We start from the raw sequence: 66,315 nt of genomic DNA on the forward strand, positions 1-66,315 counted from the left end.
AGCTTGTTACCATTGTGTTGCAGCTTATTTTTGTTGTGTTGCGACTTGTTTCCATTGTGTTACGACATGTTTCTGTTGTGTTGTGCTCATTTTTTTGTGTTTTTTTGTGTTGTGAGTTGTTTCCGTTGTGTTGTGCTAGTTGTTTTGTGTTGTGACTTGTTTCCTTCGTATTGCGATTTGTTTTGTTTAAGTTGTGCTAATTTTGTTGTGTTGTGACTTGTTTCCTTGTGTTACAACATGTTTCTGTTGTTGTGCTAATTTTTTTGTGTTGTTACTTGCTTCCTTTGTGTTGTGAGTTGTTTCCGTTGTGTTGTGTTAGTTCTTTTGTGTTGTGACTTGCTTCCGTTGTGTTGTGCTAATTTTGTTGTGTTGCAGCTTGTTACCATTGTGTTGCGACTTGTTTCCTTTTGTGTTGCGACTTGTTTCCATTGTTTTGCAACTTGCTTCCATTGTGTTGTGCTAATTTTGGTGTTTTGCAGCTTGTTACCATTGTGTTGCAGCTTGTTTCCATTGTGTTGCAGCTTGTTTCCATTGTGTTGTGACTTGTTTCCATTGTGTTGTTCTAATTCTTTTGTGTTGTGACTTGTTTTCTTTGTGTGGTGACTTGTTTCCTTTGTGTTGAGACTTATTTCTGATGTGTTGTGGCTTGTTTCCGTTGTGTCACAACTTGCTTCTGTTGTGTTGTGCTAATTTTGTTGTATTGCGACTTGCTTCTGTTGTGTTGTGGCTTTTTTTCCCATTGTGTTGTGACTTTTTTCCATTGTGTTGTGCTAATTTTGTTGTGTTGTGACTTGTTTCCTTTGTGTTGCAACTTGTTTCCATTTTGTTGTTGCTGGTTTCTGTTGTGTTGCGACTTGTTTCCTTTGCATTGCGTCTTATTTCCATTTTATGTTAAAGAGATATTCCACCCCAAAATGAAAATTTGTCATTAATTACTTACCCCCATGTCGTTCCAAACCCGTAAAAGCTCTGTTCGTCTTCCGAACACAATTTAAGATATTTTCGATGAAAACAGGGAGGCTTGTGACTGTCCCATAGACTGCCAAGTAAATAACAGTGTCAAGGTCCAGAAAAGGTATGAAAGTCATCGTCAGAATACTCCATCTGCCATCAGACGTGAAGTCATGGTAACACTTTTTATAAGTGAAGAAAACAAAAATAATGACATTATTCAACAATTCCTTTGTCAACAGTCTCCTCTGTGTCTCTCCATATCACCGTATGCTGTGTATGCTCTTCTGTGTTATCCACGCCACAAGGATGCGCTGTTTTATTTCAAATCAAACCTAAATACATGTAGAAACAGCACATCCTTGTGGCGCGGATGACACAGAAGAGCATACGGTTATATGGAGAGACACAGAGGAGACTGTTGACAAAGGAATTGTTGAATAATGTCGTTATTTTTTTCACTTACAAAAAGTGTTAACGTCATTTCATATAACCCAGATTGCACGTCTGATGGCAGATGGAGTATTCTGACAACGACTTTCATACCTTTTATGGACCTTGACACTGTTATTTACTTGGCAGTCTATGGGACAGTCACAAGCCTCCAGGTTTTCATCCAAAATAACTTAAATTGTGTTCCGAAGATGAACAGAGCTTTTACTGGTTTGGAACAACATGGGGATAAGTGATTAATGACAATTTTTTTATTTTGGGGTGGAGTATCCCTTTAAATTCATTGTGTTGAAGTTTGTTTCCATTGTGTTGTGCACTACTGAGCCACCATTCATACCTGTAAAAAAAAAAAATACTAATAATTGAATTTTCCATCTGACTATTACTAGAATAAACCATAATGGCTGGATGTGTTGTAGTTAATGTGGTTTATCAAAAATAGTTTCTTCCTAGCAGATTTAGTGGGCAGACACTACATACATTCTCTGAAATAGTACTTCATTAGATATAAGATCACTGGAGTTGTTTATATGTTTGGAAATGATTATGGAATGGAAATGATGATGTAATGTTACGTGGAAAAAGCTACTGAATACATACCTGCTTGAAAACAGAGTCTGTCTTCAGGCCTAACTGGATTCACAGAGAAAGCGAGGGAGAGTGTTTGTATTCTCCGGAGCTTTTGTTTACATTGTACGTGGAACTGTTTAAGACAAAGAAAAGACTATTTACCCTCAGGAGACACACTGAAATCCCCTAAGACTCTAAGGCCTCATGTCCAAAGAGATTTACACACATTATAACTGACACATGACCATCAGTCTGTTTAAAACATATCTATATGCAAGTTACTATACACTCATAGTCAGTCACCTTTATTTGTATAGCCCTGAATACAACACAGATTGTGTCAAAGCAGCTAAACAGGAATTTGTATAATCACAGTTTTACTACAAATGCCTCGGTTAAACTATGACTAGTGCAGGAAAACCATATATATAGATTTGAAGTAAAACCATGGTTAATTTTCATAACAGAGTTGAAACCAATAACATGAAGCAAAAATTTTTGGGAAAACCAGGCTCAGTCAGGGACCAGTTCTCCTCTGCCCTAAATGAACGAATATGATGTGATAATGATTGAGGTACATTTTAGACAAAAATAAATAAATAAATAAATAAATAAAAAATTCCAAAGGTCAAAGTTTTTTTTTATTTTATTTTTATTAGTATTTTGTTTGTTATCGATTTTTTTTTTAAACAAAGCATCAAAGAAATTAGTAGAAAATGATAAAAACATAGCTCAATATTAAGGCCAATTCACACTGCCACAATAATATTCCAATAGACACAATTCTCAGGTCAGTGTGTTTTCCATATGGTTTTCTGGGCCAGTGACAGTTTTCCAACTTTCTAAATCCATCTGATCAGAAAGTTGTGTTATAATGGGCCAGTGTGAATTGCCCCAATTATAAAATCATGTCATCTTAAATCTCCAACAGGTCAACATATAAAAAAAATGCTGCGTTAAATACAACCAAGCTTTGGGTAAAATATGGACAAACCCAGCTATTGGGTTGTTTTGACCTAATGGTTGGGTTACTACCCAGAATGCTGGGTTAAACATTTAACCCAACCACTGGGTCAAAACAACCCAAAAGCACTGGGTTGTATTTAACCAAGCATTTTTTAGAGTGTACTATACATGAGCTAGTGAAAAAAGTAGCAATAAAGAGTGGTGATATTAATTATCCTAAAGAAATATAATGTATTAAATAAGTATTTTGTCTGTCAACACACTGTATGTAATCTTTAACTGAAGATTGTTTATATGTACTAGTCTTAGATCTTAGTGCAATAAGTGGCTAACACCAATATACCACATGGATGGCAGATTGTTGTTATGTTTGTGAGGAAAATCTGTGCGTTTCTGGATGTTTTCCTGGGCTGTTAGGAATCATTCCAGAGTAGTGCGCTGGCCCAGAAGAGCACAGTGGACTGCAGTTTCAGGACAGCTGCAGCCTTTGCTGAGGAAATGACTAACTGTCTTAAATTAGGGCTGTGCTTTCACGTCTGGGTCCATTTAGCTACTCCACTCAGTCTCAGTTTCTGACTTGAGTCAGCATGTGTGTGAAAATATATCATTTCTATTATGTACATGTTGGTATCTGAGAAGGAACTGTCATTTTCTTGACTAACAATAAATAAACATTTCTCAACTTGTGTCCACATCCCTTTACGAGTGACACATATGCGTTTGCTCTGGGTGTTTTTGTTTGTCTGACCCTGTGTGCATATTCACATAACTCCAGGTTTCTCTACCCTTGTTGGAGGAAGTGGGTGTCTAGTGTGCCTCTTTTGCCAGTACAGCCCATTAACTTTCAAATGAAATGAAATGAAAATTCTGTCATCATTTCGTGACCTTCAAGTTGTTCCAGTCCTGTATGAGTTTCTTTCTTCTATTAAACACAAAATAAGACATTTTGAAAATGTCAGTAACCAAACCTTTGGCAGTAGCCATTTACTATATAAAAAATAAAAATACGACGGAAGTCAATAGTTACCATCAACTGTTTGGCAGCATTCTGAGGGTGAGTAAATGTTGATAGAATCTTCATTTTTGGTTGAATTATTTACTTAATATCTGCTAACACTTTATTTTGAGATAATCTATTGATTATTTGAAAGTACAACTCTACTTATTCTACTAACCCTAACCTAACAATCTACTAAAACTCTAATGAAAGTTAGTTGACATGTAGTTGCAAAATAACTAATGGTTCTATGTCTAAAGTGGACTATCGGAAAATGTAACCTTTGTGTGTTTTATATAAATATTTTAGTTTATGTTATTTTATCATATCAATGTTTTAGATCCCTCTAATCCCAGCCAAATCCTAAATGAAACCACTCAATAATATAGGCAGGTAAATTTAGTCACAATGATTTTTGTGACATTATTATACAGATATGTTTGAGCACCTCTCTATTTCTTAATAAAATAAAAGATGTAACATAAAGAAAAACTAGCCTTATTATTTGCATTGCCTTAATGGGTAAAGGAAAATGTGCTTAATTGTCAGAAATTTTTTATAATGGAATAAATGACTGTAACATTAAATGAATGAATCCACAAATAGATCATTCTAGAACACATTCCAAGAAACCCACACATACTTGACATGTTCAAATATGGACACAAGCATACATACACTGACACAAATGTTTGTGTGGACAGTTTGGCATTACCGGACTGGGAATAGAAAGGAATGTGGTGTCCTGTGAGAGTGGGGGATTCTGAACGGCCCCAGAACGAAGGAGAAAGTGTCACAGTAGTAACAATATGCATGCAAACATATTGCATTTCAGTAAGACTAATAGAAACAGAAGAAATGTAACCTCAGTAGCTGATACTATGGGAGGCACATTCTGTAAGAAACAGCACCATTTAAAGATTTATGCACTTTGAAAATGCTTTGCAGAATGTAAGCATTTCTATTAGTATGATTTGCCCAAAATGACTAGTGGCTCTTTCCATATAAAGTGAATGAACAAGAACCTTGGCTATAAGTCTCCAAAAAGATTATTAGCATTATACCATACATTATTATAGTATCGACTCCAAAACTGCCAAAAACTTGCTAGAAGCACCACTCACCAGAAGATCGAGAAATCAAACAAACAAACCAAATAAATAAATAAATAAATAAATAAAGTCACAAAGCTTTTGAGTGATCAGGTAACGACTAAAGTTTAGCAAGCAAGCAATAATAATAATTCCTCATACTATTTTGATTTAAAATAAGTTTGGTTTGTTTGTCTCAGTGGCCACTTCCTGCAATCTGATCGATGAATTTTTTAAATAAAACATAGACGAGAAACTGAGGGCTTAAATACAAATGGAGTACAAAGAACAGAGTACAGAACGGGTGTATTCATTAATTGACAACCAAGACAACTAATTATATGAAGTCAAAACGAGCATAGGAAACAGAAAAAACAAAACCAAAACAGACTACAACCCTGACTACAGTAGTTGCATGAAAAGGGTATTTTGTGTATAACAAGAAAATGAAAGCAGATACACAGTACCAGGAAATCGTGTTGTAAATACTCATTATATTATTAGAGTAATTGTGACTAAATCTGTTCGTTAAGTTTTAAAACCATGCAGTGTGACAGAAAAAATGGGATGTTTATGTTGTTACTAATGTAATTACGAATAGTCCGGCCTTGCTGGAAGCTTGATTACTCACACCATTAAAAATGTACTAGTGCGGTTAAAGAGCACAGTCACGCACAGAACCCATGAAGAGACCTCAGCCAACTACTGTGGACTTGAGCATTAGGGCTACATTCACACGATCAGTGTTTGGGATTGATAACCACAGTTATACGTACAGGTGTGAGTCTCAAAATGTCCTGTTCACATTCACAGCAGCTTATAATAGCGGCTCAAATACTATCTGAACGAATGTGCATCAATAACTCAAGTAATATCAAAGAGATGCTGACATAAAACTGTAAACGCCTATCACATTTGAGATGACAAAAGCCAGCCGAGGCACATGTGAGAGAAGCTCTTTTGCAAGACAATGACTTTATCTAAATCTTTGAATGACACAGCTCATATCTGCTTCTCTATAAGTTATCAAAATCACATAAAAACCTGCAACAAAACACTAGACATGTGAATGCATCGCAGAGGATCTCTTGCATTCTATAGTTGTCCAGTCCGTTTCCATTCACACAGTAGGAATTCCGTGGAAGTATAGCTGTGATTCCTGAAAATTAGTTTGGTTTATAGAATTTTTTGTTACCCATATGGCAATATATATATATATATATATATATATATATATATATATATATACACACACACATATATATTTTTATTTTTTTTATTTTTTTTGTGTCCAAAATATATTTGGAATAGGTGAGTAATGGGGTGATGGAGTTCAGGGTTAAATCTGAAGGGCTGGGGTAATGCACTTCAGAAATGACATTCAGCAGCTCAGGGAATTTCCTGACCCATGTCAGGAAACCCATCTGCCCCTTCCTTCGAACTTCCTCCAAGAAGTTTCATGCTACTATGGGAATGGGCTTTTATGAGAGTCTAATATGCATTTATTCTCCCAAAATTTGAACTATATACAGCCTTAAAAATAAAGCCTCCAAAGAACCAGAATCTAAAGTCATATTAAGATATCTTTAAAATGTCATGATCCTGTCATGTGATCTTGTCACTTGGTTTCTTTAAGTTTGTTGCACTTCCCATTTGTGTATGACATAAAAGTTCAGCTAGAGCAACTCGAAAGCATACAAAGCCGTCTGCTCTCTATAGCTCTAGAGGTACTTTGATGTCATAAACCTTCTGTGAACCTTCAATGCGGCAGAATTGTTTTTTTTTTTTTTTTTTTTTTCTAAACGCTTCCCCTGATCTGTGCCTTGATGCAATCCTTTCTCATTTTCCTCAGGGCTTGATTTTTGCTCTGATATGCATTTTAAGCTGTTAGATCTTTTTATTGAGAGGTCTGTGTCTTTCCAAATCATACTCATTCACATGAATTTGCCACAGGTTAATGTCAGTCGAAGTGTAGTATCCTCTACAAGCAAATAAGAATGCTCCTGAGCTAAATTCCAAGTGTTCCAGAAAAGTGTATGAATATTTATTCAATGGAATAATTTCAGTTAATGCTTTAACATTATGGTGCATGGAGTTTAGAGTGATGTGGAAAAAAATAAGTAGTTTAACATAAGGCTGGAACATAACAATGCATGAAAAAGGGGTATGAATACTTTCGAAAGGCACTGTATATAATCCACAAGCCAAAAAATAAACAAACAAACAAACAAACAAACAAATAAATAAATAAATAAATAAAGAAGTTTCTCCTGAGCAAACCTCCCACTGGTCTTCAGAAAAATCCTCCAGCTCCTGCACATTCTTGGTTTTTCACAGCATCTTCTGCATACTTGAACTCTTTCCAGCAGTGGCTGGTTGTATGACATTTAAATCCATCTTTTCATACTAAGGACAACTGAGGGTCTCTGAGGTATGCAAAAAAAAACAAAAAACAAACAAACACATGATTGATGCTCAAGAAGGAAGCACAATGCATTCGAGCCGGGGGTGTAAACTTTTGAGTACAAAATATGAAATTATTCAAATCTGTTCATTTGGCTCTTAAATTAGTGAAATCTGGCTCTTAAATTAGTGATGCCTGGAGCATCAGTGAATGTTTGCAGTTTTCATCATTCAGTATAATGAATAAAGTGCATGTAAAGTTTTGAACTGGGTTGTTGGTGTAAATTCAGTTTTTATTTTGTCTTATATTCTATATGTTAATACCTAATGTCTAAACTAGCCAGTCAACAGCAGCAACAGCCATTTTTCTGTGTAGTCACAGCAGCTTCCACGAGGAACCTGTGATCAATCAAACATCAAATTAATATGTACAGGTCGACTGGCCATCGATCATATTATTTGCACATAAATTACTAATTAATCTAATTGAATTAAAAAAAATTAACTGCTCATGCCACATGCATGTAGCATCTTTGTTTGGATTGTGACTAATATGCAGTTTTGCCTCTAATTTCAAATGGCTACATACAGCCTACCGTTTGTTAAAGGCCAGTTCTATATTTTTTTTCTTGCCTCTTATTTAATGGAAAAATCAGTAAGCAATTAGTATTGCAAGGTGAGACCATGTTTAAGGCCCTATGAAATTCATTTTATTTTTTTCTAAATTCCATTTTATTTTTTCCAAATTCTGTTTTCTTTTTCTGTTTTATTTTCTCTGGATTCAATTTTTTTTCTCAGTTTTAAATTTTCTTGACTTTTTTTTAATAGTTAAATTACATTTTATTAATCAAAAAACATGTCTAATTAATTAAAATCATGAAACATTTTTCACATCAATTTATTAAAAGTTTAACAAAAATTACACGTTTAGGGCCTTATTAAAAAAAAAATTTCTCACCATATTTTTTATTGTTACCAAATTCTGTGTTATAAGCAAACTTTATTTTTTATATAGTATAAAAAATAGTAACAAATTTACTATTAAAATAAAATTTACTATTAAAATTAAAACATGGAAGAAATGTTGTGTGATTATTCCTTAAAAATAAAATTTGTTTCATTTTAGTAGTAGTAGTAGTAGGCTACGTACATTCTACTGAACAATAGTAGTAGGCACAATGCCTTAAATCAAACCAGACTTTTATTTTGATGGGTTCCCTTGAATACCTTTACAGTTTTGTGTATATGTGTGATATGATGCTAGTTTTACTCTATTCAAACAGTCAAATGCTCATGAAGTGACTCTCAGAGCAGTTCTGGAGATGTTGTTCATGTGTTTAGTTCTCATTTAGTAAGACAGCAGATGCTGAAATCACTGCGAGCGTCACGCGCTTCAGTATATGTGTAGTAAATGAAACTGCGTGTTTGCGCCATTCATTAACAGAGACACGCAGAACATGCAGGATTCATATTTAAATCGACTTTTGCGGCTTAATATTTACAGATACTAGTCCATGTCGCGATGTGATTTAAGTGTAATGACCTACTTGTGATTAATTCATTGAAAATTTGACAAATTCCGTGACATTCTGCATTAAACTGTGAATTCCTTCCGCGTTTTCTGCATCATGGAAATCATATTGCCCTACATGTTGTGTTGTTCGACATTGTTGAACATGAATGACATGAACTGATTTTTATTTTTAAAAATATACTGCCCCTTTAAATAACTGGTTGACGTAGCTTCCCCAATACTGATCTAGACACAAGGACTAAAGTTTCAGGCAGCTTGAAAGCTAAGTGACATCAAGAGACAGTAAGAGACCTGGACAGGAAGGGAGGGTAGTGTGAATGGAAGAGCTTTCCAAAAATCACATTAGTCTTTTTCTTTTTAGAAAATCCCTCATTGAACTGAGTTACTGACTATGAGTCAGCCTTGACCATGCCTCCAAACACAAGCCAGACACACACACACTGACTCATACCAACTCCAGTCTGAAATGCTCTCATCAATACCATACACCACACAGACTGACCCAAATACACATTGACACAATGTACTGATTTAGACAAATGTCTACAGACTAAAAATAGCTTCCAATGTATCATCAAGTCTCCATTGTTAAAAAAAAAAAAAAAAAAAAAAAAAATTACACATTACAGTAATGGCGAGTGTGTGTGGGTGGGTGTGTGTGAGAAGATCTCAAGTGCATATTATTCTCAAAACCATTCCTCCCTCTTGATTCACCCCTTTGATGTGAAAACTGTGGTTTCCTCTCTCAAAGATCAAAAGATATATCACTTTGAACCTTAATATATGAATCCTTAAGATCTTCTATGACCAACACATTATTATTATTTTATGGTCATCCAGTGAACAAGTGTGTGTGTGTGGTCTTGTTTTTTTCTTCTTCCCATTTTATATTGCTTTCTCTATTCCTCTTCTTTGTTCTTCCCCTATCATACAGAGTTATGTAGAGGTGACAAAGGGTTAGGGAGCATCTTCAAAGTGGCATTATGAATTGAAAAGAGAAAAAGACAGGCACATAGACTGATAAGAATAATAAAAAAGACATGCTTTGCACTGCTGAATAGGTTTGTGATAGTTATCTTCCAGGTGTGAAAATAAGAAGAAAAGGGAAGAAGATCCACCAGGTTTGTAGGTCTAACTTGATATGATGTTCGGTACATGATATGATGTTTGTTTATCTTTATTATAGTTATTCAGTTTTATATTTTGCTAATGTTGTAATGTTTCTACCACTGTACAAATGGATGTAGATTGCAGTAGTTATGCATAGAAAGGTTTAAGAATTTCATAGAATTTAGTACACTGTAAAGCTTTGACTCTCAGTCTGGCCAGCTGAAAAATGCCCAAATCCCCTCTAAAACCAGCAAAGCAGACCAGCCTTACCAGACTTTGGGGACTAGTTGAAGTCACATATTATGAAAAATTCACTTTTACATGTTGTTTTTCTTTTTTTTTTTTTTTTAAAATCTCCATAAATCATAAGCAGTGTCTCAGAGCAAGCTGTTCACAGAATTCATAAAATGACAACTGTTGGGACACTGCCATATTAGCAGAGATCCTGCCCTGAGCGAGCCACACACAATCCACCTTGTTTATCTTAACACTAGAGCAGTTAAAAGCAGTCTTCAAGTAAGAAATGTCTTCTTATTAGAGCTATACGTTATTCAGTCCAGAGCAGTGAGTGATTTTCTGTTGTTATTTTATTGTTTGGGTCATATTAACAGCCTTGACAGCAGTATAGGTACTGTATATTACACTGCTGCCACTAAATACACAGATCTCATATCCAGTAAACATGTGATTTCTTTCCCAGCTTTTTACTTTTACAGACATATCCGACTGTGTTTTTGTAAACTTATGTGTATCTGACAGTTTAAGCTCAATAAGACATGAAAGAGAGTTTGGTACTCACTTGCCAATGTAATAGATAGACATGATAATCAAAACCAAACAGATGTTTTGTTTTGGAAGAGATCTGAGGTAAGAGCTGTAAAGGCACAGCTCTATTCTGGAAAAGGAGGCGGGGAGCAGCAGCTCATTTGCATTTAAAGAGACATGCATGAAAACAGCATGTTTCTGCTTCCAGGGATATTTTTAGCTGAAAATTTACAGACACATTCTGGGGACACCTGAGAATTATATTACATATAGTAAAAAGTGCCATAATAGGTGCCCTTTAAAGCCAGCAAACAAGATTAGTTTGGTTGAACTTCAGGAAATATTAAAGATGCCATAGAATGCAAAAGTCCATTTTATAAGGTGTTTGAACACAGTTGTGTGGCCGCAGAGTGTGAAAACAACCAGCCTATAATGGTAAAAATAACATAACAAAAAACTAACAAAGGAGTCTCCATAGACCGCTGTGGAAGGAAATGTCCCTAAAAAAAAAAAAAAAAACTGAAAAGTCCTATACATCTGTGCTAACATTTTACACCAGACTGCATCACAAACGAGGGTCAGTTCAGCGCTGGAGTTGTGCAAAGATTGCTTCTTAAAGAGAGATCAATACCAATGCTTTGTGCGCAAACATCCAGACTCCAGACAAACTAAGCTTCACACGTAATATTTTGTTTTCCAAAAGAGCTTCTTGGCTCTCTGTAAGGCTAATGTTGCTAAAGCTACCATTGTCTCGGCTTGTTTTCACTAATGCTGCCTTCATGTGCTATTAGAATGATCGTAAATAGGAATGTGGTAGTTAAAAACTGCATTTGGAAGCAATGTGAGGTCAGTAACAGGGTCACCACCAGTTAATCTGTAACACTGTTGGTCTGTCCGCGAGCATGAGCTCTTGAAGCTCTGCACTCTTCTGAAAAGGGAGGTGGGAGCACCAGCTCATTTTCATTTAAAGGGGACAAACACAAAAACTTTGCGTTTTGGCTCATACCCTAAAAGTAACAATTTCAACAAGCTATAAAAAATTATCTGTGAGGTATTTTGAGATAAAACTTCACATACACACTCTGGGGACATCAGAGAACAATTTCAAATATTATATCAATGCATTCTATTGCAAATTTAAGGCACATCAAAAATGTAAGTTAAAAAATGCAAGCTCTTTAATTTTGAATTTAAATTTAAGTTCTTTAATGTCGATACATTAGCTTTTTGTTCTGAAATTTGGTCATTGTCCTCTATGCACACATTACACAGCTTCTCATTAACAAACTTGACATATTTTGAGATATCAGAATCGGCAAGAGTATTTCTGTAATCAGAAGTGATAACAGTGATTAATTATCAAAACAATAATTGCATGACTTCTCATTTTTAACTGTGTGATTGGTTACCATGTCATTTTGGGTGGTGCCTAGTGGTTTGATTGGTTAGATCTGGGACAGCAACTGAATACTGTACAAAGTGCTCCCTCAGTTATAATATAACACTGTAAATTTGTGTTTAGAACCTCGATCAAGTTGCTGGTCTTGAGGCTTTCACAATAAAGCCCAGTCTCTTATTATTATTATTATATAGTATTATTTCCATCAGATATAAAATATATAATGTTTGAAATTAGTCATTTTTTCATTTCATTTTGTTTCAGAGTTACAGTGGAGTTTTACCGCCATATAAAAGAAAATAAATAAGTAAATCTAAGATTAGAAGAGACAAATCATAATATTTTGAGAAAAAAAGTTAAAATTGCAAGAATAAAGTTGTAGTAATACGAGTTTAAAGTTGCAATATTTTGAGAATAAAGCTGCAGATATCATTATAAAGTATATTGTGTGAATAAAGTTAATTAATGTGAAAATCTCAAAATATCATGACCTTATTCTCAAAATAGTACAACTTTAATTCTATATTGGTATTACTTTATTCTTGTAATTTCAAAATATTATAATATATAATTCTCAAAATATAATGATTTTTTTTTTTTTTTAATGGCAGTAGAGTGCACAAAGTACTCACTGATTGAGTGTATATGAGAATTTCTTGAGATGCATTAACAATGCATATTGTTCCAAAGCAGCATTAAGAAAATATAACAATAGTATGTCAAAAGAAAAGTCTTGGGAAAGAAAAACAGGCCTTCTGGCCTGAGAAACTGGGATAGAATCCAGCATCTGCAACCCTATGTGGGACATATGCTTGGATAATGGATCCTTCAAGAGAGTAAGTCAAGGTGACAAAATAAAACTCCCTATAGATTTTTTTGTGGATGAGAAAAAGACTTCAGGAGGAACCAAGACAAGTGAATTTAGATGAAAACTGAAGATTTGGTTTGAAAGTTGGTAAGGATATACTGGACAGAGTAATGAAGCAAAATGTTTATTTTTTTAAGATTAATAGTCACAGGACCTTGACCGTATATTTAGTAAATAAGTAAAGTATTTAATTACAGAAGCTTAAGGGATTTCAGCATATTTCAGCACAAGTTCACTTAATTATATATATATATATATATATATATATATATATATATATATATATATATATATATATATATATATATATAATAAAACCTGTGTTTGTCTAAGAAGCTGTGTGTTTTTGCATTGCAGCAGTGTTGTTGCAGTATATCAGTTTTTCTTTGGTGGGTTTGTGAAATGAGGACATACTCCCTTTCAGTTCCAGTGAAGTGTCCTCATCACCACTGTGCTTTTCATTATCCTCCGTGGCCTGTGATTTAGAATGATGGAACTGTGGGTGTCACATTTTTTATGATTAAAACAAAGAAAGACAAACAATTACGTTTTAGCATGACAAGCACATGTTCACGTTGTGCTGTCTTGTAAAACCAAAACTGTGCAAATGTGTTTAGCAGTAAAACATAATTTTTTCATCTTTTAAGTCAGTTTTTACAAGAGCTTGATTAGTTAAACAGAAGGGTGGATTTAAGAACACATGAAAACTTACTTATTTTTAACTGTCCTTTTTGATGTGAACACTTAAAACAGATTTCTGTTCCTGTGCTGTATTTACAAGGGTGCATGAGTGAATTTTACCCAATACAAATAGTTTTAAAATAGTGCTTGTTGGACTTGATTGAACAACTATCAACAAAACTAACCTATCTGAAGAGAAGAGGGGTTAACGCCTTACATGTAACGCAAGTTACATAATCAGATTACTTTTTTTTAAGTAACCAGTAAAGTGCTACATTATTTAAATTGCAATAAAATATTGTGAGTTACTTTTTTTGAATACGTAATGCAAGTTACTTTGTTTTTCCACTTATTCACTGACACCTCTCTTGTCCCAATTTTGAGAAAAATCGGGAATGTGGAAGCATTTCCTTCAGTCTGTGGCTTATTGATTTCACTTTTGGTGTGAAAGGTCCTTTACAGTTCCCTTTACAGTTCCTTTTTTTAAATTTTAAAAACAAATAAGCAAGCACAGCCCAGGTGACAAAAAATGAACACAAAATTGTAATCTATTACTTTCCATGTAACTAAATAATGCACTTAGTTCCTTTTTTTTTTTTTTTTTTTTTTTTTGAGTAAAGCAATATTTGTAATATTTGTACTTTCCTCAACAATGGAAAATAATGAAGTGGTTTCAACAACTGTCTGTCTTTTTATATAATTTGAAAACGGAAGAATGTCTTCGAAAAGCTCAGTATATTAGTAAAATTCAATTTTAGTGTGTACAAAAAAGATGGTCTTTTAAAATGTATACGGATTAGTGTAGACATAGCCTTAAACATCTCCTTTGCATCTCTGTACAGATTTTAGATGAACTCCTGTGTCAGGAGCAAGTGGATGTTTTAATGGCATTCTGGATCATGTCAGAGGACTACATGTTTGTTCTGAGCATTTGACTGCAGAACGAGGCACATTGTAATGGAGAGTTTCACAAAAAAACTTTGTTGAAAGATAAAGTAGTACTGGATCTGACAGCAGCTGGATTGCAAACTATAAGTAAATGATTTCATAGTGCTTTGTCTGTAAATGACAGTTTCAAATTGATAATGTTTGACTCATGTGCAGTAGCGAGAGGACATTGATACTGTTTTCTGTGCAATGACTTCCAATCATCACAGTGGCCTGTTACTGACAAGCCTTAAAGGGATGGATAACCCAGAAATGAAAATTTTGTGATCATTTACTAACCCTCGAGTTGTTCTAAACCTTGTATGAGTTTCTGTCATCTGTGGAATGTAAAAAATATATATTTTTAAAGAATGTTGGTATCCAAACAGTTGACGGTAACCATTGACTTCCATACTCTGAAAGTCAATGGCTACCGTTTGGTTACCAACGCTCTTCAAAATGTCTTCTTCTGCAGAAGACAGAAACTCATACAGGTTTAGAACAACTTGAGGGTGAGCAAATGATGAAAGAATTTTTATTTTTGGGTAAACTATCCCTTTTAAAGAAGCCTCCTCTAAAAATTTCAGACAAAGGGTCAGAATGAGGGTTGAAAATTATAGTTTTTCACATGTATTTTTTTCTTTCTATTTTTCTTTTTATTGTGAAAAAAAGTTATAATTAAACCTCAAAAACATATAAAGAAAATCCATGTCATGGCCCCTTTAAGAAACTCGTTACATGGTAGATAAAATACCTGCTTTGGCTTCAGTCTGACCTCATCAAAGAGTTATAGACACTGCTGGAACACACCATCTGTGGATGTGTGAATGTTTCAGATGACAGACCTCATGTTTGTTATGCAAGCAGAAACATGGAGCGTAACCACTTCACATGTCAGTGTGAGAACAATGGCTTAGACCTTGAGGAGAATTCACAATGTATATAAACTCCCCTGAAGCTGTCGACTCCAGTGCAGCTGTTGAATGAAACTTGTTTGAGAACACAGAATGTTACGAATTTATTGGCCCACTGGGGCTCTTATATTAGCACCCTGAAAGATTTACAACCACGCTACTCTAGTTCATCATCAGCAGGACTGCAGAAGAAAGCACATGCACTTCTATGATTTGACTCATTTCCAAGGATTATGGTATAATTGACAGAAAACGTAAGGTCAAATTTGTTTGTGCACCTATGTATGATTCACGATAAGACTAGGAACATGTATTAATAAAGCAAATAGAACATGAGAGTCTCACAAGGGTAACATCTTTCAAAAGATAAATACTAACTTTGGCATGTCGCAATTTGTCCCAAAACACACAAAAGCCTATGATACTTGACATTATTGATGTCAAACCTGTGTTGTAACAGTTTTTGAGGTGGTAATTGCTGAATGAGTACAAGAATTGTAAGATTCAAGTCTAAAGATTTGGATTATAACAAATAGAATTGATCAGTTTTATGCTAATTTTTTATTGTTTGTCAAAAGTATAATTCCTATAAACTAAAAATAAGAGAATATATTTTCAGTCTACTTTTTATGTGATTACCAGTGATATAACAAAACTATACTTAAGTAGACATGGCTTATACTGACAAGTATACACAGAAAATTCTAATTATATTTGCCCTAAACTTACCCTTAATCTTTTGATTGAGATATACTTAAAAAAGTGAAAGTATTTTTTTTTTTCTCACACACATTGGCTTCTTTGAGGCAGTACAGCTGCATATGTTTTACATACATCTTATAAACTTATGCTCACGTTTACAGTAACAAGTCAGCATTGGGTGGAATTGCTTAAAGTAAATAATACATGGGTGGAGCCACTGGTAGTGTACAAGTTTCAAGTATAAAAATTAATAGTTGTAACCCAGTAGTATACATAACATGCAAAAAATAATATATACAGTAGTAAACTGTGAGTGAGATGTTTCTGTTCATTTAAATTAAATTTAAGTATTAAATGTAAGTATAATTTCAGTATAAGGTCTTTTTTCACTAGTATGCTGAGAGAATCCTTCAAATTGTACTTTCATAAATGAAAAAGTGGGCTAGAAGCATATAACTAGTAAACTAACAGTTAATCTATAAGTTCACTTGTAATAAAGTTCACAATATAGTTGCAATACAAAATACTTAATTTAATTTAATTAATTCATTTATTTTTTTTGAAGTAACGTTCTTGGGAGCCTGTTTCCACCACTGAGTAAAAGATAGAGTTTACTTCTTGCAATTCTGACATACAATTGCATGTTATAAAGACCTAATTGTGAGATATAAATGCATAATTTTAAGAAATAAAAATGTGAAGATGTAAACTCAAATTTATAGCTTGCAATTCTGACTTTTTCTTACAATTCTGACTTTCTGAGAATTATGAGTTTATTTATCAGAATAGTTTTCACACAATTCTGACAATTGTGAGTTCCCCTTCAGGAATAGGAATGCCTTCAACGTGACCATGCTCTGAATTGCATGTGTAATCAGTCCAATAGATAGGCGAGACATCACGGGCGGGTGTCGTAATGACAAGGAAGCTTTAAAAGCATGTGCATGTGCACATGTGGTGGAACCAGCATCAGCCTTCTGTCATTCAGTAAAGCACTCTATGTTGTGCCCCATTTTTGATTACTATGGTAAATGGCTGAACAAGCGCAGTTATAGGGCGATGCCTCGGGTTGAACAGATGCTAGTGAGCTATCTGTCCCCTGGTACGGCATTGTCCTTGAAGGCACCGGCCTTGCTATCCAAGCTGCTGCGAACAACTTCAGCACTAGTGGGCAAGGGGTACGTGGCAGCGGGTCAGGCTGGTGCGTATCTGCACACCATGGCGGTGTTACAGGTGTACCAAGCCAACCTGCTTAAAGAGCTGGATGAAGGCAAGGAGATTAACTCTGATAATATCATGACCATGGGTTGAAACGACGCTCTGGGTCGGGGGCTTCAAAGCCGAAACCAGATTTAATAACTTTTCTGGAGGCTAAGAAGTCCTCGAACAAGAAGTCCTGATGCCACTGCCTCAGGACTTTTGAGGGCAAGCCCCTCTGGGGTAGAGCAGGGTTCACTGCATTACACGGTGCCCGTATCTCTTTAGTGCCCTCAGGAGAAAAGTCTGCCAACCCTGCCGGTGTTAGGGGGCGCAGCGGTCTCCTGGGAGTGCTTCTCTCAGCTACTGCCGGAAACGTAGCAGTACTAAGAGGCTTGCCACCTCTACGGAGATCTCTAGAGCAGCTAGTTCAGCTTTCCTCTGTCAGTCCACCACTTCAGTGCACCGAGCTAGCCGCTTTACACCAGAGGACATCTTGAGAGACTGGCTCCCTTAGTACACCCTATAGCAGCGTGGAAACTACTGCCAAATGTGTCTCAGTGGGTCCTGCACACTGTAGAAAGGGGTTACAAAATCCAGTTTGGTTCTCCTCCTTCTTCCCACCCTGGTGGGTCTCGAGCAGGCTCTGGTAATGGAACAAGAGGTAGATACTCTCTTGAGGAAGGAGGCCATTGAGGTGGTCCCTACACATCAAAGAGAGTCCTGGTTCTACAGCCGGTAATTTATAGTTCTAAAGAAGGATGGGGGGTTGCGTCCGATTTTAGATCTGTTTCAGTTAAACCGCTCAGTCATGGGACTGAAGTTCAGGATGCTCACACTCAAACAAGTCTTGTTTCAGATCAGGTCCGAGGACTGGTTTGTCACGATCGATCTAAAAGACGCATATTTCCATGTGTCCATCCTTCCCAGTCACAGGTAGTTCCTGAGGTTTGCTTTCGGGGGCGAAGCTTATCAATTTCTTCTTTGTCTTTCAAGGTTCTTCCTTTCGGCCTTGCAGTCTGACCCCGCACTTTCACAAAATGTGTGGATGCAGCTCTGGCAGCTCCAGGGCATCCACATGCTCAATTATATCAACGATTGATTTTAGCTCAATCTGATGTGGGGGTGAAAGAATGAAAAAATTGGGGTTAAGACTAAATGCCAAGAAAAGTGTGCTTTCTCCAGCTCAGAGGACCACTTATCTGGGTGTGATGTGGGATTCAACCACGATGGGGGAAGTAATGGCCTAATGGTTAGAGAGTCAGACTCGTAATCCAACTTTGCGAGTTTGAGAAGGTTGCGAGTTCGAGTCTCCGGCCGGCAGGAATTGTAGGTGGGGGGAGTGAATGTACAGCGCTCTCTCCACCCTCAATACCACGACTGAGGTGCCCTTGAGCAAAGCACCGAACCCCCAACTGCTCCCCGGGCGCCACAGCATAAATGGATACCCACTGCTCCGGGTGTGTGTTCACGGTGTGTGTGTGTGTGTTCACTGCTGTGTGTGTGCACTTTGGATGGGTTAAATGCAGAGCACGAATTCTGAGTATGGGTCACCATGCTTGGCTGTATGTCACATCACTATCACGATGCAGGCACGTCTGTCCCCTGTTTGGATCGAGTAGATCCTCACTGCAGTCAAGAGAGTGAGAGGAGGCCAGTCACTCACTGTCAAACATTTTCAGAGATTGCTGTCCCCCTAAGAGAGGTCTTCCTGCTACAAAACAGCCCCTCAGCCGGTTTATCTCCATTGCTTACATGTCCTCTGATCTCACCTCACCATTGGGGGTCAAGGTCACTCTACTAGAAGTGTGGCGGCCTCTAAGGCCTTTCTGGCAGGTGTGTCTATGCAGGACATCTGCAACATTGTGGGTTGGTCCACGCCCCTCACGTTAGGTTCTATGACCTAGATATGCGAGACACTCCGGCCCCTTTTGTTCTCTTGCCCTAGCTTCCACAACTTGTCAGGGATTTGTAAATCTGGCGGCATGGGCATATTCATTCCCATAGTGTTCGACGCAGCTAGAGTTCCTGAAGGGGAACGTCTCCAGTTTACACATGTAACCATGGTTCCCAAAAGGGAACAAGACACTGCGTCGAATGGCTACTTCCGGCCCCCCTGCAAGCACTTGCTTCATTCCTAGAAGCTGACGCCGGTTCCACTGCACATGCTTTTATAGCTTCCTGGTCATTATGTCACCCGCCCATGACGTCTCGCCCATCTATTGGACTGATTACACATGTGATTCAGAGTGTGGTCATGCTGAAGGCGTTCCCACAGCTTACGATGCAGCGTCTCATTCCCTTCGGGGAACCATGGTTACATGCGTTACCTGGAGACGTTTATTTTATGCAATCCTGAAAAAAAAGATTTGAGATAATTATGAGATAAAAAGTCCCAGTTACCTTTTTTAGTTTTTATTCAGTGATGGAAACAGGCTTCTATAAACATTTCAGTTGTGCAGGATAAAATAGTAATGATTCCATATGAGATTGTTGCAATAGAATCAATTTTGATTTCATGTTAACTGGAAAGTTGTTCAAAGTTCATTCTGTGCCTTGGCAAAGACAGAAACTAATTTGGTTAATGTGTGCTTGTTAAAAACCTCAAGGGGTGTCAATGAAAGTATACTTATGATGTTTGGAGAGAAGCATTTGTGTGATGATGCCTCAGAGCCAGAGTTTGATGACAAGAGTTTGCAAAAATTAGAATGTTTATGAGCAATAGTGTAGTGTAGTAGGTGATCAAAGCTTTTAGACATTGCAGTCTGCATACAACTTATGTAAAGGCTTGCATGGATGTTGTGGTGTGAGGCTTGCCAGTGTGTGTATTTGTGAACTTTTCCATAGAGTCATCACTACAAGTTTTAAGAGCGGGTCTGGACACGCATCAGTCATTTCTAAAGCCTGAGCAACCACATGTCAGTAATTCCCAGAGGGAAGTGGAGAAAGGACAAAGTAAAAACAAACAACAACAAAAGAAAACAGAGAAGGACCATAGAGTTAGCATTAAAAGGGTCATGACATGGATTTTTCTTATTACTTTTAATATGTTCCCCGAGGGTCAATTGTAATGGTAATAAAGTTTTTTTTTTTTTTTTTTTTTTTTTTTTTCAGTAGAAGTCTATGGGAGTGATGCAATTCTCTTTTTCCTTTTAAGTCCTTTTAAGGCAAGTCTTTTCACTCTGCGGCCATCTTTGAAATGCCCCTCTGGATGACATCAAGTGACCTACAAAAAGAATGGCAAACGGCAGCTGGGGTAAAGTGCATGGCAAAGCCAGTTCAAAACAGGCTCCTAAGGGCAGGGCAAAGCTACAAAAAAATAAAATAATAAAAAATAAATAAAATAAACTCCTCAATGAGAGGCAAAGAAGAGCCAGGCTGAGTTTGCAAAACACCATGAGGATTGGACCTGATGAGTCTAATTTTCAGCTTTGCCCAAACCTGGTCATCTAATAGTTAGACCGGGACCTGGAGAGGGCTACAAGCCACAGTGTCTCACATACACTGTGAAATTTGGCGGATGATTGGTGATGATCTGGGGTAGGGCTGCACGATTAATCGCATGCATTTGTCATGCGTGTCTCATCAGTAAAGCTGGTTCCGTGATTAGCGGTAAATATGTGTCACCTGTTTTCAAATGCACCGGGAGTTCATACACAGAGCCGTAGTTCACTGACAAGCTACGCAATATCGTGTTCATAATCGAATGCGATTAATCTCAATTATGAACAGAATATTGCGTAGCTTGTCAGTGAAGTACGGCTCTGTGTATTAACTGCCGCTCCCGTTTGAAAACAGGTGACAGACATTTACCGCTAATCACGGAACCGGCTTTACTGATGAGACACGCATGACAAATGCATGCGATTAATCGTGCAGCCCTAATCTGGGGTACTTAATGTGACTTGAATCAGGCAGAAAAATGCTCTGTGCCAAACAGGCAGGTCAATCAAGGTGTGGATGGAGGACCACCAGGTCAAGACCCTGTCATGGGCAGCCCAATTTTTAGACCTGAACCCCACGGAAAACCTCTGGAATGTGATCAAAAGGGAGATGGATGGTCACAATCGATCAAACAAAGCTGATGCTGCTTGAATTTTTGCACCAGGAGTGTTAGGCTTTCAGTCACCCAACAGCAATATGAAAGACTGGTAAAGAGGATGCCATGACACATGAAAGTTGTGATTGAAAATCAGGGTTATTCCACCAAATATTGATTTCTGAAATACAGAGTTCTGGCATGAAACTCTAGATGGCACAGTCCTATAGGTCTAACGCAGTCTGGCCTAATGACATCATCACATGGCACAGCTGACATGTCACAGCTCTCCTGTATCAGTAGCCAATGAGCTCAACTTTCCAAAATATGAATAGTGCTTGCTGTAGCAGTTTGCAGAATGCTTCAGAAATCCTCCACCTTCCCCAGCTCCACCTGTATAAATCTGCTACGAGGGTGATTCATGTATGCCATATGGGGTTATTTCATGTATGTTATATTTGGAGCAGCAGTATTTCTTACATGCTCACAGTAGCAGCAGATCTATTCAACCAAGACCAAATACATTAACATTGTCAATTACATTTCCATACCAATCCATCCGAGAGTTATCATGACAGAACTCTTTCTAAGTTTAAACATGTGGTGTTCAAAAATGAATATGAACTTGTTTTCATTGCATTATTTGAGGTCTGAAAATGCTGCTTCTTTTTTGTTATTTTGACCAGTTGTCATTATCTGGAAAATAAATGTTCCAAATGACAATACTTTATTTGGAATTTGGGGAAATGTTGTCAGTAGTTTATAGAATGTAACAAAAATGTTTATTTTACTCAAACACATACCTATAAATAGTAAAACCAGAGAAACCTATAATTTGGCAGTGGTATCTTAAATGTTTCCAGAGCTGTATGTTAAAAGATCAAGGAAAATTTGACATGCCATTTCCCCCGTTAACACATGTATTATATGAACATATAATAGCATACAGTATAATATAAAAATATATGTAATAACATACATATATTAGATATTAAAAATGCTGATATTAAGATATGCCCTTTTCCTATAATTATATATTTTTAAATATTAATATTTACATACAGTAATAAATTATATATATATATATATATATATATATATATATATAAGTACAGTTGTTTGTAAAGCACAATTTGCTGTAGAGAAGGAGCTGTAACTCCAATACTCCACCTAGAGTAGGCCTACTTGTATTTAACACTAATATATACAGCTTATGTAAACTTCTAAACTGATTGATACTTTTTTTTTTTTTTTTTTGCCAAACTGCTGTGTAAAGGATAAATGTGGGAACAAAATGTGTTACAACACTCCTCTTTCTCCTCTAGTTAACTTTTGGACAGGATTATTTACTGTACTGCAATATTTCATGTAGTACAATACATTATTTCACAGGACATTATTTGAATTTGTGCATAATCTGTCTTTCGGTTAGATATTATGGACTGAATTGTGATTTTTGTTTATTGAAACAATTCATGTCACAATAGCATAAAATAAGTGCAAAAAAGGAAACGTAATTATATAATAAAACACTGCCTGGATGTAAAATGTTTGTCAAAGGAATTCTGTAGCAATTTAAAACACTTGCAGTAAAAATACAAAATAAAATGTCAAAGTATAACAAAGAGTACAGTATCTACAAAACTGTAGTTTTACAGTAACTAGCCAGTATTTTTCAGTTAAGAGTAACACTGCATTCATTTTGCAAACAGTGTATTCTCAGCCGTGTTGCCTTGAAACTAACATACAGAACACAATTCTCATCACTCAACACCGCCGATGTCAAATAGAGCAGAGAAAGACATGAAGCCTCTATAAATATACACACTAATGTTCCTCATAAAGATATCAGCACAAGGACAACACAGCTGAACAACACACAACAAACATACACAAGCATAGATACATACTCACCAACACAAAAACATCACTTGCACAAACATGGCTGAAATTTCACCTCAAAACCAGCAGAAAAAAAACAAACAAAAAAAACAAAACGGAAAGTATACTTTGCACGAAAATTAAGCCTGTTTTTAGGAGCCGATTCTTTGCATTTTGACAACTGAGCACATTCTTGTAAGTGATACATTACTTTAATTTAATAATTTAATTTAAGTATTTACAGATCACGTATGTATTTGTTGTACTGTCTGTCCTTTTACTATAAAACAATAATAACTGAATTAAATAGATACATTACAAATTGCGACAATTGCGACACAGGAAATCACTCAATGCAAACAATCTTAATGGTCCTAAAAATAAGATTTGCCTTCTTTGGGTGAAATAATTTTATTTCATAAATGTGAAATGTGTCCCAGACCTGTTTTGCTGAGATTGACCAATGCATTCCTTTAGCAAAGCTGTAGATATTTTTGAGAACTAACAAACCCTGACTACACGAGGACCTGAAGAGGCAGACATTTTCCCGTGACACACGGTAGTGTGCATACAGTGCAATATGAAGTTTGAAATGTTCACGATTCAGACCTATACCTCTAGTGTTCCACTCAGACCCTGTTCACAGAAACAGGCTTCAAAGCACAGCTGTGCATGACAATAAAACCTACTGCGCACATAAAAAAAATAAATAAAAAAAATAAAGCAGTTCATTGACCCATGCTCCAACCCCATTAGCTTTCTTGTAAGTCTCATACTGCACGTCATGAGCCTTTACTTCCATCGGTTAGTGCAAACACTTCTCTTTTATGTGTTTACGTTTAATTGAAATTTGAAATGTTCCTTTGACATGATTTCCTTTATCAGTTCAGCACCATTAGAAATCTTCATTGTACAATTGGCATGCAATGCTACGCGGCTGCTTTCACGGTACAATCAAATTATGAACTTAGAAGCCACAATAAATTAATGGGAACTGATAATGTAAATAAACATTTAAAAGCATATACTTGGTTTAATATTGAGCTTGTTTTATGAAATGCTTTAACGAAATGTCTTTGTAGAGGGGCATCGCTGAGAAAGTCTTTTCCCCTCTTTCCTTTTGCTTCCACTTTAGCCAAACTGTCCCTACTCCTTTCTCCTGTCCACGTCAGTTGTCTCAGCTCCTGAATTTCCTTCCCACTGAGAATTTACGTCTATCTCTCTGTGCGTTTGCTTACTTTTCATCCAGAGAGAGAGATAAAGCCACGGAGCACTTCTGAATATAACAAAACGTTATGCAGTCAGATGAACTCTAACTGCACTTGCAGCTCCTCACCACCATGTTGGACAGCTGCTCCACCTAGAAACAGAGCCAAGACAAAATGACTCATTCACATTTATTCATTATGCCAAAATGACCATTTTAAGAGACTGGGGAGATACAGATATTTTTTGTGCATAACATGAAGTACTTTCCAAGTAAACTTTTTAGCTAATAGATATACCAAATTGTTCTCACTCCAAAGAACACACTTTTTGTGCCTTGCCTGCCTTAAAAGCCCACTGACACCAGTTCTGGGATATCTATTAGCCTATATGCAGGAAGCTGAGAAGCAATTAAAATAGTCAGAAAGCGGCTTTTACCTTGTCTTGTCTTCCCACGTAGTACAGAATGGGCAGAGGGTCGAGGACTGCAGGTACGCAGCATGGCTGAGCCGATGCACCAGGGTTGTGGTGTTTGTACAAGGCTAATATCTATGAGACACAGATACACAAACCATTTGATACTGCACTGAAACAGTTCATGTCTGCACACTGCAAAATAAGTGTTCATAAGAGCAAACTGTTATGTGAAATAACATTGAAATGCATTGAGACAACTGACCCCCGATCAAATATACTATAGAGCATTTTATGGTGTAAAATTGCACCATGAAACAATTCAGATTGGTGTAACATTAGTTTAAATTTTGTGCACAAATTTGTTCTGTTATTAGGATTCACTTAAATATTAAAAAATGTTCATTATACAAATTATACAATTTCTTATAATCCCCTGCTAACTATTTCATTTTAAGAATTTACTATGTAGTGACCAAAATTCATAACATTCATAAATGAAAAAAATTATACTAAACTGTAGCTCAAATTAGCAGTCCATAGCTTCCAGCACTGGACACTCTTGGCATTCTCTCAAACAACTTCATGGAGTGCATCTTTATAGCCTTTTAAACAGTATTGAAGCATCTGTCAAGTATGTTGACTGCTTTTCCATCACTATCTACTCCAACTTTCCCAAATCTTAAATCTATTTATATTTCCATAAAAAAATCATTTCAAAAATTGAGGCAAAAGCCTTTATATCAAATCATTTTTACAATAATAGAAATGCTAAACATGTCAACGCTATGCTGAACATGTCAACATTTGATAACTTTTCAAAAGAGAATTTCATAACATCATTTGATCATACTGTCTAGCACGTGTCACAAAACTAGAATTAATAACACACGTGACATTAGGACTCTATCCTGGGATGTCACTTTCAATCTTTAACTCTGCCAAATAATGTCAAAATTTCCCTAGATTATGAAACTCCTCCTCAGTGACTCATCAGATGTGAGATGTTGGTTTGGTGAAAGACTATAGTACTCAGTTCATGCAAAACACAAATATTTGTTTGTGTTTTGTTAAGTCAAGTGACCTTTATTTATATAGCACTTTAAACAACATGTTTTGATGCAAAAAAATAATTCAGCTTAGCTGTAAAGCAGCTCAAAAAAGACAAAGATCAAATTGATCATGCTTTGATTCACAGTGTCGTTTTGTCCACCCTATTACTTATATGCAGTTGTTACACTGATCTTGCCTTCTAAGTACCTCACATGTCCATCTGGATACTATCTGCATTGCAAATGAACTAAAGTACCGCACTGCTCTGAAGGAGAAAGTTTCCCCAAAAAGGAAAATCCTGTCATCATATACTTTCCCTCATGCATTTCCAAACTCCTATCAGTTTTTTTTCTTCCATAGAAAAAAAAAAAAAAAAAAACTTTTGTCAGGTGTTGTTTTGAACCTCCTTTTATGGGCATAATAAAAAAAATAAAAATAAAAAAAAAACCTGTGAATTCTTAAACCTGGTGAAATTTGAAGCATGCGTAGGTATAACTCAAAAAGCTTAAAAGAGAAAGCTAAAAGAACATCACTGTTATAATTCAAGATGTAATGACATAAAATGTATGACATTTCAGCCCTTGGGGTAACTAGTCATTCAAAACTAGTTTTTGCCAACTTTTACACTATCCTCCGCAAATGCCCCTCTGGATAAAACTGTACCTCTGCATTGAAAATGAACTAATGTTCTTTACACAGCCACAGGTGCAACACTGCATACTTATTGCATAGATTCCAACTCAAAGAAATCTGTCATCAGTTTCTTAGGATGGTGTTGTCTATCCTTGCTCTAGAAATGACAGGAACCAACCAGAGCAAAGCAAATATTGCAGGCAAGAAATTTAAGGCCACATTTACACTAAAGTTTTTGATGCCCAATTCCACTTTCTGGACTGTATCCGATTTTTTTCTGATGACCAGCTTACATTTTCTTTTTAAAGTGACCTATATCTGCTATCTGCATTTACACTATACACTTGGCAAAACAATCCATGGTTGGAGAGAAATCGATTTAACCTGCGGATCAAAAAAATTTTAGAGCAGCAACGTATTTTTTGGAGGTTTTAGTGCATTCAAGAATGATCATGTGACTTTTACGTATGCTAAGTTAGCTGTAACTGCAAAAAAAAAAAAAAAAAATTTAGTTTTGCCTAATATTCCTTTTTCACATTGCCTGAAAAACCACCTTATGTAAGTGCAAAACCTTTTTTTGCTATATATGGGAGTTTTTGCATAAATGACGTGTTTCCAATAGGAATATTTTTTCATTTGCATTTTTAATTTGTGCTGTTTCAGTTTGAGCAATTTGAAGGGTACAGAATTGCGACTAGTGTAAAAGTAGCCCAATTCCACTATGGACTTGGCAACACTGCCCAGAAAAGCGTCCACCTCAGCTGACGTCATTCGCCACCTTCGCTTTTTCAGTGATGTACAACTTACATTAATGGGAATATCCGATCAGTGCAATTACATGGCAGATGCAAATGCACATATCGAATTCAAAGCAGATTTAATTCCACATATGAATAAGGCCGGAAAGTGATCTGAGAATATTGGAATCCATGTGATTTTGTAAAAAAAAAAAAAAAGTGTGTCACTTGAACCATTTAATCTAAATGCAGCCTAAATATGATGTTTTTTGTTCTAATTTGTAAACACATTAAAATCCCAAATCATGTTAAAAATATTAACCCATAAAGTTTCTGGTGTTCTGGGAAAGTGTTCCTGTGTGTGATTTTAGGATAATATTGGAATAAGCCTTTACCCAGCACCAAAGAAGCGTTTAAGGATTCCTTTCAAATTGTCCAGGTGAAGAAAACCGGCAAGGAGCATGTTCAGACATACTGTATCTTTTGTTATGCAGTCACTGGTGATATACATGCTTTTAAATACATATGTGTCTGCTTCATTGGTCAAATCGGACAGGGGCGGAACAGCACCCTACCTGAGAGTATTTGTTCTCAGCATTCCAGATGTAGGTACAGGAGCCCATGCAGTAGTTGGCAAAGTATCCCTTCGGCTTGTGGATCCACTTCCAACCCAGATCTTTCCGAAAGTCAATGTAAAGCTTCCGCATACAGCAGGTCTCAGATTTTCTGCCAGAGAATGTTGGGAAAGAGTGAGTCTAATTTTTAATTGTGTGTTCAGTGGTGCCTACTTGCATTACATTTTTACTTCTCAGTTTAAGATGTAGAAATACTTGATGATGGGATGGTGAATTATTGAATTACAGCTGCCTTTTTAATTGTTATCCCTGCAGGAATTTCCATGCATAATTTTATTTACCGTCTTTGTCTTTGTATTTTTTTTTTTTTCCTGATTTATTTCTGTGTGGCATTCCACCAAAAATATGCCAAAGGTTTTTATCTAACAGTGAAACTGCTATGAAAGAACAGATTAAGGGGTGAAGGGGTCATTTTGGAGTTTTAATGAATTCACTGACAGGGGCCGCCTGACAAAGTTGTGCTTAGGACCCCCAGAAGTCCAGAACCAGCACTGCCAATCAGAATCGAGAATTTAACAATGTCACAATATAAAGGATATTCAAATTTGGTCCAAATGAGAAGAGTATAAGTATTTGTTATCTGTACTCCTATACTGTATCTATAAACAAAACATAAAAAGTGAAAGAGAGCAAATAGACTTACTCATCACAAGTTTCATCAGTGCCAACAGCTCGTTTCCTGCGAGCGGATGCCTGGGATGTGCCATTAGGAGGCAAAGATAAAGCCAGAATATAAGGCTTTGCCATCATGTCTGCCATACCAGCAATGTCACCTCTCTGCTTGTCTAGTCCTGAAAATACACACATAATATATAAGATTATATCAGTTTGGATTCTTCTGGCATACATTTCCAGAACTATGTTTCAGATTATTGAGATTATCATACCTGATATACTGAAGAGGAACTGATCAGTACTCTGCTTGTCTGTTTTACAGCCACAGTATAACCTCAGCTCTAAACTTTCTTCCTCTTCTGTTAAACACACACAAGTTTATTTGGGTTTTGCACTGTATAAGCAACTAACTTCAAAGATAGAAATAAATGGGTACATAACAATTGGTCACATAATAATCAAATCCATTCAGAAGGAATAACATAGTTGTTTCAGCCAGTTTTAATCTTTAAAAATTAGTCAGCTAGTTAATCTTTTAAATTAAGGAGAGAATGCTATCAGTCCTTACTTATAGGTACATAGTTAAGCTTTCCAAATGTACTACACTTTTGTGAATGGTGGCCATAGTTTCACTGTGGTATTTCGAATAAGACTGTAGTCACATATAAATTTATAATTCTGGATTATAATGGTTAAATTAAAGTAACCCTGACTACTTTATTTGTTTTTGAACTTTTTCACCTTTATTAGACATGACAGTAGGAGACAGGAAATGATTAATCTCAGTCTCAGACGTCAGAAAGCCCACACTCTGTTAGCTAACTGTCTAATGCATACGGCACACTAAAATGAAGACAATTTCTCAAAGTCTAAATCTAACTGGCTGACTTTTACAGGATTACAGGGAGACTAGTATGCGTCTATCTTTAACAGTCTGCCAAGAAACAAAGCTGTTTTTCAGAACAGTCTTTCAAAAGACAAGTTCCAGAACTGCAATAATAAGCACTTGCAAGTTGCAAGTAAAAAAAAAAAAAAAAAAAATCTTCCATTTAGTATCTTTAACTTCTTATCCCTTTTTAAACACAGATGTAAAAATGCACCTGAACTTAAACCCTAAACTGTTGTAACTAATGAATGCTTTGGAATACAGAACTAAGGTTGGTCTCTTTTTTAAAGAAGATTATTGGTGAGGTGAAAGATATAATGAATAAAAATGTTGTAAAAGTTTAGGTTTACTATAAAGAAAATGTACTTTAGTTTTTATGTTATATAAAATAAATATTACACCAAATAGTTTGGAATCTAAAATTGATTAAAAATAAAAAATAAAAGCCATATGTCTTCCTAAGTAATATTCCAAATTTGAAGTTGATATCACAAAAATTGAAAAAATATGATTTTGTTTAGGTGCTATACTAAAATAGCTAATGGATGACACCTAAACTCCACTGAATTTTTTTAATGCATTTTCCTGTCACAAATGTATACATTTCTGTTACAATATTACTAATATTAAAATAAATAAATAAACAACCCCCAAAATATGAAACACTGAGATTCAGACCTTTCCAACAATGTTTTGTAAAGATTAGAAAAAGTTTTAGTTATAAAATATTATAGCAAATTGTGTAAGGCAATATAAAAAGGGAAATAAGCAGTTAACAGGTTAAAATACATTTAAAAGTTTTGTGAAAAGTACTTATTTGAAATACAAAATGTGTAATTCCCTGAATAAACATACTGAAATTGCCAAAGTTACTGCTAGACTTTTACATTTTCTGAATGTAAGTGGTGTTTGTTTGTGCAAAAATTGTTTGTTATAATTTAAGTGTTCTGGAAAAAGCCCACCCACAAATCATGACATTATGAATAAGATTGTGCTGTTCCTTCAATAATTTTTATGCGCCAGAACCAAACACAAGTAAAGTAACAGTAAACCTTCCAATAGTTTCAGATCTGCTCACTGGCCTAACATATATTTTAGTACAAATAACATTTCATCCAAATTATGGTGCTTATGACGATATTAATAATATAGAAAAGCCTCTAGTTCCTTGTTTATTAAGTATAACATTTACCATCATGATTAGTATGCAGTTTTAATTACTGTGTTCTTATTTGTTCTCATTTCAGTGCCAATAACAGAATCCCGCATTATTGTCTCACTGAGGTTTTGGGTTATCACAACATTAAGTAGATGCCCGAGAAAAGGTAGACTGTTTTAACCAAACAGATTATGTGGAACATAATTTGGGAATACATTCTTATGAGCACATCTTAAATACACTCATCAATCACAACTGGGAAACTACAACTGATGTTAGCTGAATGCTGCCATGACCTTACCTGAGCCCTGCAGCCATTCTGTCATCGTCTGTTTCACGTCAAACGAGAGCCAACGATTGGACAAATCCTTGGAGACAAAGCGAGTGCCCAGATATCGAGCCTGATCTCCCGTTCCACGATACAGCTCCAGCCTCTGCTCCTGGTCCATTGTAGGACTCTTAATCCGAAGCCGAAACTCCGCTTGTGACAGCAGCCGGTAGTCTGGAATACTCTGTTTCATCTCTGACACGTTAAAAGTCAACTGATGCTTTGTGCCATTCTGAGCTACAGAGAAAGTGAGAGACAGAAAAGTTCACGGTTATTTTAAAGCTCAGACAACAGATCGCTCTTTTATCAAATTACCATCAGCCATTAATGCACAGAAGAACCAAAGTTTGCCAAATCTTTGAAAGATATTTAGAGTTTTGTTTGAGGCACTAAATAAACTAGGTATCTATCCATAAGCAGAATTGTATGTTCGGCTTTGTTTGTGAATTGATCAGTATTTATCGGACTGTAATTTGTTGCTTTTTATGTCAGTCAGATGGCAGTTCTTGGCCTTTATAATACAGGCAAGGCAGCATTTGTGTTGTGTGGCTTAATGAGGCTCATGCTGCCCTTGCCTGTATTTTGGCTGTAGCTGTGTAATTTAAAGAGAAAGCTATCATTAACCTGTGTTCGGGGTTGCTATAACTGGTTTTGCTGATGTTAAACATGGGGAGGAGGCCTATGGTGTGGGATGAGTTACCTCAGTCTCATTATGTGTACGGCCACTGATAAGCCAGCCATCTGCTACTGGCTAAACATTAGCTCTACCTTGATTTTTCAACCTGCTGGATAGACTCTTCTAGCACCTAATGCCGGTGTGACGTATCCCAATCTTCTAGCAAAAGAAGCTAAAGGCCAGTTGCATAAACATAGCCACTATATTAAGACCGTGTCTTACTTAGTATTTGAACAAAGCAGTTAGCCAAGTCTTTCTTTTCAAATTCGAATGACACCAATTTATTATTAAATCACAATTTACCAAAAAACAAAACAAAAAAAGATACCAGTACGACCAAGTGTCAACTGCTTAGAACAGTCTTCAAAGTTGAAGACTGAATGAATGAAGACTGATTACCGCTTGGTTAACTGCTACCTAGTCAAAAACTGTCTTAATATAGTGGTTATATTTATGAAACTTGTCCCAGTATCGATTAAAAAAAAATGAGACTATCAATCCAATAATATCATTCCACAAATGTGACTTTGAACACAGCCTGGAATCATAAATTCCACCATTTTCATTCAGTCGGCCTGATGAGACTGAGCCTGGGTGATTACCGCTCTCGCCGTGGGTTTTGTTTTGCTGTGGTTTAAGCGACACTTAATATTCAGTATACTGCATTATTGATTTGACTGCACTGACACTATTGGATGAGAACGAAATTTGAACTAATTTGAGCTGGATGATGACACTATTGTCGTCTGTTGAGCTGCTTTATTGATTAATTGCCTTTGTTTTATAATTGATTATTTTTTATTTATTTTTTTCTGTAAATTAATTTAATTGAAACTATAATGAACTGACTCTAGCTGAATAATGACACTATTGACTTCTGTAGAACTGCTTAATGAATTATTTATGTACTGTAATTGATGAACTTTACACAGTTACTGAAGTGAACTGACTTGAACTGAACAATGACATTTGAATTTCTCATATTGGATGAAGTTTGCATCGTTGATTCTGTTATTTTCCTGTATATTACTGTGAAGCTGCTTTGACACAACTTATATTGTATAAAGCGTTTTAGAAGCATAGACTTGACTAGACTTGCCAGTAGTTTATTACTTGGGGTTTAATTAAAAAAGATCTTAATCCTAACCGTAAGAATCTGACCTAGGAAACACTACTAATTACACACACATCAGACGGAAAACTTAAAAGAGACCATGCTGACTGACACATCCATCACTCATCCATGATTAGTAGAGTATATTAAAGCAATTATATCATTGTATTCAGTGTGCTTAAATAAAACTTAAGGAGTAGGAATAACTGCATGATTTATTCAGATAGCTTGTAGGGATAAATTTTAATTAGCTTGGCACTAACTCTGCTGTATGTAGCTGCTACCGGGATCAGTTTAACCAGTTCAGTCTTGATACATGAGATCTATACAATGTTAGTCACACCATCCAGTGTTACATTCAGAGCACTGAGGGTTACTGAGGAAGTTTTATAGATCTAGAAAACTGAACTAATCATCCATCTGCACACAACTATCTTCAGCAACACTTTCGATTAGGGAACACATTCACTGTTAATTAAGAGTTTTCCCTCAGTAAACTCCTAATTTGTTGCTTATTGAGTAAGAAAAGTACTTGTAGTTGTTAAGTTTAGGTATGGTGTAGGATTAAGGGAAGTAGAATATGGTAAGAAAAAGCCATAAATATGTGCGTTATAAGTACTGATAAACTGACAACAATAATAGGCTAGGCATAAATGCATAAATAAAACATCCAGTAATGTGATAGTTATTGGGTTGAAATGTGACCCACATGCTTTCATAAGAGTTATCCAATAACTATAATGGTTTCTTTTTTTCTCATTAGCTTGGTACATGTTGGACATGTTCTTTTCACTTTTGAGCGATATATATCGAATTGATTTGGAAACTATTTTATAATGGGTCCCATGTATCAACACCTGTAGGCATATATAAAAGATGTCAAGGACTGAAGGCACTGCTCTTTGTTGATGGTGGATCAGATGAGGGTGGAGAGGGATTTCTGTGTGTGTGTGTTTACGCAGGCTGGCGCTCAGGTAAACCTAGGACAGCTGTCCTAACAGGCACTGAGACAGACCTATCATTAGTAATGGGTGCAACCAGATTCCAGCAGGCTTAAAAATCTGCCTCTACAACACACGTTTTACACTCCTCTCCTCTTACTATCGCCATCCATAGAATCATGACTATCTGTGCTGCTCCAATCACATTGAGACATGACACACTTTCCCGGCAGATGAGCTGTGCAGTCAGCACAATCTTTGACATGTGATAACATGAAATGAAAAATAGCACACATGCAGTAGAACAGACTGATTGGCCTGAAGAAGGACATGGAAACCTGGGCATTGCTGCAGGGCATGGCTGTAAATCGAGCACTCTTGATTTGACAGCAGAATTTATGAATACACAACTGCACAGTCAACAATATCTTTTTCTTCGTCTCTTTCATCTACCTTCAACTAACAGATACTATTGAGTCTAGCAAGAAAAATAAATGTTCCAAATCAAATACGATGAGGCAAAATCTTAAGTTAAACATCTATGCTACTGAAAAAAATCATAATAGAAAGAACCCTGAACACCACATTAGACAATGATGGCAATCCATAATCCTACAAAAACAAGTCTGTAATCCTGAAAAAATATTTCAACACACTCTCATTGCTAAAAGTTGTGGTTCTATCTATTTCAAAATGGACAACACTAAGCATATGATGTTTTTCTATCTGTGTTCAACAAGTCAGGAGGATTACAAAAGGATTGTTCTGCTTTCTTGAATGCATTTAAAAGTATTGCAACAATAAAAATCCACAATATAAATGATTATTGGTGTTCCCCAAGGCAAGCATAGTTATGTCTACTATTAGAACAAACCTTGATCTTTAATATATAGAGTATTTTTTTTTTTTTCACTTACAGGCTAGAATATATTACACCACTTTTGCCTAGATTTTTGCACCCATTTACAGTCTGGACAAGCTGATGCTAGTTGCCAAAAGTCAGAGTCGGTCTGCAAGTTTGAGTTGACAGATTTCATAAGTTTTCCTTACCTTCAGACTATGATTCCATCCAGTCGGAGGATTTCAAAACCTGTGTTGTGTGAGAAAGTTACTTTGAAAGTAATGCATTACAATATTGCGCTAATCCATAAAAAAGTAACTAATTGCATTACTTAGTTACTTTTATGAAAAGTGATGCATTACGTTACTTTTGCATTACTTTTTGTCATGTGGGCTGGGCTTGCCTCCTTTGTTTTTAATATCAGAAAACCCAAAGGTTATATTTTTGGCACCTGTAAAGGCTCTTTCACACCAAAGGTGAAATTATTAGCCTCAGGCTGAAGGAAATGCCTCACTGCCAATCTCTGTCAACACAGAGACCGGAGAGGTTTCAATGAATGAATGGAAAAACAAAATAACCCGTGTTATTTATTTGAAAAAGTATTTTGTTGTAAATTCAAAAGTAATGCATTACTTTACTAGTTACTTGAAAAAGTAATCTGGTTACATTGCTTGTGATGCATTACCCGCAGCACTGATCAAAACGTGTTTGATATTTTGATCTGATTTTAGAAAACATATTGTTTTTAATTTGTCACATGTTTCTTTGTCAGTTTGAAATGACTTAAGTCTGGTAGTGAGTGATCCTCAGTCATTTAGTGTGTGATGCACAGTTTTTCCTCTCTGTAATTTATAAAGTCGGCAAGCAAACGATGCCTAGTGTTTTAAAATCCAAATTACAAATCTAATTATTATTATTATTAATTATTTACATTTGTGGCACCATGCAGCCTTGGAATTGCTTCACATATACTGTCCAACAATTCATTCTTGTGTAACGTAGTATTGCCAAAGTAAGCAATTACTACAGTACTACAGACTGTAAATACTGAGCGTGGGAGGCCTTGCACTTGCATCAGGACTTATTTCTTTAAATGTATTCCACCTTAAACAAATGTAAGAAGCCTTACACAAACACAGGAACATAAAGAGGACTTTTGTCCCATGAGGGAAACTGCAAAAGGAGGAATTCAATGTTGCTATTTGGGACTATTTCCTCTAAATCTTAGTCACACCTCAGAAACAAGCAACCCTCTTTGCTGTCAAATGGGCCTGTCAAAAATAGAGCAAAAAGACAGAACCAGTAAGAGACACAAAATAGATGGCTCAGTTACAGGAAAGTCCCTAACCCCAGAGGAATACACAAAAAGAAAACAGAATTAGTGAGAAGGACAGCGGATCTGACTTGTCTGCCCTTATCAACAGTTTCTCGCCCATATTTCTCTGTCTCTTTGTCCTTGGTTTTCATCCTTCGAGCAAGCCCCATCTCCAAGGAGGTCTTTATTCACTGCTCGTTTCGGATCACAGGCCTGATGTTGATGTCTGAAGTGTTTGAAGTGGTTAAATGAGGTAAAGAGTGTGAGGGATGAAAGCAAGTGGGTGGTAAGCATCAAATGTAAAGTTATTTCCTCATCAAAAACATATGTATTAACAAGAGATCCAACAGGTACAAGACAAAAACTGTGAAAAAAACAAAACAAAACAAAAAAAAAAAAACAGCTTGATCAGAGCAATCAAATAAACCGATTGTTCAGAATGAACAGACAGAAGTGTGCTCAAAGTGTTCACCCCCTAGCAAGAACTTGTTGTTAAAGTTTCGAGTTTAACAATCCAACACACTAAGCCAACAGCAAAAACAACTAGCCTATTAGAATACCACAGATAGTCTGAGTGCAACGATGAAATGGGATGAAATGCTCCCCTAGTGGCTGCATGAGGGGATCTGAAGTGAAGGCATGAGGGGTTTTTAGGGGAACACGTAACACAAATGTATGAGATCACGATTCATCACATACGAGTTGTTACTGCATTAGACAACCTAACATTAATTATCTGAACTGGACATGTTGGTCTGCTTTTCACAGAGCTAAAGAAACAAGACTTGTGATACTTGAATGACACTAATATTTCTGTAAAGAAAATTATATAAAATATTAAACCTTTGTAATGACTAGATGACTGTATACTTTTCCACTTAATTAAATGGCTACTTGCCAAATAAGCATATGCGTTACATTTATGTATATGAAATATACAGTCACAGGAAGTTAAAACACATATGAAACCTATTAGAAATTAAAACAATTTCATAGCCCATATAAATACATATGTTCATGTTCTGTATGTGTGATTCATTTTTGGACATATATGTCATGATGATGTATATATCCTAAATCATCAATACATGTTGATGTTATATAACTAAATCTAAAAGATAGACTTGTATTAAAAAGTAAATATACAGATTTTTTTTAATAAAGATGCATGCATATATATATATATATATATATATATATATATATATATATATATATATATATATATATATATATGCATCTTTATTATTGCTGCATATAATATTACATTAAAAAAATTAATCTTAATTTTATCATCTTATAGGTAACATATGGCAGATTCACTCTTGTTATAGAGCAATATTTGTCATATATTACATTCCCATATAAGTAAATAAATGACATGTAATTTTGGTGTGAGTTCACCATATTTTACTATGCAAAATAAACTAGACTAGCACATACATGCAGAAAATCATTGCATAGGAAATAGATTAATTATAAAGCCGTCAATTATAATTATAAAGTGATTATTATATAAAAATATTTCTCCACAGAATGCCGACATCAATAGGACATGATATTAAATTGTCTCTAAAGATGGACACTTCTGAGGACACTTCTTACCTTGCCGGATGACGAACTTGTGCACCTCCTTGCCAAAGTAATCTTCATCTTCAGCCTGCACAGAAACGGGCTTCATCTTCATTTCTTCACTCAGTTCAACAGTGCTGTTGTACAGAGAAATCATGGTATCTGAGATCTTCTGTCCCTCAACGTCTATCTCCGGTTCGGGCTCTTTGTCCATGCGCAGTTTGCTGAGGATCTGACCGCGGATGGCCTCTATCCGTTTCTTCTTCACCACCTCCAGGTCCAGAGTTTTGCACGTGGACATACATCCTGTTCTAGCCACCATGCACAGGGCCGTCAGTACCAAGCAAAGCAACCTCATGGTGCCAAATCTGAGCCCAAACTGTCTTTAGGTAAGGAGAGAGGCTCACCAAGAGTCTGTGTTTGATGCAGAGCGTTTGAATCAAACAGACACGGCTGTCTTGTTATTATGGAGGTGATGCTACCTGATGATGATTCTGGAAAGCACCTTGAATAATGAAGCCAACAGAACAGCTGATATGTAACAAGGGAAATTCCTGATGCCTCACCTGTTTCAGAGGTCCATCCAGGTGCAGTTTGGCCAAATGGAACAACAACTCTCCCACATAAACAAGCTTAGAGGCACACAAAGACCTGAACGCCGCCAGTCACTGACATGCAATTTTACATATGCCTCTAAGCATATAAATTTCAGTAAAACAAGCTTTTCTTCTTTCGGCACAACTTTATCGCCGGCTTACTGCTGGCAGTCGCACACAGAAATGCTTGTGTGAGTCCATGCGTCTGGACTGACTCTTTTTCTCTCCTCTGGTCTTGGATAGTTTCCGCTGTGAAAACACGCAAAGGTCCAGATACAATGACACGTCTGTAAGGGTGTTTGCTCGCTAACTTTCCTCTCTACTCGCAACTTCTCTGGTCTTGATGCTTCAGCCGATGTTTTGTCATCAAACCACTAAAGAAGACCTGTTAACTATTGGGCTAAACCAGACAACTCCATCCAGCTGCATCCTGCATTCGTAACGAAACAAAGCGACTTGTCCAGCTCAGATTTCTTCAGAAGTTTGCTTTTACAACATAAGGTTTCCTCTGCTGGTCAGACTGATTTTCCGGAAGTATTTAGACAATCAGATAACAGTAACAGTGACTTGCAGAGTTTGAAAGTTCTTCATTTAATTAACATGCATGTTAAAAAAAACCCTCTTTTAAGTCAAGTTTGAAAATCTCTGTACAGAGCAAAGATTTCACAAGTTATCAGTCAAAACACTGTAAGTAACAGTGTTTTTTAGAAGACTTTTTAAGGGCTACAACCTCATTTTCCCACTACAAAGACAAGGGGAAAGATCCATTGACACGGCTAACCCCCACACACTAACACACATTTCACTGAGAGGAATTGAAAGGAAAACAGATCCTCTCGGAAAATACCCTGACGTGTTGGTCCCAGTGATGTAATATGTCAGGAAAAATCAAACTAACCACGTCCAACCCACGAGTCTCCAGTGACAGATGGAGTAAACAAAAAGAGTGAAACAAATGAACCGTCCACGAGTACCCAGGTAGTAAACGCGTGAAGCGCAGCAGTGACAGCCGGTGTGCTTTTTCCTTCCCGTCTTGCCTTTGTTCCTTTCTGTTTGTCCACTTTTATGCCTTTTGACCTCAGTCTGGAGTAAAAAAAAAGTCCTTCAGACCCTCCTTCTCTCTTGTACAGCACACTTTTTATTAGCTCCCTCTTGTAACACACTCCCTCTCCTCGCTTGTCAGAGCTTGCTGGTGACAAATTGATTTGTGAGAGCTTTACGTTCCAATAACTTCTCCCTCACTCGCTCTCTTTTAGGGTTGCTGTTGCTTCACTTGTGCTCTCCGCCCAGGAAATGAGGCTAACAGACTTTCTGAAATCTGTTGCTCAAACAGCACTTCTCTTATACTGGCCAGAAGGCACTTAGCAGCTTCTGGAAGGCACACACAGAGTGAAAGGACAGACAGGTAAATAACATGGGCATGACATTAACGTCTGGCCAAACTAACCACACACCTTTTTAAATGACTGCCAAAAGTGCCAAGGTAAGATGATGAGAGACACACTGGAATGCTCTCTATTGGATAAACACACTCCCAAAACCGAACCTGACGAGCTGCACAACAGAGCACTGTTATCAAGGCCACATTTATGTCACGCGGTGAGTTGATGTCCACTTTGCTGTTTATTTTCTGGCGTCTGCATCAAATGTTTTGAAACAGCTAAATAGATGTGAAACTGAAATGTTAGACACATGTGATCCAAATACACATTTGGCTGGATCCAGCAGACATTGGGAGTTTTTTAAATAACAATCCCATCTCTTTACCGAAAGAGCTAAACAGAATTATATTCTAAACAATCAGTCTGCACAACACTATAGCAACCAGTTATTTGCAAGCTCTCAGATAACCCCACTGCCCTAGGAAAATACATTGAGTCAAAGGGAATCTACAGTGTCATATACTGTGCTGGAAAATAATTCCATCATGCATTTTCACAAAGTAATAAACATTATGCAAAGCACTGTTCACTTTTCATTGTGCTTTTAAATTGGATTTGCTTGGTTTGTTTGAAATGTGAGTAGCAAGAAAATTAAACTAATCTCTATAACTGAAATATATTGCCTTTTCTATGCTTTGTTAAGGTGTGACTGATATACTGTTCTTAAATAAAGCTGAACAAGCTTCAGTATGTTTTGAGAGCATCCATTTTCTGGTGATTCTGGCCCCCTCTTGTGGAAATGAGAGCAGTGAAATTGTCTGCTGGTTTGAAGTCTTAACAATAAATTCTTGCAATTCCAAATACCTGTTATTTAACTGCTATTTTATTGCTACTTAATATCACAATTTTCAGGCATGCATTCAGAGACAGTCTTTAAGATGAAGTATTTTAACCTCCTTAGAAAATATTAAGATTTAGTGCCAAATATTTTCTAGGTTTTCTTGGCATATAGGTCTGCATCTTGTTTTCAGAAATTCAGAAAAGAAAGAAAAAAGCAGCATCTTCTGTTTTCTAAACAATGCATCTATCACTATAGCTATATATGGATGTAATACTTCAATCTTCACTGAGGTTACTGTGGGACAGGGTCACATTCAGTCCAGCACCACTTGTGTGTGTTTGTACAGTCAGCCAACACTGACCTGCAAAATTTCTCACAAACTATAGTCACCAGCACACACTTCTAGAGCCCACAAACTCAAACTGCAGTGTGAATCTGAAGACACGCAGTCTCAGAACCTGTGTGCAATTATTTTCATACTCACGAAAGTGTCAAAGTTAGTGCTTACTGGAAATTTCTTCAACTCTGCTGGACCTAGATTTTATATTATTTATTTCATTTTTTAAAGAACTTTTAACCCATGATTGATTATTTAGTGATTGTAAAAATTCTATATTTAGGAAGTAACTAAACAACACATAAACGATATTCAGAAATGTCTGAAACTTCGATAACAGGGCAAAATTCATAAAAATAAATAGAAAACAACTTATGTCATATTTAGTTTGTCTTATGTCTCCCTTTTAGTGAACAAGATTTAAACAATAACAATTAGAGAGCTCTTAAATTCAACTGTAATGTTATGAAGCTATGAGAATACTTTTTTTGCACAAAGAAAACAAAAATAAAGATTTTCTGTGTCAGACTCTGCTCTGCATTCAGGAAAGTACCATGACGCATGCATGTGCTGCTGCTGATGCAAGAGACTAGAACCCGGATGCGCTGCGCCTTGTTATCAAGCAGATGAAAGCAAAGACATGTGTTGTGGTACTCTCCTGATCACACTTTATATCTGGTGAAGTAATATGTACTAACATTACAGTAAATACACGTAAGACTATGCATTCACTATGCAAATATGCTGTTCTGGAAAATTCCCACATTTTGAGGAACAAGGACATGGTTAGGGTTAGAATTATCTGTAAAATAATAATTTTTAATGAAAAAAAAAAAATAATTGTAAAAAAAAAAAAAAAAAAAAAAAAAATAAGTAAGTAAATAAATCCTTTGTGTAGCACTTACTATATTAGACCAATATGGAAGCCCGTTTCCGCCACTAAATAAAAAATAAAACAAGGTAATAGTGACTTTTTATCTCACAATTCTGACTTTTTTTCTCTGAATTAATAATAAAAATAACAATTATTATAAAAAAAAAACAGAAATGTCAAAAATAAAAACAAAAATAATATGAATAATTAGATAAAAAACTTTTTTTCTCAGAATTGCGAGTTCATATAGCGATTGCGAGTTATAAAGTCAGAATTGCGAGATCTAAACTCGAAAGAAGTAGAAAAAAACTCTTAACATTTATAAAAAAATGGCGGAAACTGGTGGCCCACTGGGGTTAAAACTTGAACCCTCATCTTCCATAGACCAAAGCAAGCTTTAGTACATGAAATAATTGTAATGTAACATTTTATATAGTGCCCACCTGGGGTTAAAACTTGAACCCTCATTGGAAAACTCCAATACAGGGGAGACAAGAAATAATTGTAATGTAACATTTTATATAGTGGTGTGAAAAAGTATTGTCCCCCTTCCTGATTTCTTATTTTTTTGCATGTTTGTCACACTTTAATGTTTCAGATCATCAAACAAATTTAAATATTAGTCAAAGATAACACAAGTAAACACAACTAACAGTAAACAGGAACAGTTTTTAAATGAAGGTTTTTTATTATTAAGGGAAAACAAAATCCAAAACTACATGGTCCTGTTTGAAGAAATGTTTTCCCCCCTGTTAAAACTGTGGTTTATCACACCTGTGTTCAATTTCTCTAGCCACACCCAGATCTGATAACTGCAACACCTGTTCACAATCAAGAAATCTCTTAAATAGACCTGTCTGACAAAGTGAAGTAGACCAAAAGATCCTCAAAAGCTAGACATCATGCTGAGATCCAAAGAAATTCAGAAACAAATGAGAACGAAAGTAACTGAGATCTATCAGTCTGGAAAAAAAGGTTATAAAGCCATTTCTAAAGCTTTGGGACTCCAGCGAACCACAGTGAGAGCCATTATTCACAAATGACAAAAACATGGAACAGTGGAGAACCTTCCCAGGAGTGGCCGGCCAACCAAAATTACCCAAAGAGCACAGCGACAACTCATCCAAGATGAAAACCACTGCTGAGCAGAAAGAACATAAAGGCTCATCTCAATTTTGCCAGAAAACATCTTGATGATCCCCAAGACTTTTGAGAAAATACTCTGTGGACTGACGTGACAAAAGTTTAACTTTTTGGAAGGTGTGTATCCCATTACGTCTGGTGTAAAAGTAACACTGCATTTCAGAAAAATAACATCATATCAACAGTAGAATATGGTGGTGGTAGTGTGATGGTCTGGGGCTGTTTTGCTGCTTCAGGACCTGAAGACTTGCTGTGTTAAATGGAAACATGAATTCTGCTGTTTACCAAAAAAACCCTGAAGGAGAATGTCCGGCCATCTGTTCGTGACCTCAAGCTGAAGCGAACTTGGGTTCTGCAGCAGGACAATGATCCAAAACTCACCAGCAATCCAGCTCTGAATGGCTGAAGAAAAACAAAATGAAGACTTTGGAGTGGCCTAGTCAAAGTTCTGATCTGAATCCTATTGAGATGCTGTGGCATGACCTTAAAAAGGCGGTTCATGCTCGAAAACCCAAACCCAAGGCTGGCCCAACCAGTTATTAGGTTTAGGGGGCAAACACTTTTTCACACAGGGCCATGTAGTTTTGGATTTTGTTTTCCCTTAGTAATAAATGCCTTCATTTAAAAACTGCATGTTGTGTTCATTTGTGTTATCTTTTACTAATATTTAAATTTGTTCGATGATATGAAACATTAAAGTGTGACAAACATGCAAAAAAATAAGAAATCAGGAAGGGGGCGAACAATTTTTCACACCACTGTACAATAGAGCCCCAGTGCACAGCCAGCGCACACAGATATGAGCCTCACAGAGGTGGAAGGGTTGTGTCACAATGCTCAGCGATCACTTACACCAGCTAGAGCTCAGATCCTGACCCAGCTTGACAAAGATCCGCTCAGGTCCTGCCAGTTCTTCTCCTTTATTTCTTCACGGCGTCTGCGCGTAACTACGCTTCTAAAAGGACTCGCTGGAGTGAATAAATCGACGAATATCCAGTGTGACGTCTCCACATGCCGTTCTACCGGAATGACGGCTTATGGTTACTAGGATGCAGCTTTCTGAAAGACGATGCCTCAGGAAAGTGCAGGCACTGAACTGAAAGAACTGCGTGTTTGGAGCTCATGAGAAATATTTGCGACTGTAATAAACAGTGAAATAATGTTCACAGCCAAAGAGGAAGTACTGTTATTCTGTAAAACACAAGTTTTGGAATTGTAATTGACACGAGTCGTTCTTCAGGTAAGGTGACCAGGTAACTTATTGTGCTTCTAATTCACGTTCACACTTTAACTTTTGAATTAGACTTTTTTTTTTCTCCTTCTTGGTATCATGGTAAGTCTTTTAGATGATAAACAGTTTGCATATTTTATTAAATAAACTCATTCTCATAAATATTTAATTAGGTATTCATTAAATAGACAAATTTAAAAAAAAATCTTTGAAGACTCAAGCCTACTGGATGACAACTATGACAGTGTGAATGAATATAAACATTAATACTACTAAAGTAACTAGCTAGCTTAATAAAGACAAATATTTGCTTTAATATGTTTTTTAAGCTTTGGAAATATATAGGCCTAAATTTATTTCAATTTTTTTTTTTTTATAGCAATTGATTATATTAACTTAATGTTAATGTTAATTGCATTAGCTGTACAGAATGTTTTGTCAGATACCTGACATAATTAACTGACATTTTTTTAATGAAGACAACTGAGTGTATGTATATATATATATATATATATATATAACTCGAATTAACAAAATATATATATATATATATATATATATACATACATACACTCGAATTAACAAAAACAACAAACAAATAAATTAACACTATGCATGCAAACTTATGTGGATGCTCCTCTCTAATTTATCTTTAGTTTAGCTTAGCTTTAGTTCCCAGGAATTTTGGTGAACATGGTAACACTTTATTTTGAAATTTTGTGACTTTGCAGCTCCATGTCATATAGCAGTCATTAGTGTACAGTATTAGTGGTCTGTCAGCTTAATATCTTATAACACTTTATTGTCATCTTCCCCTACAGATATTCTACCGACTAACTTTGCAAGTGCATGCAAATTATTCTACTAACCCTAACTTAACAGTCTACTAATACTCTGATGAGAATTAGAGGCAAAGTTACTTACAGTAAACAGAATTTCAGTAGGGGGCCATCAAAATAAATTGTTACTGTGGAAACAAATCGCGCCATTCAGTGACACTCTAGAGAATTTTGTGCTTCCATATTTGTGGCAACAGTTTGGAGAGGCTCCTTTTTTTCAGCATGACACTGAATGCCTTTGTGCACAGACTGAGTTTCATATATAAATAGTCTAACAGAAGCATCTGACCTAATGATGCTCTGAATGAGAGCAAATCAGCCCGACATTATTGTAGCAAACTCCCTATTAATGGCCTTGGATTTTGAAATTAAAAGCATGTGTGGAAGTTTGTTCAGGTGTCTATACTTTTGGCCATATGCTGTAGTGTTTCTTCTTAAACTTGAATTCATTTTTTGATATTTTATTTGTTCCACACCATACAGCATGACTTTGTATGATTGTTTGTTTGCAGTATGTAACTCTTCATGCTCTCTGAGAGATGGATAAGTATGAGAAACTGGCTAAGATCGGCGAGGGCTCATATGGAGTGGTGTTCAAATGCAGACACAGGGACACCGGTCAGATAGTGGCCATTAAAAAGTTTGTTGAGTCTGAGGATGACCCAGTCATCAAGAAGATCGCACTGAGAGAAATCCGCATGCTGAAGGTAGATGGTAGATATGGAGATGGTATGCTTACTAATTGCAAATCCACCAAACATTTACACATTTATACATAATCATTTTAATTTGCATCCATGCAGCAGCTGAAGCATGTGAATCTGGTGAACTTGCTTGAGGTCTTCAGGAGAAAGAGACGTCTTCATCTAGTCTTTGAATTCTGTGAGCAAACTGTTCTAAATGAACTGGACAAACACCCCAGAGGGTCAGTCACATTTCCTTTTCTTTCTTTTTTTTTTTTTTAGGATATATACTTTGAATATAAAGAATGGTACTTGACTCACAAATGCAGCCCCTAGCAATATCCACAGCAGAATATATTTTTTTATGTAAAAATAAATAAATAGATAAATAAATAAACGAATAAACAAATGAATGAATGAATGAATGAATGACAGTAAACATTAAAGAAATTCAGTAGTTTTTGTTTTGTTTTGTTTTTAAGATATTCCAATCTTTTCTTGATTTCCCCCTTCCCTTGATCTTTTTCTAATTGTCCTATTAAATTGTATATATTAAATATTTAATATTGTTGTAGTATTTATGCAATATTGAATTCAATTATAAATATTTCTAAAGCTATTTTTTGTAGTGTCTTTTCTTTTTTTTTTAGATATTTAGATTTCAAAATATCTTATGGGGGGTAATTTCCCAGCTAAAACTTATGCGCAATTAATTTGTGATTCATTAGATTAATCAACACATCATGTAATTAGAATAAAAAAAAATGTTTCATAACTATATTATGTTTATACTGTTATCTCAAAAATCACCATGAAATGAAAACTGACCCTATTTATTTGCGTTCCTAGTCTTCTTGCAAAAAATGCTTTCCTCTGTAATCTTCCAGTCAAATGTAATAACTTGTCTCACCCTAGAAACAACTTTCTTTTCAGCTGACTTCACCCATCGCTCTTTCTTTTCAACCCCTCCTCTCCTACGACTTGGTATGCTCCTTGACGGATTTCTTGATTCTTGAATGTTATTTCATGCTGACTTCTATAGACTGTATCTAGTGTTGTGTTTCCAAGCTCCTAAACTGGTCAGACCACAAAGGCTGTGGCTGCCCAGCATTCTCTCTCTTTCCCAGAAGGCCTTTCAGTCGTAACCTTAGCTGCTTCTCAAAACAAAGGAACAGGTTGCCATTGACTACAGGCCCATGGTTACTGCAGATATATGGGAGCTGTACTGATATTTAGAAAACTGTTCTTAGATCCTGCCATCTATGCCAAAAATGTTAGATCCTGCTAATCTGTAGTTAGCAGAATCTATGAGGCTTGATGTGAACATTTGGCCATTTTTCTCTTTAGGGTTCCTGAGGCACAACTCAAGAGTATTGTATGGCAAACTCTACAGGCCGTGAACTTCTGTCACAAACACAATGTCAGTATGTCCAACCTCTCTATCTCTATCTCTCTAGCTCTCTTTTTTTTTCTACCAGTGTGTGTCACTGATGAATGCTACAGACAACTGTGAAAAGTCACACTATTGAATAACCTCATTTTTGGAAAAGGAAGGAGACAGCTAACAATAAAAAATGATGTCTTGGAATAAGTTTATCTCATGACATACAGCAGGCTCTCAGTTCGTTTTAATGTATTTTTGTAATGAAGGAGTCACTTAGTCAGTGACTATGTTTACATGTTACCGTAATGTGAATATTATGACATTTATATTGCAATTAAACATTAGCTATATTTTGATCAAAATGATGCAATTAAGCTCATAATCTCAGTAACCATAATTGTAATAAAACACGTGGTGAATGCCGATTTCAATAAACAGACATATAAAGATTTGAATTGCATATATTCCACCAAGTGCACCAAAGACAAAAGTGCTTCAAAAATCCTCCACTTGAATCACTGAAATCTATCAATAACTCGCTGCCGCCAATCTCTGCTCCGTATCTTCTTTCAGAGAATGTGATCATGGAAGCATAAGTCAAATTGTATTCATTGATAGTAATAGTAATTATAATAGTAGAACGAGGCCAGAATAGGGCAGCGTTTCCACCGTCGGGCCAGAAGCTCCGCTGCGCATCACTAAAACCCGCCCTTTACACGCCTCTCAGGAACAACGTCATGCAACCCCATCATTTCACCAACAAAGAGAAGTTATCAGAAAACTAATCAGAAATAAGTCACTGGAACATGCACGATCACAAAACGAACATGGTAACAGCGGCCTTTTGTTTGCATGCTTTGTTAAATATTCAAATTCAAAAGCATCGATGTTTTACTATAAGTGATACAGTGAGCATAATGAATCAATTTATCAGGACTCAAAATTAATCACACAGAAATAAATGTATTTCTATTTTATTTATTTATTTTTAACGCTTATGAAAATAGCCTGCTTATTCAGTCGAGACTGTTTCTGTTTATTTGTAGCCACAGCCTATATACGTCACATTTAGAATGAATGATAATAACTCTTTTTTTATAAAAGCTCCCGAACAAAAATCATTATTATATTTTGATGACATGCTACGCGGAGCTAAACTCTCGAGACGAGACTTATGACAGATAAAACATGTTACTAAATAAATACACAATTGTGATAGAGAATAAGAAGCTGACGTCTGATTTCTTCAAGTGGTTGCACTTACCATGTTTATTATGGTAACGTTAATGTTTAGCGTGCATAGTCTTTTACATCGCTTATAAATATTTCTGCCTTTTATGATGATTATAATCCACATCGGATCGCATTATTTCAAACACTCACTGCTGACTGAAAGTGAGTTTTGAGCTCAGCTTATTTTTAAAAGTTTTTAATGTTGATGTTATAGCTGTTATCTTTCTGAAATGAACGGCGCTGACACTCTCCGCTCGCGGAGAAACTCCGCCTTTGTTCATAACCACTCCTCTAGCCCCAGCTGGCCTGCTTTGGCCCAAGGTTTGCGTCGGGCCAAAAAACCCTGGCCGTTGCCCCTGAAGAAGCCCCGACGAGGCACGATCAAGCCCCGGAAGTGACAGTGGAAACGCGACTGGCCCTGGCACGCACTAGCACGCCCGCTTTAAGCCCGACAGTGGAAACGCGGCTATTGAGCTGTTTTGGTGCTACATTCTTGCTAGATCAGTTAGCCTATATTACCTGTGTTCAGGTGATTTTTTTTAGAAAGAAGAAGTCTTTAAAAAAATCCCTGCCTTATTATAGTGGGAATTATGTGTATGTATCTCAGTCTTTGTCTGTGTCTACCAGTGTATCCACCGTGACGTCAAACCGGAGAACATTCTTCTAACCAAGACCGGTGTGATCAAACTATGTGATTTTGGCTTTGCTCGCATCCTCAGTAAGTGTCACTCACTCTCTAGCCATTTATGTGCATTTAGCATCTTCACTTCATTAATGACTTATTTATACTTCCTACCTATATCAGCTGTCATGTGTCCTGAGCTCACTTTCAGGGCAGCGTGAAGCCTCACAGGTGCAATCAGCCAGTCAGGATCTGCTTACATGCTTCATCCTTGGGTTTCAGCATGTTGTTACTATAGGCTAACACAAGGTCTATCCATCAGCATGTTGTAATCCTTTCTGTATGATGCACATGTAATTCTGAATCAACAGTATGTGTGCGTAGCTACTTATACATGTTTTGGGGACAAATTTGTATCCAGAAATGAGCTCTCGCAAAACCTCCTTTTCAGGATGTCCTCATTTGTAAAAATAAATAAATAAATAAATAAATAAATAGAAAATAAAAAAATGAGTATAAAGTATAGTAATCTGTACAAATTCTGTTAGAGTTAGTAAGTGGGTTAGGATATAGTATTTATAACTAGCTGCATACAGTATAAAAACAAAAAGTATATGGAAGGTCCTCATTTAGATAGCTGTAAAAACGTGTGTGTGTGTTTGTGTGTGTGTGTGTGTGTGTGTGTGTTTGAAACAGCTGGTCCAGGTGATGATTATACTGATTATGTGGCAACACGATGGTACCGGGCCCCAGAGCTCTTGGTCGGAGATACTCAGTACGGTCCCCCAGTGGATGTCTGGGCCCTCGGTTGTGTCTTTGCCGAGCTGCTTTCTGGAAATCCTCTTTGGCCGGGACGTTCTGACGTGGATCAACTGCACCTCATACGAAAAACACTGGGTACTAAAAGTAAAAGAAAGGAAGAAGTTTGAATGTTGAAATTTATATACAAAAGGGTCCAAACGTCTGAGACCGCTTAAAATGTGGAATTTAAAATCCAACTAAAAACTGGAAATTAACAAAAGAAATATTTAAAGCAAAGATATTTTGAAACATTTCAATAATTAGAAACTGTCCTGTTTACATACTGTTGGTTATCGTCTAATTGGTGGAACCCCATTTCTGCCAGAGAAAAAAAAAAAAAAAAAAAGGTAATTGTGACTTTTTATATTAGGGAGAAAAAAGAGACTATTTTTATTCAAATTTATTTCTTGGAATTTGACATCATAATGCAATTGTGACTTTATATGTGAGAAAAAATGATCAGAATAGCAAGTTTATATCACAAATTTCTTAGAAAAAAGTGAAAAGTAAACTCGCAACTGTGAGAAAAGAATTCTGAATTGTGAGATAAAAAGTTACAATTACTATTCAGTGGCAGAAACAAGCTTCCATAGTTAGCAGTTGTAGTCACTACAATTGTGACCCTGGACCACAAAACCTGTCTTAAGTGTCAATTTTATAAGCTTTCCATTGATGTATGGTTTATTAGGATCGGTCAATATTTGGCCAAGATACAACTATTTATTACACGGCTCTGTGGAACACTTGATTCTGATTGGTCAGTCGCAACATTCCAAGGTATGTTATCCCTGGATAACAGCCGGTAAAAGCTAATAACACAGGCTCATCCGGGTAACAGCAGTCGGAGCTGTGCTCTTGCTTGAACAATTTTTTTCTTGGTGGAAGCTTTGTGTTTGTTTAGCTAATAAAATATTAAAACTCGATTATAAGAGAACTAACAAACTGGTAAGGTTTTAAAACATTTTCGTCTTAATTCTTTTATTGGCTTAATTATTTTGTAGTGAAATGTTGTCTAATAAATGGTTTGACTGCACTGTTTGCCTTAAATGTCCATCTAGTTTGAACTTGCCACTTGCTTGCAAATGCTGTCTTCAAGGAAGCTTTGCGTTCAAATATTTCAACTCAAATCAATATTTTGTGTCTAATTATTTACTTATGTGGCAAGTAGCCGTGTAATAAGGGGTCCTGATCTCCCTGTTGGGGGTTTATTCTGCGAGAACAACCGGCTGGATGTACATTATACCTTACTTGAAAATCTGAAATCTGAGGGAGCAAAAACAGAAAAAAAAAAAGAATAAAATACTGAGAAAATTGCCTTTACAGGTGTCCAAATAAATTATTAGCAATGTATATTACTAATCAAAAATTAAATTTTGATATAGTTACAGTAGGAACTTTACGAAATATCTTCATGGAACATGATCTTTACTTAATATCCTAATGATTTTTGGCATTTTTGACAAATTTATAATTTTGACCCATACAATGCTTTTTTGGCTATTGCTAAAAATATACCCCAGCGAATTAAGACTGCTTTTGTGCTCCAGGGTCACAATTTGTTTCTGTCATATGACTGTGAATGTTATTGTATAAAAAATATCATAATTGAATTAAATGGCAGATAATTATTATACATTGAACTTATATGCTTTAAGAGCATATTTCATTTCACTTGTATGACTAAAGTTTGGTCTAAATCTCATAAAAAAAAAAAAAAAAAAAAAATTAAAAAAAAAAAACAGTTATACACTGACTCTTGACCTCTGAACTTTGACCTCGATAGGTGACTTGATCCCACGGCATCAGCAGGTGTTCCACTCCAATGTCTTCTTTAGTGGAGTCAGCATCCCTGAGCCTGATACCATGGTAGCACAAATTCACACAAAAATACACACCTACTTGTAAAAAAAAAAAAAACATCAGTATGGAATGTAACTAAATTTTATTTTATTGTTGTAGGAGCCATTAGAGAAGAGGTTCCATGGTGTTTCTCCTCATGCTATTACTGTGATGAAGGTGAGATATCAATACATGCTTATTATATACTTATTATATATTTTTGACCGCTGCTGGCCAAATAGGTGCCCTAAGCAGAATTGTATTGTTGTGCCCCTCCCTCAAATATTATAAAAAAACAAAACAACAACAACAACACCTACTATAGGGGTCAAAATAGATCTTTAATAAAATATAAAAGTAAATAAATTGTAATTAAATTGTATCATTTATAAATTACAATTGTAGCTATAGACAGTTACCTATGGCCATGATTTTATTAATACAGTTTGATTTTATTGTCTCAAGCATTCAGAAATCACACAAAAGAAAATAGTTTTACTACAATAAAACCATGGTTAATATTTGTAAGGGTTGTGATGTCCACATGTTTTTTTGTTTTGTTTTTTGAAGAAATTATAGAGGCTGTAGCATTTCTATTGCAAAAAAGTGGCCAAAAATTAAAGTGGATATTTAATTTAACTGTTTGATCAATAATAAACAAAGATTTGATCATCCTGTAAGTGTAACAACAGCAATGGACTGACAGACTGATGATGTTCATGTTTACTTTTTATGTATGTATAAGTTAATTTTAATATAGAACAAAAGTGTTTTTTTTTTTTTTTTTTTTTTTTGAGCAACTGGGATGGAGCCTCCTCTGGGAGTTAGTGCCCTACGCAAACTGTGTACTATGTTTATAGGGAGCACCGGTACTGATTATATAAGTCTCACATGCCACTTTTCCACAGACAGGGGACCAGTAATAATCTTCACTTCTTCACATCTAGATTAAAACACGGTGTTCTCACAATGCTGTCAAACATTACAGTATGGCACTAGCAACGTCTAAATCAGGAAATTGATTTCCAAGGAATTTATGAACTGATAAAATGCATACCTTCAGTTATGTCTATATAGCAACCAAACACAATTTCATTGAGATATACAAAAAAAGGTAACATTTAAAAATCAGTAAGCCTTTTTGGAGAATTCTTTACAAATGGATTATATTAAAGGGGTCATATGATGCGATTTCAATTTTTCCTTTCTCTTTGGAGTGTTACAAGCCCTTGGTCCATAAAGAAGAACTGTAATGTTGCAAAGAATAAAGTCTCAAATCTAAAGACATATTTATAAAAGTTAAGAGTCAACTACGCCCTCCTAAAACAGCTCATTCTAACATGCCCCAGCATGTCTACTTCACGATGTGGGAAGATTTGCATAATGCCACCCAAATGTTCACGCAAAGAAGAAGCCGTAACTTTTACGTAAAATTCTTGCTGTTGCCGCTGCCGCCGTCATGTTGTGGAGACACTATGTGTTTAATTGTAAAAGCGAAAATACTTTGTTTGGTCTTCCAAAAGAGGACACGACTAGAAATCAGTGGTTAAGTTGTATTTACAACACTGTTCCAGAACAGTTCACCCCAAATATTTAGATGTGTGCAGCACATTTTATGGAGGACTGTTTCCTGATCCTGGGAGAGAAGACTACAATGTAGGCTGTTCTGACTCACAGACTGTAAGTATGTTTACATATGTAAAGGATTTGCCACTGACGATTCAAACATGAGTTCTGAGCAGTGTAGAGCAGCGTTTCTCAATTCCAGTCCTCGTGCCCCCTTGCTTTGCACATTTCATATGTTTCTCTTATCACTTCAGACATTTGTTCTATTCAAATGTAAGTGCCCCATGAAGTGGACATCATAGGATATTCCGCCATGATTCCAGTTCGAAGCGAACGTATATGTTCCATTCAGAGTGCATTGAAGTGTACGAGATGTGAATTTAAATTGTATACACAGTATAGTAAGGGGCGTAACATTTCCGTCACAGGCTTGAGGCATTCAGCCAATCACAACACACTGGATAGCTGGCCAATCAGAGCACACCTCGCTTTTCAGACCGATAAGCTTTGTAAAAATCAACACATTTCAGAAAGGCAGGGCATAGAGGAGAAACAATAATGAACAGTATGTGGAAAATAATGTGTTTTTTGAAACAAACCGCATAAACACATTTCATTACTCCAAATACACAAAATAATGTTCTTTTTAGCAGCATCATATGACCCCTTTAAACTCTGTTAAACTAAAAAAAATTATTTGCGTTTTAATTTCAAGTTAATATACTGAGCTATTTACACAGATGTTTTAATTAGGCCTATCCTGTGGCTCCTTCTGATGGACAACATTAGTATTCAAACAAATGGCTTTGATATCGATTATATTAATGGTTGATATAAATGGGTGATTTTTTTTAGAAGTTCCCAAGGAATCAGAATTTGTTAAATTTGGCATGTTTCCTCAGAATTTCCTGTTGTCCGTGAATATATTAAGATTTGCGAAGTTTTAACATTGCATTGACAACAAGAAGTAATTATGGGCCACATAAATATTTGCTAATATCAATACATTGATTAAACAAATCATAAATCTTAAAAAAAAAAAAAAAAAAAAGTTCTCAGGGGCATCTCAGATTGGTGGATACCCAATTTTGTGCAAATCAGACAAACTACATAGGATAAGTAGGCTTTTAAATAACTCAAAATGGTGGAAACTTTGGACTTTGCATTTGGCAGAAACATGTTAATTCATGAAAATGTGTGATGCCATACAAACTAATTATCTTTCAATGCTTGGATATATTACAATTCTTTTTTTTTTTTGCCTGCATGGTGTAGAATCACTTTGTGCAAAGTCTGGTGAAGACTGGGTTAGGAAGAGTTTGAACAAAAGTAAATAAAAAATCGTCCTAACCTTTCCCCTGTTACGGCGCCCCGACTATGGTTCCTGAAACATAGGCTGAAAAGCAAAGGACTTTATCATAGCACCACGTAGTGGCATGGATGCTGAGTAGTTGAAAATAGCACAAAACAAAATTCATAAAACATTTATGAACAGAAACTAAAACTCAAACAACATCTGGACAGTTCGTCACTGAAAGTGATAGTCCACCCTCATGTCGTTCCAAAGACCTTCACTCATCTTCGGAACACAAATTAAGAAATTTTTGATGAGCTCCAAGAGCTCTCTGACCCTCTCATAGACAGCAAGGGTCCTGCCATGATCAAGGCACAGAAACGTAGCAAGAGCATCAGTAAAATGGACCATGTGACATCAGGGGTTCAACTGTAATTTTACGAAACTATGAGAATAGTTTTTGTGCACAAAGAAAGCAAAAATAATGTCTCAGGTTACACGTGTGGTTCCCTGAAAAGGGGAACGAGACGCTGTGTCCCCTAGAGGGTGCTTTTGGGGAATGTCTCTGGCATGACCAGTGTCTGAAGCATGAGTCTAAACACAACAATATACTTGACATTGGCAGACGGCAGCATATGACGTCACGACAGGTGTGCCCGAGAGTATAAAAGGGCACCTGTAAAAAGCGTCATCCACTTCTAGTCTGAAGGAGACATGCAGGAATTCCTGAAGCATGGCAAAGGGATGCAGCATATGCTATGTCTCCTAGAGGGCGCTTTTGGTGAACTGAATGCCCATGCTACCATGCTGAAGGGATGAGTGCCTAAATGGCTGAACCAAGTCAAATACTCAGAGGAGTCCTCACCTCTGTACCAGCAACACCACAGACCGAAGCCTCTCAAGAACAGAGACCTTTAAAGGAAAAAGGAAGTCTAACTATGCTCTTATTGAGGCCAACATCCAAGAAAGCTCACAGAGAGTCTAGCAATCAGAATCAACTGGCTTGTGAAGCTCTGCAGAGTGGAGGCCTAAATACAACACGCCTAGCAACACTCCATTCTACTTAGCCAATACCTAGCTAAGCTTTAGGAGCGGAGGCCACAGAATGACGACTCTCTAGCACTGTTTTCACACTGCAAGCATGAGCGGCATGTATTTTTTTTGCCGTGCATGTAAATTAATGTGTGCATTCACAACGGCAGCAGAAGCAGCACATTAGCGTCAATCAAGGCCCAAATCCTAATGACAAAATAAATACAAATCCAAACAAAAATTGACAAAAATGCACAGAATAAGCATGTAAAGCACATAAAATAAATACAATTTCATACAAAAAGTGTTCAAAATGCACAGAATAAGCATGTCTAGTGTGTTTTAACATGAATTGTAGTATGTCAGGAAAGAAAATGAAGAATCAAAAATATGTATAGAAGATTTACCCATTTAAACTTGTTTTTAATTATTCAGTTTGATTTCTTTTTATGCCGGTTGGTCCCCAAACCCATCACGCTGCCGCCACTGAAAACTCACATGTCTACATAGATAAGCAAATTATAACTTAAAACATTTTATCAAACTTACAACGAACAATTCATTTTGCTCAGGATCTTAAGTTACAATAGAGTATATACATAAGAAATTTGTAGAAAACTTACTGACAGCTTCTGTAAATATTGTATTCTGTAGATATTGCACTCGTGTTCACTTAACTGATGTGGCAAACTTACGCCTTTTATTTATTTTCAGTTCTTCAGTTACAGAAACGGTGCTATAGACACAATAAATTTACATGACATCTTCAACATTCGGCCTACTAAAATTATAATAAACGCTCAGCATGTTCACCTATGGTTTGGTAAACACACCTTTGTCATTTTTTTTAAACCCTAGCCTACATAAATAATTAGGTTCAAAAGTATATTTACAGTGAAATGCACTAAACAAACACATCTGAAATGAATTAACACCGTCATACCTAATAAACATCATATTCCCACCTATCAATTAGCTAAAATAGAACGAAAATTTATATTGCTCCAGATCTTCAGTTACAAAAAATGGACACAAGACACAAATTATAAACAAGGACACAAGACGGACACAGACAAATCATATTGACAGCTTCTAAGAAAAATATTAAGTATAAGCTTTAAATTACAATTGTCTAGAAATGCATAAAAACGCATATTGTCTCTAGAAACTGCATTTTCACCTTACTTTTTTTTTTCCAGCTCTCCATAAATAATAGCTAAATACAAATTTCTTCATTTCTCACAAAAATCAACAATAACAATTAGTTAAAATCCAACTAATTATTCACATTTCTCACGATCATTTACAAAAATGGAGCTAAATCACAAAAAAATACTATTTACACACAAATTTTATTTCTTTGCACACAGAAAGTATTCTCGTAGCCTCATAAAATTACAGTTAGACCCCTGATGTCACATGGACTATTTTACTGATGTCCTTGCTAGGTTTCTGTGCCTTGATCATGGTAGGATCCTTGCTGTCTATGAGAGGGTCAGAGAGCTCTCAGATTTAATCAAAAATACCTTAATGTGTGTTTTCGAAGATGAAGGAAGGTCTCACGGGTTTGGAACAACATGTGTGTGAGTAATTAATGACAGAATTTTCATTTTTGGGTGAACTATCCCTTTAAGCACAATAAATAAATACTTCCTAGCATAAAATATTAAAGTAAACAACAGACAAAGGGTCTTTACTGTCTGACTAATCACATCTGTTAGCCAGTGAAGAAGCAAGATCTCCAGGAATATGATTGGGGACCCCTGTGATTTAACGTTATTATCCATTGAAATATGATTGGTTGCTTTTTATATCAAAATTTAAAAGCTAGTATGTTATTATTATTATTATTATTTTTTACTACTAGGTAGTCCTGACAGAGGCTCGTCAGGCTCTTTCAGGACATGGTGATGATTGTGTCAAGTTAATAATGATTTGCTTATGTGTTTATAAAATACAGCATTTTCAACAAAATTCTAAATGGCCAACATGTTAAAATCTAAAGGATGTATGTATATATATATATATATATATATATATATATATATATATATTTATATTTGTATAATGTTTTAACAATATGTCAAAACCATCTCTTTATGGAAATAAGATGCTAAATAAAATGCTAAAACAAGTTTTTTAATCTAGAAGATCCATAAAAAGGCCACAATGCATAGTTTTTATTTGTAGGCTAGTTGTGTAGTAATGCAGTTGGATGTCACACATAAGGTCTGAAGAAATGTATGTGTTTGTGTGTGTGTCTTTATAGTCCTGCCTAGTAATGGATCCATCTGGCAGGTTGTCATGTGAAGAGCTTTTAGAGCTGCCATACTTCCAGGAGGATGGGGCAATGGGATGGGGCAGAGAAACTGATCGTCTCCCAAGACGCTATGAGAAAGGCACAAGACGCAGAGCTCCCGTGGTATGAATCTACACTGAAGAAAAATAATGTTAATAGCAAGAAATGGAAAATCAATACTGAGACTTGAGTTTAAGACACTCACTTAAGTCACATAAATTGACTTGTATTCCAAATTAATAACGCAAGTCTGCAGGTTTAGAAGGAGATTTATTTCCTCACATATGACAAAAACTGAAGATAAAAGAAAATCTTTTGCATGTCCCCTTTAGAAGCCAAATTTAAGGGAAAGTATATATATATATATATATATATATATATATAAATAAAAGTACAACATGATTTGCAAATGCTTGCAGTAGTGTTTTTATGGGATCTCTGCCTCATGCTAATTTACTGATTGCAAAATAAAAGTTGAGAAAGGATGTAAACAGCAATATAGATATCTACTCAAATAAATAAATAAACCTAGCAATAACCGCCAAATACACAGCGAGAAGTGACCAGTGAACTGAAGAAAACAAAGGGCTTAAATGCACATGGAAACATTAGGAATTAATTGAGATAATAAGGGTGAAGCCAGTGGGACTGAGGACCAGTGTGGATGAAGGAGCCCAAATGGAACCCAAGGGATGGAGTGACGAGGTGCAGCCAGAAGAATGGAAGACCATGGTGAAGGCAGACGAATGACCAAGGCAGAGCCGGATGGGTGAGGAAGTCTGGTGGATTCCAAGGACTGATGGACCCTGGTGGAGCTGAGGGAGCATGGGGCCAAGGAAGAGCTGAAGGGTTGGAAAGCTGAGGTGGACTCCAGGGCTCGGAGGCCTGAGGTGGAGGAAAGAGAATCTCTTTCCAGGCAGAGCTGGAGTCCAGAAGCTCCGAGGCAAATTCCCAATAGGAGGGTGGTGTTAGAGGAGGAGCTGAGGATTTGAAGGGAAACAGCAGAGATGGGGCTGAGGAACTGGCTGAGTTTGAGAGAGAATTATTATCCTATTGCGGCAGGCTCAGGCTCATTGTTTGCAGTGGGCTCAGGTATTGCTGGGCTGGTGGTAATGGTTGGAATGCTAATTTCTTCCTCACTCTTGCACATGCACAGCAATGTAGGTAGTTATTCATCAAAATGCAGAACACTTATAAACACAAAAACCGCTAAATACACAATGAGAACAGACCAGTGAACTGAACAAAACACAGGGCTTAAATACACAGGGAAAAACTAAACGAGTTAACTAGACACAGGTGCAACACATGAGGGAAAATAAAAATCCATGGCAACTAATGAATAGAGATGAAGGACACATGAACTAAAGTCTGGGACATACTGGACCATTTTTAAAATGTAATTATTTTTAACCAGTTTTAAAACTGGTGGAGACCACAGACTTAAGGACAGTTTCAACCGACATTTAACATTATAATCCTCCGAGCGCACACAATACACGACTGACCGTGAGACCATAAACTGCAGACTGTGATATCATTTTCAAAATGAAACAAGATCAAATGTGACATGCAAAGAAAAACAAATGGAGGGTGATCAATGTCGTCAGCTGGTTCTCCTGGCATGAGTTTTGTTTTACGGGAAGAAAAACAAAGGAGTTAAAAGAATATAAGTAATATTCTTTCTCAGTACTTCACTTTCATTGCATCTGGTTGGTGAGCTTGCTCGCTTTCATTGGCTATTGCAGGTATCACGTCAGAGGCAGCCCAACCAAGAGTGTAAATATCAAACATGTTTTAAATTTACAATTTGAGATCGGGGATGCTTCGACTCAATCGGGAGAAGATGATTGTGTGTTGTCCGTCTGCGTCTTTCTTTCATTCGTAGCAGTTTGCATGTCGGTTGCTGAAAAGATTCTCAGCTGCTTGTCCACGGCGGTGTGTGTTACATTAGCGCAGTCAAATCTGACTATAATGTCATAGCCTATAACACGCTCTCACATGTTTATTATTTTTACATTTTGGGACAAGTAAAATTTACATATGTGGTTTCAACAACCAAATGCATTTGCATTTGTCCAGTTTCATCTGGATGGCCCAGACCACCTCCTGAAGTGGTTTGAGTGATCGGATTTATATATTTTCTCTGAAAATGTGATTTAGAGGGCATTTACACATGGTCTTTTCACGATCGGATAGCTATCCAATCAGACAAAATGCATGAAGTGACCAGGTGTAAACAGCCCCTTAGTAGGTGCACACTAAAAAAAAAAAAAACACAAAAAATACTCATCAATAAATCAAAACACCACAAAATACACAAAAAATAGGGAAACATTTACTGATTTTACATATAGTTATAAAAACAGTCACCACACAAGTTAAAAGTGCATATTAATATTTTAGAACTGCAGCAGAGAAACTGAATTTGATATTGGGTTTCTCACCTTATTATCAGGGGTGCACATAAGTGGTCCGCAGGACCAAAATAAAAAATGTGCTGTGTAAATAAGTTCAGACCACTCATTTGCGTCAGTGTTGGGTAAGTTACTTTCAAAAAGTAATTACATCATCAATATTGTCTCATCATTACTCACTTTTACAATATTGTCTTTAACTAAATTACTTTACTAATTACTCTGTCTGAAAAGGCTAATAAAATCCCTATAAACCTTAATAGAAATTAATTTCTTTATTCTTTCAATTTGAGTCAAACATAGAATAGTTTAGCCTTTAAGCTTAAAACAACTGTAATACTTAAACATTTTTATTTAAAAAAGTAGCCTTCTTTGATTAATAAATAGAAATACTCTGAATAACAACATATCTGAATAACAAAAAAGCTTAAAAAAAATCATTTCAGTTTAGCAAGAAAAGCCAGTAAAATCCGTTCAGGTTTATGTAAAAATAACACTTAAATGTAGGTAAGAATAAATTACATAAATGGCCATTGCATTCACAAGGAGCCTGCGTGGCCCCAGCACGTTCAGAGACTGGTGAGGACTCAGGACTGGGCTCTGGAGCCAGAGTGGTAGGACTCAGGACTGGGCTCTGGAGCCAGAGTGGTAGTAGCGGAGGGAACCCTCCTCTGCCTCTGCTTTTGAGAACAAGGTAGTGGGGAGCTGACCACCTCGATAGACGCTGCAAAGCCTCATGGAGTGCTGCAGTTTCAACATTAACAGACATGTCTGAAAAAAATGCTGCAGCCAGAAAAGTTGTCGGACTGACTACAGCAGATTCGTTCAACTCGGGAATGGCTGGAAGTGGCTCTTCCAACTCAGAATTGAGTGCAGTGGTCCAGGCCGCCCTTTCCTTCTCATCCTCTGCTTTACCGTTGGCTTCAGAAGATCTGGACTCAGGCTTAAAGAGGGAGGGTGGGCAGAGTGGTCGCTGCAGATAGGCTAAGGAGACGAAGACTGGGAAGTGTGACTGCTATGGAGAAGAACCACCAACTCTTGTAGAAGTTCCATCTCCTTGAGGTAGCATGCATAATCAACCATCTCCAAGTAAGTCCAGGAATCTAGATCACCCAGCTCCTCCCAATCGACAGGATCATCCAGTCCAGCAAGGAAAAAAGAGATAAGGGTTGACTCATGAAATCCAAGTTTTTGAACTGCCTCAAGAAGACTTTGGGCACAAATTCCAAAATGCGAGCTAAAACAATCTCCTGACAAAGCTTTCCTGCTGGGTAGCATCTGGGCCTAGAACCAGGAGTAGGGCCTGAGCAATTTCCTGCTGGGTGGGAGCTGGGCCTAGAAAAATGTCTGACTGTTCGCTGGGTTCTAACTGGCTGGTCAGTTCTGTCAGGTTTTTGTAGACAGAACCCATACGCAGAACAGCCAGGGAGATTTCAAAAAGTCTTTAATATCACAAGTAAAGATCAACTCAAAACTTGAGCAAAAACAAGCCCAAACAACAGCCGACAGGGCTAATTTCTCTGACCGACAGGTATATTGTTTAAAACAAAAATTTACATAGCCCTGATAGGGCAAAAAGTATCACGTAGAACAACGAATAAGCAGTATTTTTATTTAATACTGAATCTTTTATTAGTTTAAGATCTAAAGGATTATGTATATATATATAAAATTCATTTTTTTAAAGTATAATTCAAATAGAAAACTATTATTTTAATTTGTAATAATATTTCAAAAATATTTGTTTTTTTTTCTGTATTTTTGATCAAAAAAAACCAAAAATAATAATCATAACAAACTTCTTTCAAAAACACTAAAAATAGCAACCATTCCAAACACACATGTTGCTCACTTAACATTAGTTGGTTATTAATTGAGATAAATTTTGTTTTCCAGCCTCAATACAATAATTTTATTAATTATTGAGATAATTATTTTGTTTTGTGAGGACCAAAAATCCCGGTCAATACTTATCCCCCAGCTTATTACACATGTGCTCACTTAAACATTAGAATTGGTTATTAATGAGTAAATTTTGTTTTCATCTCAGTTCATGCATTTATTGCAAGCAGAAGAATAAAAACAGACACAAACATGACCATCATCTGCCCAACATTTGACCTTGGGACTGGTGCAAATGTGTTTGGTAGGGCAAACATGTTTTCTGTGGAATGAGTTCATGCATTTATTGCAAGCAACAGAGGATAGCAGAAATGCTTTTAGATAGAAGTACTGACACTGTAATATTAGTAGTATTACTGAAGTATAGCTATTTTAACACTTAATGTATTCAAACTATTAAAGTTGATAGATAGTCCTGGAGTATGATATTCTGCGTGTACAGTGGCTGGAAAAAGTATTTTAACACTGCAGCCACACAAAAGTTAAATATTATATAGACATTTATCAATTTAATAGAGCAAAAAGTTTTAAAGTGTAATTAAAAAGTGTATTAGATTATTATAAATTAGTGACAAAAACATCCACTTCATGTCTGTTGAGCAAAGTTGTATCTTTTTAGTATGTTTGACAGTTGTTTAAAGGCCACTAAACAAAGGCTCAGAAAAGATCTACCATCTGCTGTTTGCAGATTCTACTTGATTATGTTATCTAATGCAGTGGCATTCAGATGTTGTGTGATTTGAGTGTCTAAATGTCTCTAAATGTCTTTTTGCAGCCACTGTATGCAGGCAAGAGATGGAAGGTAAAATTGGGCACACATCGGACAGAAAGAGTTACGATAAACTTGACAGTATGAATGAATAATTGTCAGTAAGCTTTAATGTACTGTAAGATAGTATCAGTTCTGTGTGCCATTAAGAAAATAATATAACATTTAGTGTTATGGATAAATAAAAGTTTTGTGTTTGGTTGTTTGTTTTTCTTGTCAATTTCTTGTTGATTTTCCATCTAGAAAATTCTAATTTCCTAATCAAACTGTAAAAGGGGTTGACAACACTCCTTATGCCTTTTGTTGTTGTGTCAATAATTAGCGCATCCCATCAAATTTTCATGTGAATTTCCCTGTTATGCTTAAGCTTTTATGGACATTAGTAGGTTATATGGTGGGCCTTCATATTGAAAAATCACTAACTGAATTAAATAAGTAAATTCAGTCTGGAAGATTTCCCTTCATAAATTTTTAAAGGGGTGGTTTAGCAGGTTTTTTTTTTTTTTTTTTTTTTTTTTTCTAGGCTTGATTGTGTTTATGGGGTGCAGTCTGTGTTAATGATGATAATGTGTTAGTGCTTCGTTTTAAACAAAAAAATTCATTATTTTTCACATAATTTACCTTTATTCCACACCGCTCTGTCCCTTCTCCTATAAACGCACTGATCATGGAAGCCCCTCCCTCAGAAATACGCAATGGGATCTGACTGGTTAGCTGGTCCAGTGTGTTGTGATTAGCTAAACCGCCTCTAGTGTGCGTCTGAACACATATTAACAGAAGCAAATAATTTAGGCATAAAAAGATATAACACAGAAGAAAACAAGGCTGTTTCAGCTCTTTCAGTGGGTCAGATATGCATACAGGTTTCCAGTCATTGATATTCCAGATGAGACAGTGATCCGTAGCCCTCCTGACACTTGGCTTGACTGATCGTCTCCAGCTCTTTTATCCGATTACAGGCTTGAGTGATGTATGGTACTTAGCTGACCTAAACTCATCAGAGACATTACAGCTTCATTAGAACTATTACACCATTATTTTCAGGTTGTTGTTTTATTAGTTTCTTGTTGGTTGTCTTCAGCAGACATACAGAAGTTAGAAAGAATTCTCTCCTCTGGACCCTTTACACAGTGTATTAAGTTACACCTAGTCAAAACAGGCTTAAAGGGATGGTTCACCCAAAAAGAAAAATTCTGTCATTAATTACTCACCCTCATGTCATTCCAAACCCATAACGCCAGTTTCACACTGTAAGTGTGAGCGGTGCGTGAGCAGTGCATATTTTTTTACACCGACAACATTAACAAAACATTGCATTCACACCGACAGCAGGAGCAGCACGTGAGGGTCAAGCAGGAGTGTCGATTGAGCAGCAGTAGCTGCTGATGCTCAATTAAAGTGACAGCACACTTTTGATGGACAAAATAAACATGATTTCACACAAACATGCTAAAAATGCACAGAATAAGCATATCTTGTGTGTTTTAACATGAACTGGAATATGTCAGTTAAGAAAATGAAGAATCAAAAATATGTATTACCCATTTTAACTTGTTTTTCATTTTTAATTGCCATAAGCAAATTATAACTTAAAACATTTTATTAAACTCACAACGAACAATTCATCTTGCTCAGGATCTTAAGTTACAATGGAGTATATACATAAGAAATTCATTATTCATTCATTATTGACAGCTTCTGTAAATATTGTATTCTGTAAATATTGCACACGTGTTCACTTACGATTGATGTGAACGCCTTTTATTTATTTTCAGTTCCACAGTTAGAGAAACGGAGCTATAGACACAATAAATGCCAATTAAATATACTGACATCTTCAACATTCTGCCAAATAAAAATATTATGAACGCGCAGCATATTCACCTCGGTTAGAAACACACCTTTTCATTTTTTAAATGAATCTCTATGAAACAATGACTTAAACATAATTCTCAATAAACAATTAGCTAAAATAGAATGAATAATTATTGCTCCGGGTCTTCAGTTACAAAAATGGACAAGGCACAAATTACAAACAAGGACACAAGATGAACACATACACAAAACAATCGTATAAATCATATTGACAGCTTTTAAGAAAAAATATTAAGATTTAAATTATATTTGGCTAGAAACGCATAACCTACTTTTTTTTATTCAGTTCTGCATAAACATATTTTAACATTCTTACTTAGCCTAACGGTTTGTTAAAATTTAAATAATAATTCACATTTCTCCCAATCAGTTACAAAAACGGAGCTTAAGATTGAAATGCTTGTACAAAAATTACAGAGTAGATAAACAAAATGTACATAATCATGATGGTAGAGCTAAATTTAAGCCCAAAAGCATGTTCTGTCCATCTATTTCTTATCCATCTATAGAAACATATTGTAGGTTTGTGGAAAGGGATGTGACTTAATTACATGAGCAGTCATCATTTTTTAAAGTCAAATTCTGAAAAAGAAGCTCTTGATCAACGGTGTAAAAAACAAAGACATTGTAATTAAATCTGCAGACAAAGGAGCTGGCTTGGTAATCATGCCTTAAACGCTTTACAACCAGGAGGCTTTTTGTCAATAAGAAAATACTATCTATTATCAAGGTGTACCATCAGATCCGACCAGTCAGTTCCAAAGGGACAACAATTTCTTGGTCAATACACCAGGATGACCTATAGTAGCAGGCAGTATCCGTGCTCCCTAGCTGCAGAGTATGCAGTTTGCTCAGGGCACCAACTGATGCCTTTCTTTAAAGCTCGTGACAGTTGAGATATTTTGTGCTAGTTTAAAGTGAGTAATTCCCACTGTTTTACAGTACATCCTAAAAAAAAAAAAAAAAAAAAAAAAAAAAATGATTAAACCTACCAAACTGAAATTAGACACCTTTCACAGTCATGGACTTCTGTTCCTTAGTGTTATCCCTATTTGGTCATGCTCCGTTCCTAGTTTAGTTAATTGATTACTCCCCACTTGTTCCCGTTCTTCTCATTACTTTCCTTGTATTTAAATACCCTGTCTGTTTAGTTCCAGTTTGTCCGCTATTAATGTGATGTTCGATTATTTGGATTTGTGTTTGGATGTGCCCTTTTCTCTCCCGTGGATCATTAAAAGAACTATTTAGATATCTCCTTCGTCGAGCATTTTACTTAACACACCAGCACATGTGACAACGCCAAAGGCAAAGATTCCTTGCCCAATGTGGAAAAGAAAGTCGAGGCAATAGAAATGGAGCATGACTACGCAATGGAGATCGTTGTCCAAAATAAAAGAGAATGTGGAAATGGCTCCCTTCCTTCAATGCCAAGTAAGAATTCTGTGGAAAAAGGGCTTAGCCATCTACTGACAGTGAGTCTGAGTCTGGAATCTCCAATGAAACTATTTTGGAGGAGTTATTAAATCTTGAAAGGAGGGTGGATGGGAAGCTGGCGGATTTAAGTGAACAATCCAAACAAAGTAGCAGCATGATTGCAAGCTTAATTAAGGTGATTGAATTTAACATGGAAGAGGCAAATGAGAGCAAAAAAAAAAGAGTTAAGGACTTGGAGATACAAAATTATGATCATCGCAAAGAGAACTGTGATCTTAAGGAGAGGGTTCGAGAACAGGAAAGATACAAAATGAGGTGGTGCCTCCATATCAAAGGCATAGAAGAGAAA

At 36.2% G+C, this 66,315-nt stretch overlaps 2 protein-coding genes across 4 annotated transcripts; one reads left to right on the forward strand and one right to left on the reverse strand.

Annotated features, from left to right (window-relative positions):
* Positions 1–22,997: 22,997 nt before the first annotated feature.
* On the reverse strand, positions 22,998–39,458 carry LOC109103035 (transforming growth factor beta-1 proprotein-like). Its single transcript, XM_019116350.2, has 7 exons — positions 37,607–39,458; positions 31,088–31,351; positions 29,014–29,100; positions 28,770–28,917; positions 28,067–28,217; positions 25,093–25,203; positions 22,998–24,808 (listed from the first exon to the last, which is right to left on the reverse strand). Exons 1-7 carry the CDS (start codon positions 37,929–37,931, stop codon positions 24,761–24,763), a joined length of 1,134 nt encoding a protein of 377 aa, XP_018971895.1. The 5' UTR covers positions 37,932–39,458; the 3' UTR covers positions 22,998–24,760.
* Positions 39,459–43,476: 4,018 nt separating this feature from the next.
* LOC109103469 (cyclin-dependent kinase-like 1) lies at positions 43,477–57,698 on the forward strand. Of its 3 annotated transcripts, none has more exons than XM_042739000.1 (9): positions 43,477–43,999; positions 45,329–45,523; positions 45,620–45,741; positions 46,847–46,919; positions 48,744–48,834; positions 49,435–49,635; positions 51,323–51,405; positions 51,499–51,555; positions 57,540–57,698. In XM_042739000.1, the coding sequence occupies exons 2-9, from the start codon at positions 45,356–45,358 to the stop codon at positions 57,696–57,698; spliced, it is 954 nt and encodes a 317-aa protein (XP_042594934.1). In that variant the 5' UTR covers positions 43,477–43,999; positions 45,329–45,355. The 3 variants fall into 3 exon arrangements, with proteins under 3 accessions (XP_042594934.1, XP_042594936.1, XP_042594933.1); XM_042739002.1 differs by having other exon boundaries at positions 43,477–43,986; positions 45,623–45,741; XM_042738999.1 differs by having other exon boundaries at positions 43,478–43,986.
* Positions 57,699–66,315: the final 8,617 nt, after the last annotated feature.

This window comes from Cyprinus carpio, chromosome B15 (assembly GCF_018340385.1).
Source record: "Cyprinus carpio isolate SPL01 chromosome B15, ASM1834038v1, whole genome shotgun sequence".
NCBI lineage: Eukaryota > Metazoa > Chordata > Actinopteri > Cypriniformes > Cyprinidae > Cyprinus > Cyprinus carpio.

Coding starts and splice junctions, on each gene's coding strand:
- LOC109103035 (XM_019116350.2), bottom strand. CDS start 37,931: ATGAGGTTGCTTTGCTTGGTACTGACGGCCCTGTGCATGGTGGCTAGA. Junction 29,101..31,087: donor AGAATGGCTGCAGGGCTCAG/GTAAGGTCATGG, acceptor TGTGTTTAACAG/AAGAGGAAGAAAGTTTAGAG. Junction 25,204..28,066: donor CTGAGAACAAATACTCTCAG/GTAGGGTGCTGT, acceptor TGTGTCTCATAG/ATATTAGCCTTGTACAAACA.
- LOC109103469 (XM_042739000.1), top strand. CDS start 45,356: ATGGATAAGTATGAGAAACTGGCTAAGATCGGCGAGGGCTCATATGGA. Junction 45,742..46,846: donor CTGGACAAACACCCCAGAGG/GTCAGTCACATT, acceptor TTTTCTCTTTAG/GGTTCCTGAGGCACAACTCA. Junction 46,920..48,743: donor ACTTCTGTCACAAACACAAT/GTCAGTATGTCC, acceptor TGTGTCTACCAG/TGTATCCACCGTGACGTCAA.